Source organism: Arachis hypogaea, chromosome 19 (assembly GCF_003086295.3).
Source record: "Arachis hypogaea cultivar Tifrunner chromosome 19, arahy.Tifrunner.gnm2.J5K5, whole genome shotgun sequence".
NCBI classification, from domain to species: Eukaryota; Viridiplantae; Streptophyta; class Magnoliopsida; order Fabales; family Fabaceae; genus Arachis; species Arachis hypogaea.
The window spans coordinates 110,346,200-110,418,288 of record NC_092054.1 but is presented as its reverse complement, the minus strand read 5'-3'; the positions used below and the strand labels follow the sequence as shown (position 1 = coordinate 110,418,288).

Genomic DNA, 72,089 nt, shown 5'->3' with positions numbered 1-72,089 from the left:
ATTCTTCTTCTCAACCAATTTTCAAATCGATTTGCGCAATAAAGGCAAGATGGCTATATGCTTCCCTTGCATAATAGCCCAAAGTAGCAAAGCAGTTCTAAATCTCACATGGATAGTGTGGGTGCTTGGGATGATGTAGTCCGCCACAATCTGATGCCATATACGAGCTTCAGCAGTCAAATCAGAGTATGCAATACTAGTGGGAACAGAATTCCTCCCCTTGCTATACTCCCAAGATGCACCAGGACGGCCTATTCTCTCAAGAATGGGAGTAAGAGATACTCTTCCTTTGAAGACATCCACTTTTATCTTGGAATATTCATCTTTCTCAAGTGGAATGTGAAGGATGTTCAGAATAGCTTCTAGAGCTTGATTGGATGTATCCAACATCTTTCCCCGGAGGAAGACTGACTTCGCTTTCCAAGCTTGGTAGTTCGCATAAAATTTCCGCACCATAGTCTCATTGAGTTCAATGGGTTCTTGCTCGAGAAACTTCCAATGAAGCGAGGTAATCCTTTGGTGAATAGTCGCCTTGTATTGGCTTGGAACTTTCAACGGCCGCTCCCAATGGATTGTACACTTTTCAATAGCCTTGTATTGAGAGTCGGCTCTTCGGTTAACCAAGGTGTTCGGTTTATCCCCTTGACGATCCCACCAAATATCAGGAGAGCGAACGGTAGTTTGCTCAACCGGTGCCTTACCCTTCTTCCTCATCCTAAAAATACAAATAAAAGAATTTCGAGATCATAGGGCAACAATAAAGTAAAATCATTAAGGAAGCACGAACAAGGTTAAAAGAGCTTATAGAAGTACTGTGATCAACAAAAAACACGGTGTGTATATTCCAATGTTGCGTGCGGTTGGAACACACACACCGGTCGGATATCATGGCAATCACACCCTTAAGGCAATGTACAGTTCAAAGCTTCACGATTTAGTGCTCAAGTTGCAAATATAAAACAGAGAAATGAAAGCAACTTCAAGCAAGCACCAATAGGGAATTGTCCATTGTTCATCCTCAAAAAGTGGTAATCACACATACAATGTTCTTAATTGGAAGCCAAAAGATGTTTGATCAAGACATCATCACAAGTTGAACATTTGTAAAGTGGTTACTCAATATCAATTCTAAGATGAACAATGAAACTTAGATTACACCAACACAATGCATTTACAACCAAAATTTCACATCAACAAACAAGAAAATGCATTGGCGATTTCAATTTTCTACCATCAAAAGTCATAATAGAAGTTGCATCATTCATACAATATGCCTAACAAGAGATAAATTGAACACATATGATGGCCAAGTCATATGAATCAAACAAAATATTCATTGAGGCATTTTATCGAACATGTGGTATGCAACGTGCAAGTTCATCACAATTAAGCTCAAATTTGATTATAACCAACCCAACAATCAAGCAACAACACTTTGCAATACAAAGAAACAATAAAGAAAGCAGCTAATTAAGTCTAAGCAACATAAAAAAAATGAAAGCAATTGCAAAAATATTAACATAAATAGAAAGGAAAAGCAAGAACCTAAGATATAAAGGTTGAAAAGGACAAGAACTATGGAGGAACAATGGCACTCCTTATAGCCACTGCGAAATCACGGCGTTTGGGTTCGCCGAAAAAAGAAGCACCGGAAGAGAGAACTCTCCGGTGGTGGATAGAGAAAAGAGAAGGGAAAGAAAGAAAGAAAGAAAAGAGAAGAGGAGTAAGAGAAAGAGAGAGAGAAATGTCGCCGGCGGTGGGCTAACGGCGGCGGTGGCCGGCGGTAGGAACCGGCGGAGCTGGGCAAAGAAGAGAGAGAGAGCAGCTATGGAGAAAAAAGAAAAGAGAGGAGCTGCCTCTCAACAGGGCAGGTTTCCCTGTTAACGCCCAGAACGCGATGTGTGTAGGCACACAGGGGCCTGTGTGGACGCACAAAGACGAAAACTTAGAAAGGGTGCGAACGCATACAGCGTGCGATCGCTGCAACCAGAGAGGTTGCATAAATACGTGCGGACGCACAAAGATGTACGACCGCACAGACATGTTTTTTTTCTAACTTGAGGACAGAATCATGTGCGCGTTCGCACACAGGTCCGTGCGCACGCACAGAGGCCAAAAATGGGGGAGGTGGAGCACGCGCACAAGCTGTTCCTTCGCTCCCACCAGAGGGGTCTGCAATTGGTGTGCGGGCGCACACGTCTGTGCGGCCGCACAGATGAAGTATGAGAGGGGATGTGTGCCTACGCACGCAACTGTGCGCACGCACAGATCAGAGAAAATAGGGCAGCACGCACGCATAAGCTGTACTGGCGCTGCGACCAGAGGGCATATTAAGTTGTGTGCGGACGCACAGGTTCGTGCGACCGCACAAGTGGCGAAAAATATAGTTTTGTGCACACGCACAGCTTGGTGCGTACGCACAAATGCCCTGTTTCAGAAAATTCTTTTCTCTTCAAAACTAAGGTTCCTACCCATCAACATACCAACCCCAAATCATTCAAACAAGCACAATTTCATGGTCCACAAGTAATTTAACTTATTCAAATCAAAATCATCAAACCAAACCTATGCTACTCATTATATTGCAAGAAAGCAAATAATTCAAAAGGCTATAAACAAGAGATAAAATTGGAACAATGTTACCATGGTGGGGTGTCTCCCACCGAGCACTTTGGTTTAGACTCTTAAGTTGGACTTGCATGGCTTCATTTGTCACTTGGAAACTTCACCAAGGAGGAAAATCTCCAACTCCTTGGCATTCTTGGGTTGAGTGTGATAAAGCTTCACCCGGTTGAGTATAAAACCACTCCTTCGCTTTTTCCTCCAAAGAGAAAGGGAAAGCGAAGACCAACACTGCGGCTTCATCCGCCCCATGTCTTCTCGCAGTTGCACATGTAACTTGGAAATCCTTTAGATGCTTCAGAGGATCTTCCCCAGGTAGTCCATTGTATTTGGGGAGAAAGTTTATCATGCCGGACTTGAGCTCAAAATTTGGATCTAAAGCCGGATACAATATTTGAAGCGGTTGCAAGTCAAGATCAGGAGCTCCGGCCTCCTTCAAGGTGATTCTTCGAGGTGGGTCTGCCATGACGGTGTCACCTGAGTCACTCAAAGAGAATTCAGTACTCTCTACAGATGAATATAGAGTCTCCTTGTTGATTGGAGAATGATAGTCACGGATTGGTGGTGATAGTGAATTGGAGTGCTCCTCAAGGGAGCCCGATTCACTATCCACAAAAGCTAGCCGGCGCCGAGCTTGCCTTATATGAGTTAAAGTTCTTTCAATTTCCAGATCAAAAGTGGCCAAACTTGGGTTTAGAAGCGATCGTGTCATTCAACTGAGGAGGCAATGAAAACCATGCAATTATGAAAAGCAAAACAAAAATAGGCAAGTAAACAAGAACCACTTAACAATCAACGACTACTAAGACTAATTAAAGAGAAACGTAGTATCTACAATTAGTGCTACGTAGCAAATCAAAAATCAAATATTTATACTATTCACATATTTACAACAACCAAAATTGTAGCACTTATTGCACTTAAAGTGAACTCCCTGGCAACGGCGCCAAAATTTGACAACGACCTATTTGCACGGGTTAGGGACTTGATTATCCAAAATGGAATTAGCGTTGTAAGTATAGTCCTAACCTAACAAGTTGGCCATCAATCAAATTGGAAACTCACAAGATGTGTCACAATTCAAAACTATTTCAAAACCAAGAGTATTTGACTCCCGAGTCGTCCCCCAAGGAGTACTTTAGAACAATGAGTGTGCAAATCCGGTTGTAGTGATCAAGGGGTTGTCAATGAAGAAATGAACATATAAAGCAATAAAAGAACATACAAAATTGTAATGATTGAACTAATGAAGAAATTAAAGAACCGACTATGTAATATAAACAAGTAAAGTATAAAAGAGATTAACATAGAATGCATGAAAGATTGAAAGCATCAAAAAGAGTCTTGGCTTGGAGTAAGCTAAGGGTCATTTCCTTATTGGAACAACAACTATGACAATTATGATGGATTAATCTCACTTGATCAACCCTTACATCGGAAAGTAAGTTAAATGAGCATAAGTGTTCCTAACCCACAAATCCTAAATTGCTTGCTAATTGCCTTAGCAACAAATCAGCGTTAGTGGGAACAAGCACAATTAACAATCCAAGAATTGAAAATAAATTTTGGACATTCCAACTCTAGAAACTCAATTGCTCACTTTACCCAAGCCAAGAACCAAAAATTTAGCTTAAAATCATGTTTGATATTTTGTCAAACACTTGGTAGGCAAAAACCTTAAACATGGAAAAAATGAGAAAAGGCTTGAAACTAAAAGCAACAATTGATCTCAATCAACAAGAATAACACAAGAAAGCATGAAACAAACATCAAACATCAAATTTATCAACAAGAAATTAAAATTACAAGAGAGAAGCAAAGTTGAACTATAACTTGAATTAGAAGAAAGAGTAATGACAATGTAACTATAAAGAGTAATAACAAGAGAATACTTACAAGGAAAGCTAGCAAAATCCAAGATCAAAAATGGAAATGGCACTTGAATGTAAAATCCTAATATAAACCCTAATAGAGATGATGAAAAACTTAGAGAAAAACTAACTAAAAACTTCCTACTACTACTCCTAAACTATACTAATGATATGTTATGTTATGTTCCTCATTTTCCCTCCAATATGAGCTAGAAGACTTCAGAAATGGGCCTCCAAAGCCCCCAAATTGCGAGTCACATGCTCTTTTAATGAAGCCATGTGTGGACACCTGTGCGGACGCACAAGTAGCCGTGTGCACGCACACTAGGCGATGCTTGAATGGATGCACGACGCGCTCGAAGCAATCCATGCGCTCTGATCGGGCAGCTGTGCGTACACAAGCCGCTGTGCGCACGCACACGTCTTTGAACTAATCTCCTTTGATTCTTCATGTTTCCTCCACTTTGCATGCTCTTCTTCCATTTTCTCCAACCCATTCCTACGTTATACACCTGGAATTACTCACAAACAACATCAAGGCATTGAATGGAAGGAAAATGGAATAAAATAGATTAAATTAGGCACAAAAAAGCATATTTTCATAATCAAGCACAATTTGGAAGGAAAATTCAAAAGCATGCTATTCAAGGGAATAAGTGCAAGTTTATATGATGAAAATCCATTCAATTCTAACAAAAAATCATCGTCAAATATGGATTCATCAATAGTACTTTTCTTTTAGTTTGATAATACGATGAATTTGTTTATTTTTTGAAATATTATAAATATTTGAATACAAATTAGATAAAAATTTGTATTAAATTTATATTTATTTTGTATGAAAACAAATTTATTTTGTAATTGAAAAATTTTTTTAAAAATTCTATTTTATCTTACTGACGGATTTACAGACGGATTTTCTGTCTGTATTCAGAGTGTGAGATGATTTTCCAAGGTTCAAATTACAGACAGAAAATCTGTCGAAAAATATGTTGCCAATTATCGACGGAAAATTCGTCTGTAATTATCGACGGAAAATTCGTCAGAAAATCCGTCTGTAGTTACCGACGGAAAATCTTTCGAAAAATCCGTCTTTAATTACCGACGAAAAATCCATCGGAAAGTTTGACGCTTCAGGGAAATGGATTAGAGAATTTACCGAGGAAAAATTCGTCGGTGACTGGTAAAAATCCATCGGTAATTTTCCGACGGAAAAAAATCGGTTGGTAAATAATTTTCGTCAAGGCTTTTACAGAGGGACAAAATCCATCGGTAATTTTGTCGGTAACTAAAAATTCGTCTGTAATAAAGACTAAATATGTCTGTAAATCAGTTTGTATTAATCCATTTTCTAATTGTGATAAGCCTGCGGATCAGCCGGACCCTAAGCCTGAGCCCATGGAGGAGCATATTTCAGAGCCTGTACTGGAGGAAGATATCCCAGTGGAGCAGATCTCAGCATCTTCATCCGAGCCATCTTCTGAGGAGCTGCTGATACGTAGAATTATTGTCGGTCTAGAAATTTCTCTTTTAGAAAAGAAATTTCTTCGTTGTAAGCATAGTTCTAAACCAACAAACAATTCTCACATCAAATTTAAATATTTTGGTTCTCACAAGTACAAACCCAATAAGAATTAACCGAAGTATTTAAACCTCGAGTCGTCTCACAAGAAATTGCAATGAAGTGAATGATTATTGGCTATGAGGGAATACAGGGGGTTTGATTTGGTAAAAAGGCAAGAAAATAAATGCCAAGAAATGTAAGGAAAACAATTAAAGAAGCAATTAATAAAAGAGAGACATTCATGGCAAGGATTGAGAATATAGACTTTCTATCCTAGTCACTAGTCATACAATGATTAACAAGAATTTATCTTATTTCGTCATCTCCAACATGGAAGAAGGTGCAAAATTATCTTCCATGAGAGAAAGTCAAATAAGACTAGCTAATCTCACTCCAAAAGTCCTAATCAACTGACTAATTGAATTAGCAAAAGATTAGTGTTAATGGAAACAATATTAGCCAACAACTCTAGATCACCAATCTAAATTGGGTATTAATGACTCAAGATTGCCTAATTCCTCTTTCCAAGCCAAGAATGCTCAGAGACCTACTCTAACATCCTTCCAAGTACTTTGTCAAACACTTGGGAGGCATAAAAGGGAAGCAAGATAAAATGACAATAAGAATGGTAAAATGATAACAAGAATATTAAATTTACACTACCCAATTGCAAGGAATTAACAACAACTCAATTAAACAACAAAGGAATATAAAACATGAATTGCATTAAAAAGAAATCCAAATCCAACAATAATACATCAACATAAAAGATACATCAAAGGGTAAATTGACAAGAAAACTAAGAGAACATAGATGTAACAACAAGAAATTGAGATGAAAACAAGATGAAAACAATGAATTAAACCTAGATTTAAGATGCAAAGTACCCTAGGAATCCTAATTCTAGAGAGAAAAGGGAGATTCTCTCTCTAGAAACTAACCTACATGATGCTATCCTCTAACTAATTGCTCCCTCCTTTGCCCAAACTTGAATTCTGCATGAAATAGTCTCTGGAATCAGTTGGATTTTGGCCTGGGCAGCTCAGAAATCGCCCTCAGCGTTTTCACTTTAATGAGGTCACGTGCGAGCTGTGACGCATACGCATGGGTCACGCGTACGCATCACTTGGCATTTTCCTTCCCAACCGTATGCGTCATGTCATGCGTACGCGTCGCCTGGGCGACCTCATCTTCACGCGTGCGCGTCGATGTATGCATTCCCGATTCTTGTTTTTCCATGAATTCTCCATTTTGCATGCTTTTCTCTTCACTTCTTCCCTCCAATACTTGCCTTATGAACCTGAAATCACTCAACAAACACATCAAGGCATCGAATGGAATTAAGGTGAATTAAAATCACCAATTTAAGGACCTAAAAAGCATGTTTTTACACTTAAGCACAAATTAAGAGAGAATTACAAAACCATGCTATTTCATTGAATAAATGTGAGAAAAGGTGATAAAATCCCCTAAATTAAGCACAAGATAAACCACAAAATTGAGGTTTATCAAACCTCCCCACACTTAAACTAAGCATGTTCTCATGCTAAACTCAAGAAAGAAACAAAAGGTATCAACATTTATTCAATGGAAACTACCTAGATGCAACCTACCTACATGCAATCTATCTAAATGAATGAAATTACTTGGTCAAAATAAATCAATTTCCAAGAATACATATACAAGTACAAGGGCTAATGCAATAGCAATCAAAGCAAACCCACAATTGAATTGAGTTATTGAAAGATTTTACAAACTTGCAAGAAAAGATGATCATCGGTGAAAACATGTAATTTAGCAATCGAACCCTCACCGAATGTGTATCTGCTCTAATCACTCAAGTGTATAGGGTTGACTCGCTCAATTCTCCCCTAATCATGCTTTCCAAGATTTGTTTTTTATCTAACAATCAACAATTATTTCATGCTTGCATACAAATATCATGAAGACTTATCCATCGGTTGTAATGGGGCTAGGGTCAAGGTAAGATGCATATGGTCAAGTGAGCTTGAGATTTGAATCTTTGATTGACTTAAACTTCCCACCTAACCTATGACAACCTATACAATTTCGAAGCTAACCTAACTACCCATTCTTCACTCTCTTCACACACTCATGCATTCTCTTTTTTATCACCACACATATGCATTGATTTTTATTGACTTTACTTTGGGGCATTTTATCCCCTTTTTATTACTTTTCCTTTTTCTTTCTCTATTTTTCTATATTTTTTTGTATATATTTTTTTCTTTTTATTTTTTCTTTTTTTTTCAAACTAAAATATATACAAAAGCATCAATGCATATTGTTTAACATTTAATTAATACATGAGTATGTACCCAATTCTCAAAATTTTGACAAAAATACAAAAACACACTCTTACCTCACCCAATGTTCCCAACTCCCCCAAAATCAAATGATAAACACTCTCACTAGCCTAAGATAATCAAAGATCCAAACAAGGGTTATTTATTGTTTTTCGCTTTAGGCTTGTAGTGTGCTAAAATTAAGAACAATTGGGTTAAGCATAGGTTCAAAATTGGCTAACAATGAAAGATAAAAGGTAGGCTATTTGGGTAAGTGAGCTGTTTGAAATAATGGCCTCAATCATATAAGTGCATTCATACACAAAATAATGGATATAAATAATCAAACAAATCAAAGATTACAATAATAGAAAGAGAATAGTGCACACAAGAATGAAAATAAGTGGTTATATGATGTAACCACACAATTAGGCTCAAATCTCACATGCTTGTGTTCTTAGCTCAAAAACATGATCCACAATGTATGTAATTCAAGCAAGTTCTAAAAAAAAATTTTTTCAAATCAATTGGGGTGCCCTTTAAGTGAATTTCTTGAAAAACTTCATTATTTTTACTATGCTTATTATATATAGATGCAAAACAAGAAAATGCAACTAAAAATCCTAGAAGACCTAAGAATGAAATGCAAAAGTGTTGGAATTAGAAATTTGTCACCCAAAAATGCTGACTGGTCGGACAACCTCCCCACACTTAAAAGTTTGCACCGTCCTCGATGCATTCTAAGATGAGCAAGGGGGTACGGCGGCTTTTCGAGTTGCCACCTTCAGCTGGTGGGTCAACCGGTGCTGCATGTCCTTCCTTCCGCCTCCATTTTTACTTATGGTGCATCGGTCATGAAAAACAGAAAATAACACTATAAGATAAGAAAATACAAAAGCAAAGAAGCGTAAATTATTGGAATGAGGTAAATCACTAGAATGGAGTGAGTGAATTAGTGTGACATTGATGAAAAATAGGTGTGTGATTTCTAAATTAGGCGCCCTTTAGAACACACACACACTATCATAGAGAGCTATGTCACAATTACACAAAGAAAGTATGCACGTCACTCATTCTAGTGTGCTTGGAATACTTTAAAAGACTTGTAAGTTAAGATACAAACAAGTAGTGAAGAAGCATAAAATCATTCAAGCAACAAACAAGTAATTGTGAAATTGGATAATGCATGGGCATTGGTTGATGTGCAAGGTAACTTTAATGAACAAGATGGAATATGAAACTTACACATCAAACAATGACACATATTGAAGTTGTTGCAACACCTAAGTGACAAAGAGATGGAACACATGAGTGCTATGGAACTTAGAAAAAAGAAGATAGAAGTGAAAATCAATCACATAGCAAGCATGGTCCACAAAGCTTAGAAAGCTCAAAAATATGTCACTAGGTAAGCTTTCAACCCAATTCACACAATTCCAGAATCTCAATACATGAAATGGGTGATGTGAATAAGGGTCAATCATAACAAGCATCACCTAAAAAAATGCATTGATAATGTACAATTGCCTAACAATGAATGATGAATGCATGGTGGCCAAAACATGCAATTCAAAAGAGTTAAGATGCTTGAAGGCAATGTCACATTTACTTGGTATTCACAAACATTAAGCATTAAAAACTCAAAACCAAGTAACAAATTGTAACCTCAATAAAGAATCCAACAATGACAATTAACAATAATGATGTTAAACTAACATCCCATTAGTAATCGGCAGCAATAAACAGTAAACAAGATTAATAATTCCAACACACAAAAGGAAAAATAAAAGTTAAATGAAAATCAAACTAACTAAACAACTAACTAAAATAAATGGTAATGGATGGTGATTGGTAGTGTTGGATGATGATCGAAGGGTGGAAAGAAGAGAAGAGAAGAGAGGAGAAGGAAAGAAATGGAAAGAAGAGAGGAAAAGAGGATGGGTGATACAGCATAACCCATGCGTACACGTGGTATGACGCGTGCGCGTGGTGTGGTGAAATGGGTTCGACGCGTACGCGTGATGGGTTATTCAAAGAGGTGACGCGTCACGCGTACGCGTGGGTGGATTTTGTGCTAAACGCACAATTTCAGCCCAAAACTCGCACAACTCTCTGGAATTTGTATGGAGGTGAAAATTTTGGATCCACGCGTACGCGTGGGTGAGGCGTATGCGTGGATAGTGGAAAAACTTTGGGTCACGTGTACGCGTGGGTGACGCGTATGCGTGGCATGGTGCTCTGTTTTTTTCAAAATTTTTCAAGTTCTTGCACCAAACCAAGCATTCCAAGCCTCTAAACAACTACCAAAACATCATAAAACCTTATTTAACCTACTAGACTCCAAATTAGACTCAACTAATCAAACAAAACATGAATTTAAACCTTTTTTTACCAATATTTACAAAAAGAAAAAAGGGAAAGATGTTACCATGGTGGGGTGTCTCCCACCTAGCACTTTTGTTTATTGTCCTTAAGTTGCACTTATGGGGAGCTCTTCATCAAGGTGGCTTGTGCTTGAAGCTATCCTTGAACATCCACCAATGCTTGGACTTCCAATAAGCTCCATCGTTCAATGATATCTCCAAGCTTTGATGGAGTTCTTCACAAACTATGAGCTCCCAAAGTTAATCCTCCTCTAGTAATCCAGGATTCCACACTTTGTTTTCAAACCCGTCTTCAAATTGATCATGGTAATTCCCTCCGGGTGGTAAGAAAGTCGAATTCTCATAAAGGTACCAAACTACCCTCCTAGACCCATCTATTCGAGCACTACACCAATCCATGCTCCTCAATTTTGAGCTTCCAACCATAATGATCCTAGAATCACAATGCCAACCACTAAACATCCTCCTCTTACCCTTAATTCCGCAAGGCGCCCTAAGTTGGCCATCCGTTTCAAGCAAGCTAAATTGAAGTGGGATAATAAAGTTAAGAGTTAGAAATTTTACCCACTCAAATGAAGGATTGGATGATAACTTAGGTAGAGGAGTTTCCAATGATCTTGACAAGACATGTTCCACTCCCGTCCATCCTCTTCTAGAGGCTTCCACCACTTGGAAAGGTTCTTCTACCTCTTGCCAAGTTTCCTCAAGTTCACGTGCTTCTTCACCAAATTCTTCAAGCTCTTCCCCATCATTCTCATCATAAATAGGAGGTTGAGTGAAATCTACCTCTTCATCAATTCCAAGCCTAGTGGGGAAGGATTCCTCGAACTCAAAAGGATCACATGTTGATGCGAAATCATCATAGATAGGGGAACTTGGTGCTTGCCTCACTTCTTCCAATTCTTCAATCACATTGTGCCTTGGAGGTTGTGCACTATCCTCCTCAACACCAATTTCAAACTCCATGGAAGAAGGTTCTTCAACTCTAGATTCCTCCTTGCATTCAACATCTCCTACATCTTCAACCACTTCTTCCTCTTGTTCACTAATCTCTACCTCCTTCTCTCGTTGCACTTCTTGCTTTAACTCCTCTTCTCCTCCCTGAAGCTCCGAGTTCACTCCCTCGCTAAGCTCCTTGGTTGCTTCTCCATATTCAACAATGGGAGTGCCTTGGTCGTGCAAGCTTAGGTGAGATGAGACCATGCTGCTAACGGCTTCTACCATGATAGCAATCTTGGCTTCTATCTCCTTAAACTCTTTTTCCGTCTCCTCTTGTTGCCTTAAGATACGAGATCTAAGATCTCTTTGTTCTAGCATGAGGGCATGGAGACCTTCATCTATTGGGGGGAGGTAGAAGTGAAGGTTCATTGTTTGAGAGAAGGGTATTGTAGTTGGAAGATAGACCATATTGGTGAAAGTCTTAAGGTGATGTATATGGAATTTGTGGTTCATGGGAGTATTGGTGTTGGAAATATGGTGGCTCTAGGTATGGTTTATATGGTGGTTGGTATGGTGGATATAGGCTAGGATCATATGGAGGTGTTTGGTGGTATGGGTCTTGTGAGCATGATTGACAACAATATTGAGGGTTTGGTTCATAATTGTGTACATTATGGGGGTGGATTGTAGCCATGAGAGATTAGAGGGGGTTGTTGCCATGAAGGTTGACCATAAGCATGTGGCTCCTCCCAAATTTGATATCCATTCCAACAATGTGGTTCCTCATCGAAGCTTTCATTCCCTACAACATAATTATAACCAAACTCATAGCCAAAGGGATGAGAATTCATAGTGAACGAGAAAAAAAAAACAAAAGCTAACAAGAAACAAAGAAAGCAAAGTCCTACAACTAGCAACAACTAACAAAGAAGCAAAAGGAAAACATATTTACAATATCAACATCTATACAATAGCCAATAACATAATACCATTGCAATTCTCCGGCAACGGCACCATAAATTTGATACGTAGAATTATTGTCGGTCTAGAAATTTCTCTTTTAGAAAAGAAATTTCTTCGTTGTAAGCATAGTTCTAAACCAACAAACAATTCTCACATCAAATTTAAATATTTTGGTTCTCACAAGTAAAAACCCCAATAATAATTAACCGAAGTATTTAAACCTCCGGTCGTCTTACAAAGAATTTCAATGAAGTGAATGATTATTGGCTCTGAGGGAATACGAAGGATTTGATTTGGTAAAAAGGGAAGAAAATAAATGGCAAGAAATGTAAGAAAAATAATTAAAGAAGCAATTAATAAAAGAGAGACATTCATGGCAAGGATTGAGAATATAGACTTTCTCTCCTAGTCACTAGTCATACAATGATTAATAAGAATTTATCTTATTTCGTCATCTCCAACATGGAAGAAGGTGCAAAATTATCTTCCATGAGAGAAAGTTAAATAAGACTAGCTAATCTCACTCCAAAAGTCCTAATCAACTGACTAATTGAATTAGTAAAAGATTAGCGCTAATGGAAACAATATTAGCCAACAACTCTAGATCACCAATCTAAATTGGGTATTAATGACTCAAGATTGCCTAATTCCTCTTTCCAAGCCAAGAATGCTCAGAGACCTACACTAACATCCTTCCAAGTATTTTGTCAAACACTTGGGAGGCATAAAAGGGAAGCAAGATAAAATGACAACAAGAATATTAAATCTACACTATCCAATTGCAAGGAATTAACAACAACTCAATTAAACAACAAAGTAATATAAAACATGAATTGTATTAAAAAGAAACAACAATAATACATCAACGTAAAAGATACATCAAAGGGTAAATTGACAAGAAACCTAAGAGAACATATATGTAACAACAAGAAATTGAGATGAAAACAAGGAATTAAACCTAGATCTAAAATGCAAAGTACCCTAGGAACCCTAATTCTAGAGAGAAGAGGGAGCTTCTCTCTCTAGAAACTAACTTACATGATGCTATCCTCTAAATAATTGCTCCTCCCTTTGTCCAAACTTGAATTCTGTATGAAATAATCTCTGGAATCAGTTGGATTTGGGCCTGGACAGCTCAAAAATCGCCCCCAGCATTTTCACTTTAATGAGGTCACGTGCGAGCTGTGACGCGTACGCATGGGTCACGCGTACGCATCGCTTGGCATTTTTCTTCCCACGCGTACGCATCATATCACGCGTACGCGTCGCCTGGGCGACATCATCTTCACGCGTGCGCGTATGTCACGCGTGCGCGTCGATGTATGCATTCCCAATCCTTGTTTTTCCATGAATTCTCCACTTTGCATGCTTTTCTTTTCACTTCTTCCATACAATACTTGCCTTATGAACCTGAAATCACTCAACAAACACATCAAGGCATCGAATGGAATTAAGGTAAATTAAAATCACCAATTTAAGGGCCTAAAAAGCATGTTTTTACACTTAAGCACAAATTAAGAGAAAATTACAAAACTATGATATTTCATTGAATAAATGTGAGAAAAGGTGATAAATCCCCTAAATTAAGCGCAAGATATACCAAAAAATTGGAATTTATCAGCTGCTCACTGCCTCTATTAGTGGACCGGCAAGCGCTGGTCAGACCAGTAGCACGAGTGCTAGTGCCCCTCCTGAGATTATAGAGATTTCCAATGACGAGGATGAGGATCCTGAGGAGTGTTTTGATGTGATTGTGATCTCCTATGACGATGATAGCTGAGGCTTGGGAGCTGCGGTTGTGCCTTTTGATAGTTTTTTGTGTTAGCCTAACTTTTGCGTTAGTCTCTCACTTTTTATTAGACTCACTGAGAGACTAAGGTGTACATAGTTAACTAGGCTAGTTCGGGCGCCAGCTTAAGGGTTTTCTGTATGAACTAGGGTCGGGAGTGTTGATTTGTACATAGTAGTAGGATGTGAAGGGTTGTAGCTAATATATATATACGACAGTACCTTTATGCGTATGTTTGGTCTATGCTATGTGTTATGGTTATATATAATGCTGGCTTGTGTATGATTTATTTAATTCCCTATTATGGCTTGTGTATGTTTAATTAGCTATCCTCGTAAATCTTTTTATAAAGTAAAAGTCTTTCCAAAAACTCGATAGTACGTTAACTCAATTACAGGCTTAATAATAAATAGTAAAAGTTTTAGGTGAATAAGTTAGTGACACTTGATTTCTAGTATGATCATGACTTACTGAGAATTAGGTCGTTACAATTTTTGGGTCTCGAAAAATTATTGAACTTGAAAATAAAGTTAAAAGTGGACTTTATGTAATTATTTAAAAATATGAAAGTTATACTTTTGGGATTTCAAATGGAATTGAAGAGTGGATTATCGAGTTTGAGACTTTTGATTTGGTGAAAATGAGTTATATTAAATTGATCTGAATTAAAGATGAGATTGACAATTCCCTCTCTTGTTGCAGTGGACAAGCTTGAGGTTAAAGATTCTCTCGCTTGTTGCATCGGAAAGTTAGATAGAAGGTTGAGGATTCCCTTCGGTTCAATTCTATATTGTTAATGCTAATTTTGGTTATGTTTGACTATGTTGGATTGAAATGAGTTTTGGATTGATATGGTGAGGACAGTAGTTTTATCTCACTCACTTATAGGCAAGTTGAGATTGGGAATTTTCTCTCTTGCTGTGATAGACAAGCTGAAGTTGAGAATTCCCTCTCTTGTTGCAGTGGGCAAGCGGGGTTGAGGACTCCCTCTCTTGTTACATCAGGAAATTGAATGGAGAAGGTTGAGGATTCTCTTCGATTTAATTTCTGGTTGTGGTATGAACGGGTCAAGTTGAGGATTTCCTACCATTACATCATAGTATCTCTTTGATTGGGAGGTTGAGGATTCCCTTCTGGAAGGTTAAGGATTCCCTTCGGGTTGAGAGACCATGTGCAGATTAGTTATCGGATGTGTCGGACTCTGGCAGTTTAACCAACATGTGAGCTCATGGCTAGTCGGACAGGCATGCATCATTTGTATTTGTGTGTAATGTTTGGGTGTGCATCTTGTATTTGACTTATCTATTTGAGAGATCTCTTATGCTGGCGATGGTGACGCTGAGGGTTGTTCTTGATGTGGTACTGGCTGTAATTGTTCTCTGATTGCATTTGTCTTGTACCATTTGATGTCGGTAATTGATTATGTTTTGAGACTGAATTTTGATAGTGATTTGATTTGAGTTGGGCCGGAGGCCGTGATTTGATTTGATTTGAGTCAGAGATCGTAATTCGATTTGATTATATATTGGGTCAGATGTAACACCCCAGATTTTTGAAAATTAAATAATTAGCTATTTGTGAACTAATATATTATATTAAAATGTAATTTTTTAAAAAATTATTTTTAATAAAAATAATTAAATAAAATTTTATGATTATTGAAGTTTAATTTAATTATTACTTATTCTATTAAATTTAAAATTATTTATCAAAAAATAATTTGATAAAACAAAAATTAAATTGATTATTATTATTATTATTATTATTATTATTATTATTATTATTTATTATTATTATTATTATTATTATTATTATTATTATTATTATTATTATTATTATTATTATTATGGCCGAAGCCTTCTGAAGGAACAAAAGAAAAGAAAATGAAACTTATGCATGTATATACATAAACCAATGCCACGTTTCCTTTATATATACAAAGCACTAATGACACATACCCCTTATTTCTTAAACACCAACATCATCTCTTATTCTCAACGGAGCCAAAAGAAAGGAAAAAGAGAGAAGGCCGTGTGGGATTTCATTGTACTTCCGAGTTTTTGATTTCGATTTCTTGAGATCCGTAATTCCAATAAAAAATATAATTCGGTAAAAATATTTGTATCTTTTTCTTCTACATGTTGGCGCTACTTTTGATTGGTCGAAGTTGACGGTGATGTAGTTTCTTTTTTCTTTGAGTTCGACCAATTGGAATTCTAGGAGGCACAGGCAATTTCTGATGTTTTCTTCTTCAGCAGCTCGGTCAAAAAGCTTTTCCGAAATTTTCATTGACTTTGATTTCGTACGGAGGTAGGAGATTTATTTCAAAATTAACTGTTTTAATTTACGAATGCCATTGAAGTTTAGTGAGTAACTGCAAATAATTCATAAATGTCTCATTTGATTAACTGATGAAAATTGATAAAATTGAGATTGTTGGTGATTTTGAATATAATTGAATGTGATGAAATTGGTTGAATTGTGGCTGTGAATGGTGATTAATCTGGGGTTATTTATTAATTTGAATATGCTGAGTTGATTATTGAAAACATGTTATATGAGTAATTGATGAATTGAGTTTGGGTTAGGGTTGTGATTATGACTGGTTTCATTGTTATGAGTGATTAACTAGTGAGATTGATTTTGGTTTGATTTGTTAGTATTGAATTGATATTTGAAAATGATTTATGATATTGGAATTAGTTTGAGTTATTGGGAATGATTGAAAAAAAAAAGTTGAGAATGGTTCGGTTGGGACCCGTAAAGGGTGGTGAAGTCCAATTTTAAAAGGGAGATGCTGTCCAATTTTTATAAAAATATACGAAAAGTGATTTCATTTTTAAAATATGATTAATAAGCTTATTTTAAGAAATTATTGATTTGATTTATTGATAATTATTGGTTTGACTCAATAACATAAGATTTAAAAGGTCTGAATTTTATTAAAATAGAAAGTGGCTTAGCTTCAAAGAAAATGTTCTAATTACTGAAAACTATTTGATTTCGATTTATTACAGAAAGACTTATTTGCAGCTTGATTTATTAAGAAAGTATAAGGTTTTACATTCAGTTTTTTTTAGAAAGTGGCACATGCTTCAGCTGGAGAATCAACGCCTGCAAGTACTTGCAGAGGTCATGTTCGGCATACTTCAGCTGGAGAATTAGCGCCTGCAAGAAGTAGAAACTTGCAGAGGTTATGCCGCTGGAATGCATTATCTGACTTGCGACTCAAATTGCGTCGGGTGCGGGTCGAAACCAACAAATGAGCTCATTACCTACGATAGGACTAGCCATACATGATCATTGTTTGCACATTTGTATTTGATTGTTTTGCTTGTCTTGTCTCTCTGTGATTGTGCTGTTTGTCTTATTACTATTTGTTTGTGTGTTGATCTGTTTCCTGTGCTATTAGTTTGTGTGTTGAGGTGACTGAGAACTGAGGTTATGATTGAGATTTGTCTTAAGTTCGGAATTTAAAGAAGGTAATTAATTATATAAAGTAATAGTGATGCCAAGGCATCTTAGGCTAGTTTCACTAGCATTTTTTATGTTATTTTTAGTTGTTTTATGCATTTTCTTGAGCCTTAAGTAATCATTTGGGCCAAATAGTCATGCTTGTCTTAAATCATTCAAACATGAAGATTTTTGTGCAAATTCCATGAGTTTTTAGTTATATTCCTTGAATGCTATGAATGGAAGAATTCTCATGAATTTTAGCAAGACTTTGATGCAAGTGTTTGGATGATTTCAGGGAAGAAGAGGCTAGGCAAGGAAGCAACAAAATCAATAAAGGAAGCTTGAATATCACATGTGGAGTTTAAGTTCCAGTTTAAGCCTAAACTGGAGCTTAAACGCCAAAAATCATGAAGGATAAGAAATGCTGGAATTGAAGTTTAACCTCCAGTTTGACCTCAAACTGGAGGTTAAACGCCAGAATGAGTATGCCACCCAGGGAGGAGTTCCACGTTTAACCTCCAGTTTGACCTCAAACTGGAGGTTAAACGCCAGAACCAGGAAGAGTACCAGGGAGCCATTCCACGTTTAAGCTCCAGTTTGACCTCAAACTGGAGCTTAAACGTGTTCGACAGCCTTTCTCCTCCAGGGTTGCTCTCTCCATTTCCACGTTTAACCTCCAGTTTGACCTCAAACTGGAGGTTAAACGTGTTCGACACCTCCAGGGCTACCATTCTAAGCTTCCACGTTTAACCTCCAGTTTGACCTCAAACTGGAGGTTAAACGTGTTCGACCTCCAGGGCTGCCCTTCCTTTATCCACGTTTAAGCTTCAGTTTAACCTTAAACTGAAGCTTAAACGTGTTATATGGAACAGCTTGACCATGCCTTCTTCAAACATAAATAACTTGAGCTACAAAACTCCAAATGAGGTGATTCAAAATGCATTGGAAAGAAGACATCTAGAACTTTCCAAGCATATATGGCATGCATGGTGGATACTAAAAATTGAGGGAGAAAACAGCCCCGTAATGTGCATAGAAGAGCATAGTACCAACATGCAATCAGGCCAGCTGACCTCTTCACCTTCCATGGAGTATAACTCGAGTTGTAGAGATCCAATTGAGGTGCTTCCAGTTGCGTTAGAAAGCTGACATCCATAGCTTTCCAACGAGGTATAATAGTCTATATTTGGCATCAAATTGGCAAGGTTGACAAGAGAACAAAGTGACGACTCAAGAAAGGGGGTGCAACATTTGAGTGTAGTTTAATGGATCATTATCCTTTTTGGATCAATTATGTCACTCAGCCCTTCAAGCAAGCAAGGCCCATCAACAACACCAAATCAAGGCCACAAGAATCATCTAGAATAGTTTATTTTCATTTGATTGTAATTTGCTTTGAATTTCATTTTCATTTTGTAATTTAGGGAGCCTATTTAAAGGCCTTAGTTTCTGCATTTAGAGAGGGGGGGATTGAAGGGGAATCCAGCCCCTGATGGGGACCTTAAACTTTTACTTTCACTTTTAGCTAGTTTCCTTTTCTTTGTAATTGAATTGAGAGCTATGATTCACTAAACCCCCTTTCATTGGGTTAGGGAGCTCTATTGTAATTCAATGAATCAATAATAGTTTATCTTCTTCTTCAATCTTTTCTCTTGAATTTTGTTAGAAAGCTTCTCGATCTAATTCCATTGAGTAGTTGTCTTGGGAAAGAGACTACTCATACTTGGAATCCTTCGGAGCCTTGGGAAAGGAATGGAGGATTCATGCTAGAGAAGCTTTCTCACAGTGGATTGGATTGGGGTTTGGATGGATATTGTGACATGTAATCCTACCAAATTGTGGTTCATGAAATTGTGTGGTATAATCAGTGATCAAGCATCATCTCTTCTTATGAACATTTAAACCAAGGGATTGGGAATTTGTTTGTTTTTAGAGAGCATTGGTGAGCCAAGGAATTGGGATCCAATCATATAAGATTGCCAAGCAAAATTCAATGAATGCATTGGTTGAGGAAGAGATTTACATGTTTTGATTCGGAGATTTCAATATCTCTTAAACCCAATGAATTCCCCATTTCTGATTTCCACTTTCTCTTTACATTCTGCAATTCAATTCTTGCAATCACCCCCATTCCCTTTTAATTTCAGCAATTTACATTCTGCTCTTTAATTCATGCAATTTAAGATTCTGCCATTTAATTTTCTTGTCATTTACTTTTCCCGCCAATTTTACATTCCGCAATTCTCATCTCAAATCTTGATTCCGCTCAACTAGAACACACTTCTAATCCGAATTGCTCACTCAACCAATCCTTGTGGGATTCGACCTCACTCTATTGTGAGTTTTTACTTGACGACGATAACCGGTGCACTTGCCGGAAGGAATTTTGCCGATCGTGCAATTTCCTAAATCGTAGCATAACTAGTTTATGCGCATCAAGTTTATGGCGCCGTTGCCGGGGATTGGTTTTCGATTGACAATTCTCAAATTGGAAGTTAACTAGATTGAGCAATTTTTCTTTTCTTTTTGCAGATTTTAATTTGTTTTCTTTGCTTATTCACTTGTTAGCATACTAACCACTAGCTGTTTGTGATATTGCCTCACTATGGGATTTCCACTATCTTTGGATGAGTATTGTTTGAGACTAAGCACAATGCAAAAAAGAAAGGAGTATCCATCATCTTTTGGTCAATCAAAATCCATGAGAAACTCTCCACCACCACAGAATGATTCATGTTATTATGCTCATGGTGGGTGGGAGTATCAGGAACAGGAAACGGGGTACTTCCCAGAGCCACAAAATGGTCCATGTTTTGGTGAATTTGATCACTACTCAAGTTGTGGCTGGGAAGATCAAAACCAAAGAGATTTCACTTATTCACACCCCATTCATCAAGAGCCATCACCTCTGAATTACCCAACCTCACCTCCTAGTTTTACATATCCAAATTCTTCATCACTTGAGCATTTCTCAGCACAAAATTCCTTCTCAAATTCATACAATTCATTTCACTATCCACAAGACTCATTCCACTACACACAAGAGTCATACCACTACCAACACGCCAACCAAAGACTCTATCAGCCCACACAAAACACATACTCCCAGCCACCATATCACAGCCAAGATAATCAACCTCATCAACCTAATCCGAACCAACAATTTCAAGATCAATTAAACAGGATAGAAGGAATGCTTGCAACCATGAGTCAAGACATAACCGATTTGAAAGGCTTTAAGGAAGAATTGATATCCAACTTACAAAATCAAGGTGCTGCCATTCAAAAGCTAGAAGCACAAATTGGATATCTATCAAAGCAAATCCCTACCCACAATTCTTCTAGTGAGACCATGGCAAACCCAAGGGAGGAATCAGAAGAACAAGAAATGGAGAAGGTTAATCAAGGGAGATCACATTCCAATGAAACAGAGAGTTGCAAAGAGGAAGGGTTCATTGAACCACAAATTCAGGAAGATTTTGATGAACAGGATACTCCAACTGTCCAACAACAACCAAGTTCTGAGATCAAGGATGTGAAGGCAGTAGAAACAAGCAACAAAATGAGGATTGTGACCGAGAAACAAAGGACCATATCCATGAAGAAGAGAAGGTCGAAGAACAATCCAACTCCTGAGCCAACAAGCAAGTTCACTCAAGCCAATCACAAGGGAAAGCTTGCTGGAAAGAAGCATTCACAACAAGGGGCACTAACTAGCTCCTTTATCCACTTGAAGTCATTCCTCTTAACAAACTGGAGGAAGAGGAAGAAAGTCAGGAACAGGATGTCAAGCTAATGACGTTAAAGAAGCGCTTGTTGGGAGGCAACCCAACCAAAGGTAGTTTTTCTTTTTTAGTTATTTCAATAAAAGAGTTAAGTAGATTTATCTGTATTGCAAGGAGCTAAGTTTGGTGTTGCACACCAAAACAATTCAAGGGTGAATGTGAGATTCTAAGTTTGGTGTTCCACCAAAAAAACTTCATTAAAAGCACATTTCTACCTCAGCATGACTAGTCACTAGCTCCAACCAATCAGGGAAACTACTTAAACAATAGTTTAATTTCTAGTTCATAGTTTCTTTTTCTAGTTCATAGTTATTTTCTTAATAAAAGCACATGAGGTTTTCTGCATATGATCCCAATTGCTGCATATGGCAAGGAACTAAGTTTCGTGTTCACACACCAATCTAAGTTCAGAGGCCTACAAACATCCATGCATGCTAACCAATTCTCAAAGTGCTTGGGGAACAAGCAACTTCTAATAACTTTGCAGGAAGACAATCAATCTCATGGAAGGAATATACATCATCATCAAAGAGAACACCAAGGCTAGGAAGGATGATGAACAACAAAGAAGATGCTAAAAGGTTGTATTGTCACTTAATTACTTGTACTTTGAATTGCTGATATTTGAAGTTTGCATGCACCCCTGCTTTAAGTTTGAGTCATTGCAGTTTTTGTTTGTCTGTTTGTTTAATTTCCAAATAAGTGATAGTCTAAGTGTCTGGATAAACTTCACTTGCTTAAATGTATGCTTGCCATGCTTGTTCTGTTTCCATAAAATAAAAGAGATGTTTGAACAAAAGTAACTCAATTCCATTTAGTAAGAAATCAAATAAGATTAAGTGGTGGTATGCATGTTTGATTGAATAGTCAGCTCACTAAGAAATAAAGTTAGAATTGTCACTTTTAGTGGAAATTAGGATGCTGTCTATGGATCTTGATGAATAAATGTCTTTGGCCATGAAAAAGAAAGAAAAAGAAGAAGAAAAAGCCACTGAAAAAGGGCAACCAAAAAGCAAAAAAAATTTGAGAAAATAAGCTAGGCACCAATGGTTTGAACTTCTGAGACAAATGCCTGTGGTGTTTATGTATTAAGGATATGCTTGGATGAATAGGTTCTGAGGAGTGTTTCAACACTTGGTAACTTGGGTTAACTAACCCGGGATTATCAACCAAAAGTCCATTATCAAGAGCAACCTAAATACAAAACATTTAGTCACACAAAGAGGTGCTGGGCACCAATGTCTCAAGAAGAAATGTGAACTAAAATGCCTGTAGTGGATATGTGTAGTGCACTGATAAGAAAAAGAAAATGCCAAAGGCTTGTGCAACACATGACACTGAGCAACAAGGAGCAAATAAGCTCAAAGAAAAAGAAAAACAAAGAAAAGAAACTTGCCAAGGATATGTGAATAACAAGAGGCCATAGCAGTGTTTTAGTGGAAACATAAAAAGTGACATTCTTACCTAAGAAACAATAAAGTGATGCTGCAACAACTTTCTGCATGAACACCCCATTAATCAATGTCAATTACTTACTGATATGGCTAATGAATTTACTTTCTGTTTCATTCTTTCTTCTCAATAATTCAGAACTTGCTTAGGGACAAGCAAGTATTAAGTTTGGTGTTGTGATGCCAAGGCATCTTAGGCTAGTTTCACTAGCATTTTTTATGTTATTTTTAGTTGTTTTATGCATTTTCTTGAGCCTTAAGTAATCATTTGGGCCAAATAGTCATGCTTGTCTTAAATCATTCAAACATGAAGATTTTTGTGCAAATTCCATGAGTTTTTAGTTATATTCCTTGAATGCTATGAATGGAAGAATTCTCATGAATTTTAGCAAGACTTTGATGCAAGTGTTTGGATGATTTCAGGGAAGAAGAGGCTAGGCAAGGAAGCAACAAAATCAATAAAGGAAGCTTGAATATCACATGTGGAGTTTAAGTTCCAGTTTAAGCCTAAACTGGAGCTTAAACGCCAAAAATCATGAAGGATAAGAAATGCTGGAATTGAAGTTTAACCTCCAGTTTGACCTCAAACTGGAGGTTAAACGCCAGAATGAGTATGCCACCCAGGGAGGAGTTCCACGTTTAACCTCCAGTTTGACCTCAAACTGGAGGTTAAACGCCAGAACCAGGAAGAGTACCAGGGAGCCATTCCACGTTTAAGCTCCAGTTTGACCTCAAACTGGAGCTTAAACGTGTTCGACAGCCTTTCTCCTCCAGGGTTGCTCTCTCCATTTCCACGTTTAACCTCCAGTTTGACCTCAAACTGGAGGTTAAACGTGTTCGACACCTCCAGGGCTACCATTCTAAGCTTCCACGTTTAACCTCCAGTTTGACCTCAAACTGGAGGTTAAACGTGTTCGACCTCCAGGGCTGCCCTTCCTTTATCCACGTTTAAGCTTCAGTTTAACCTTAAACTGAAGCTTAAACGTGTTATATGGAACAGCTTGACCATGCCTTCTTCAAACATAAATAACTTGAGCTACAAAACTCCAAATGAGGTGATTCAAAATGCATTGGAAAGAAGACATCTAGAGCTTTCCAAGCATATATGGCATGCATGGTGGATACTAAAAATTGAGGGAGAAAACAGCCCCGTAATGTGCATAGAAGAGCATAGTACCAACATGCAATCAGGCCAGCTGACCTCTTCACCTTCCATGGAGTATAACTCGAGTTGTAGAGATCCAATTGAGGTGCTTCCAGTTGCGTTAGAAAGCTGACATCCATAGCTTTCCAACGAGGTATAATAGTCTATATTTGGCATCAAATTGGCAAGGTTGACAAGAGAACAAAGTGACGACTCAAGAAAGGGGGTGCAACATTTGAGTGTAGTTTAATGGATCATTATCCTTTTTGGATCAATTATGTCACTCAGCCCTTCAAGCAAGCAAGGCCCATCAACAACACCAAATCAAGGCCACAAGAATCATCTAGAATAGTTTATTTTCATTTGATTGTAATTTGCTTTGAATTTCATTTTCATTTTGTAATTTAGGGAGCCTATTTAAAGGCCTTAGTTTCTGCATTTAGAGAGGGGGGGATTGAAGGGGAATCCAGCCCCTGATGGGGACCTTAAACTTTTACTTTCACTTTTAGCTAGTTTCCTTTTCTTTGTAATTGAATTGAGAGCTATGATTCACTAAACCCCCTTTCATTGGGTTAGGGAGCTCTATTGTAATTCAATGAATCAATAATAGTTTATCTTCTTCTTCAATCTTTTCTCTTGAATTTTGTTAGAAAGCTTCTCGATCTAATTCCATTGAGTAGTTGTCTTGGGAAAGAGACTACTCATACTTGGAATCCTTCGGAGCCTTGGGAAAGGAATGGAGGATTCATGCTAGAGAAGCTTTCTCACAGTGGATTGGATTGGGGTTTGGATGGATATTGTGACATGTAATCCTACCAAATTGTGGTTCATGAAATTGTGTGGTATAATCAGTGATCAAGCATCATCTCTTCTTATGAACATTTAAACCAAGGGATTGGGAATTTGTTTGTTTTTAGAGAGCATTGGTGAGCCAAGGAATTGGGATCCAATCATATAAGATTGCCAAGCAAAATTCAATGAATGCATTGGTTGAGGAAGAGATTTACATGTTTTGATTCGGAGATTTCAATATCTCTTAAACCCAATGAATTCCCCATTTCTGATTTCCACTTTCTCTTTACATTCTGCAATTCAATTCTTGCAATCACCCCCATTCCCTTTTAATTTCAGCAATTTACATTCTGCTCTTTAATTCATGCAATTTAAGATTCTGCCATTTAATTTTCTTGTCATTTACTTTTCCCGCCAATTTTACATTCCGCAATTCTCATCTCAAATCTTGATTCCGCTCAACTAGAACACACTTCTAATCCGAATTGCTCACTCAACCAATCCTTGTGGGATTCGACCTCACTCTATTGTGAGTTTTTACTTGACGACGATAACCGGTGCACTTGCCGGAAGGAATTTTGCCGATCGTGCAATTTCCTAAATCGTAGCATAACTAGTTTATGCGCATCAAATAGTAAAAAGTATTTTCAAAAGGTTTGATAAAAATATAGTTTCATTGAGTAAAGTTAATTATTTGTAATTTATTTCATTACTCTTACGGCATTTTCATTCCCTACTGAGAACGCGTGGTTTGTTCTCACCCCAAAATCTTCCACCCTTTCAATGACACAGGTTCGAAGACTTAGTTTGAAGCTGCATGTGATTATTAGTCTTATTTGAGTTAAGTTTATGTTTTGAGTCACTTTCCTAGAATTCCCTCGTCTTTGTTAGTCAAGATTTTATTTTATACAGAGGGATAGGAGTTGTATCTGAGTTTCATTTGAATTCTTTTGTAGGATATTTATTATTCTTACTAACTATGTGACTAGTATTGCTTGGAGATCTTTGATATATGATTTGAATTAATAGAAACAAAACTTTTCGGCTTTTTCTTAAAAATTAAAATGTGAAATCGAACTAAAGGCTCAGTATTAAATAGTAAATACGGAAAACATGGCAGTAATGCCTCACTTTTGGTACGATCATGACGTGCTGAAAGTTAAGGTGTTACATTTTGGTATCAGAACAGTTCGTTTCTATTAGAGCCTTGGGAATGGACTGACTATACTTTACTGCATACTCTGAGTATCTGTCATGCAATAGGACTTATCCTAATGACAATAGTTTGAGTTTCAAATGCATGATTGTCTATTGATTAATGCTGTTAGTCGACCATTGCATCTCTCATGGTATTAGGTCTGGCCAACTTAATACTGATGATTTGTGCATACAGAAACACTAATGGATTGTCATAGACAAATAGAATTAATAGGTGATACGAATTATGGGTTTTGGGAACGTTAGAAGTTGCATCTCGGGATTGTTCGGTCATGTATCTTGTTCTTTCATGGTTTATCTTGAAGTTTTGTTCGGGGTTTCTTCCTTGGAAAGTGAACTAATTATTCCCCAATCTTGTTCCTTATTCAGATTCTATTTTCATTTGATCTTAACTGCATACGTTTACTTGAATTTCCTGAGATATTTGCTTTTCTTATGATGCGATTTGGTTCTTTTGCTTCATGTCTTGCATCTTATGTATATCTCATTCCGATTGAATTTGGTTCTTTTAAAGTTCTTGTTTCAAACCTTACATTCTGTATTATTCCCTACCTGATAGTGTTCTTAAACATTCTCTTGAATTCCTATGAATCCCGTCCATAAATTTTGTTCTTCTCTTCCTAAGTTTGATTATCATTTTAGGTAACTCAAACTTGTTTTAGAGTAACGTGTGATTCCTTGGATATCTGCCTTGTGCTGTTTAAACTCATTTTCTTGGCTCATGTATTCTCTGATGTAACTTTGGACTTGTTGATGCATCAAAGAGAAACGTAAAAATCTTTGTGAACATTTTCCTTGCTGCTTGTCCTTTCTCTGAGGTCTTGTATCCTTTTGAGTGACTTGAGACTTGTTTTGCTGACACATGTGATCGTTAGATATAGCAAGCGATATGTTAGTTTTTTAGGATATGTTGTGCAGACGCAGAAGGTGGAGTTTGTAACTGTCCGACGTCACAGGATGTTGAGGAGCTTGATTCTTGCGAAAGAATTTTGTTGATGTTGGACTTGTGCCTGTTAGTGGGTTGCGGAGGGTTTGATGAGATTGAGGATTCGCAGAGAATCTGTTTCATATGGTATGGTTGGGAATGGTGAAGTTATGTCATGTTGAAGTTTAGGTAGCTGAAGCTCTAAAGTTGGTATGAGTTCAGTGTGCAAACGATATCTCCGTCGTTCTAATACCAGCCTGCCATGTAATTTTTCTGTGTCGAGCCTATCTTGTATCTTCCGCTTTGCGCCAAACCTTTTTCCTATATTTTTAAGCCATAAGAATATCCTGAATTTGAAAACTGTATAAGTATATATATGTTGAGACCTTAAAGCTTCTTCCATCTTGTATCAATTTTTGAGGACGAAAATTTTTATAAGTGAAGTGGGATGTAACACCCCAGATTTTTTAAAATTAAATAATTAGCTATTTGTAAACTAATATATTATATTGAGATGTAATTTTTAAGAAAATTATTTTTAACAAAAATAATTCAATAAAATTTTATGATTATTGAAGTTTAATTTAATTATTATTTATTCTATTAAATTTAAAATTATTTATCAAAAAATAATTTGATGAAACAAAAATTAAATTAATTTTTATTGTTATTATTATTATTACTATATTATTATTATTATTATTATTATTATTATTATTATTATTATTATTATTATCATTATCATTGTTATAATTATTATTATTACTATCGCCGCCGCCGCCGCCGCCTCCTTCTGAAGGAACAAAGGAAAAGAAAATGAAACTTATGCATATATATATATATATATATAAACCAATGCCACGTTTCCTTTATATATACAAAGCACTAATGACACATACCCCTTATTTCTTAAACACCATCATCATCTCTTATTCTCAACGGAACCAAAAGAAAGGAAAAAGACAGAGAAGGCTATGTGGGATTTCATTGTACTTTCGAGTTTCTGAGTTCGATTTCTTGAGATTCGTAATTTCAATAAAAAATTTAATTCGGTAAAAGTATTCGTATTTTCTTTCTCTACACGTTGGCGCTACTTTTGATCGGTGAAAGTTGACGGTGACGTAGCTCTTCTATCCCTTGAGTTCGGTAATTGGAGTTCTAGGAGGCACAGGTGATTTCTGACGTTTTCTTCTTCAGCAGCTCGGTCAAAAAGCTTCTCCAGAATTTTCATTGACTTTGATTTTGTACGAAGGTAGGGGATTTATTTCAAAATTAACTATTTTAATTTACGAATACCATTGAAGTTTAGTGACTAACTGCAAATAATTCATAAATGTCTCCTTTGATTAACTGATGAAAATTGATAAAATTGAGATTGTTGGGGATTTTGAATATAATTGAATGTGATGAAATTTGTTGAATTGTGGCTGTAAATGGTGATTAATATGGGGTTATTTATTAATTTGAATATGCTGAGTTGATTATTGAAAACCTGTTGTGTGAGTAATTGATGAATTGAGTTTGGGTTATGGCTGTGATTATGACTGGTTTCGTTATTATGAGTGATTAACTAGTGAGATTGATTTTGGTTTGATTTGTTAGTATTGAATTGAGATTTGAAAATGATTTATGATATTGGAATTAGTTTGAGTTATTGGAACGATTAAAAAAAAGTTGAGAATGGTTCGGTTGGGACCCGTAAAGGGTGGTGAAGTCCAATTTTAAAAGGGAGATGTTGTCCAATTTTTGTAAAAATATACGAAAAGTGATTTTATTTTTAAAATTTGATTTATAAGTTTATTTTGAGAAATTATTGATTTGATTTATTAATAATTATTGGTTTGACTCAATAACATAAGATTTAAAAGGTTTGAATTTTATTAAAATAGAAAGTGGCTTAATTTCAAAGAAAACGTTCTAATTACTGAAAACTATTTGATTCGATTTATTACAGAAAGTCTTATTTTTGGCTTGATTTATTAAGAAAGTATAAGGTTTTACATTCAAGTTTTTTAGAATAGATTTTGTTTCAAGTTATTATTTGTGTTCGGTTTGTTAAGAGAAAAAAGGAAAGAGAAAAGAGAACACGGCACATGTGATGATGAAATGAATAAAAGGTCACGAGAGGGTGACGAAAAGTAACTAGTTAGGGTGCCGATGTGAGAATATTAAACCTTGGGTTTTATGTGTGAATGATTGTGCGAGGATGCCCATGTGTATGGAATGGCTTCTTGGAGAAAGTGGCACATGTTTCAGCTGGAGAATCAACGCCTGCAAGAAGTAGAAATTTGCAGAGGTTATGCCTGTAACACCCTAATATTCAAATCCTTATGCTCGAGTCATAAGTCAATGATATTACGGTGGTACGACTCTCAGGTGGATTTTTAATAAATAAATATAGGTAATTTCGAAAGGAGTATTAATCGAGAAGCCTGAAAAGAGTAGAAATAAAATCGCGAAGACGTATCACTCACGTTTCGACAACAAAAGATAAACTGTGAAGCCGAAAACGATACACGGACAAGGCGTAGAGGAGATTGAGAGATAGATAACAGATAGATATTTATAACATAAGTAAATAGCCACTAGTCGCGACCCGCGAAGTTTAGGCCGGCTAGGGTACAGTATGAAAGTAGTTGACAACAGTATATCCTAATCTCTCCCAAAGGAAACATGAGAGCCTCTATAGGCAATTCAAAAGAGTTCAATACATAATATAATCTTTTTGAAACAAAGGTGGAGAGATTCTAAGCAAAACACAAAGTAGAGAAAATAAAGATCTTTGCCGTCTCTCAGATGACCCATAACTCACTTCTGAGCACCTGGACCTGTATCTGAAAAACAAGAGATATATACGGAATGAGAACCCCGGGCCCATGGGTTCCCAGTATGGTAAAAGTGCCAAATAAATTCAATGTACTGCAATAAAAACTCACTAAGCATCCTAAACTTCTTCGCCAATTATTCATCCTAGGTTCTCACTAATCCATGAATAGGCAACTGTCATAGGGGAGTACTAAATTTAATTCATGTTTCACATGTTTCCCAACTCGCTGACTCTTCCACGAATCAGACTCAGAATCATAAGCAAAACTATCACCAGTTATTCTATCTCAACAATTCTATATCAATACATCATGCCTTCACCTGGAGCTAGTGAAACCACATCACTGCGTCTACCTAGGGAGTTCAAATTATCTCATTCAATAATCATTATCATCATGCAATCGCATCATCAATTCATCTCATCAAGAACAGCCCTCAACATCCACCGACACCAGCATGAGGGGTCTCTCAGTTGTACAAACACAAGCAATACAGGCAAGTAATACACAAATATGGTACAAGTAGAACAAGTAGCACATAGTCAGGTAACATGGCATATATGATGTAGAAATCCAAAACAAACAGGCAAACCCAACAATTCAAACATATGCAAATGATGAATGCCTTTCCTCTGGCTGATGATATCATCTGTCGGTTATATAGCCAACCCGACATGTCCTGGTAGCTAACCATTGGATAGAAACACCCCTTGCGGAGCAAGTAGGTTTGAGCTACAACCCCCTTGCTACTGCCCGCTCAACCCAGAGCCAGTGAAATAATCACTACTGCGGCTACTACCCAGGCGGGTGTCTAAAAGATCAACCTGGAGCGAGTGGATTCACCACTACTGCCGCTACTACCCAAGCATCACAATCTCTAACCTGGAGCAAGTGGGACGAACCACAACCCTTGCTACTGCCCAGGATCTCAAAACATATATTCGTTCAGTTTAAAAGCAATCATCATTGTTATCAAATCTCAAACATTAACCTGGAGCAAGTGTGATGAACCACCACTCTTACTACTACCCAGGTATCACAAATACTCATTTATTCAAAACTCCATAATTTAACTTATTTATCATAAACATCCTTTCCCGTCTCATACCCGGAGCAAGTGGACAACACCACTGCCTACTACCCGGGGTCACACATCACATTTCAACATTTTCCATTATTATCCATTTAACACATTCATTCATTAATCATATATGCTTTTATACTCAGCCATAACCAATAATGGCTTTGCCATAACCCGGCAATAACTCAGCCATCCGGCTCATGGTTCAATCAAGAACCAGCCATTTATCAATAAATATAGCCCTTCGGCTCATGGCAAACACGGTACTTCCACCGTCATCCTCCATATCTCATATAATCATCTTCGATCATCATTGATCATAACTTTTTCCCTTGCTTCAATCGCAAGTTACCACATCTCCTAGCTCCTTTCTCATTGCTAGGCATATCATAATGATTTAATACATAAGGGGTGAGATCGGAGGCTTAGAAGTATGAGATTTGGCTTTAAAAACTCAAAAATCAACTTTGGCATGAAAACAGGGCCACGCGTACGCGCACTCCACGCGCACGCGTGGATGGCCACAAAATTCATCGACGCGCAAGCGTCATACGCGCGGACGCGCGGGTTGCAAAATAGCCAAACGACGCGCAAGCGTCAACCATGCGTACGCGCGGATACCTTTGTGCCCCAGGCACAAAACTGGCACAACTCTCGGGAAAATGGCTGGGCATTTAGTGCAGCGCATCGATGCACCCGCGCACACCACGCGCACGCGTGAATGGTGCTTTCTCGAAGAACGGCGCGTACGCGCCAAGTGCGCCTACGTGCGGAGGGTCGTTCTGCTAAAAATTTTCTAAGTTAAAAGCTGCAGAATTTACAGATTCAACCCCCAATCTTCCAACGGACATAACTCTCTCATTTTAAATCGGTTTTCACCCGTTCTTCGAACGGCATGGACATCCCGGATCCAATTTCATTTCTAAACAAATTTGGCACAAAACAGAGATCCGTAGTCCAAGTTATGTTCCATCAAAATATACCCAAAAACCATGTTTTCATACAAAACCACAAGGTGCCATTTTCAAAACAAGCCATTTTCAAGTATTTTCAAAATCAACCAAAACATGCCAATTTCAACCCTTTTTGAAATCAATCAAAATGTACCAAAATCAACATCAAGCCATCCTCAACTCACACATTGACACTTTACTAAAATTCCCAAAAATCACATCCAACCCTTTTAACACTTCTCAATCAAATGGCTAAAGGATAAACACAATATCATGTCATACATCTTTCCTCATCCCAATTTCCAATAATATCATTTCCAATCAACCATCATTATACATAATCAATATCATACTCACTATCACGTGGTTTCATCCACAAATCAACCTTAATCATTCCTCAAGCATATATCACAACATACATACCTCTAATGCATCATCATACTATCAAGGCATCAATAATCATAATCACATATATGATCACATAATATATCTCAACCAAACCAAACATACCTCATCTACATAATTTCACCCAAAATTACCAAATTCCACACTTCAACTCCTCAAACCTTATTATTCAATAACTAACCTAATCATTCATATATTCATTATCTGAAATTCATCCAATCACTTGTGCCATCATACAATGCACACATCGACTTACCTTTCTTACCTCTTTCCGGCCTCCGGCCCAAAATTCACGGTCTCCGGCCCAATTTTCACAATTTAAATGCATAAACCACAAATCAATACTCATTACCCAGTACATCAAATTCTCAATACACCAAGCATACAAGGTCACACAATTCTCAACCCAATCATTAATTCACATTACATACCAACTATGCATATTAGCACCAACCATTTACACAATCCAAACTTAATCCTAGGGGCATCTAGCCTAGGAATTCTCATCACAACACACGGTACTTAAATGAAACTTAAACCGTACCTCTTATAGCCAAACCAATTGAGCCTCTTCTTTGGAAGTCTTCACCAACCTTAGCTCCAAACCTTACCAAAGCTCCTCAAGCAATACCAATCTCCCAATTGTGCACCAACATCACCAAATACACTAACATAACTAATATCACATACATACATCAACCTAGGGCTCATAAAAATGACAAATCACAAGGGTTTGAGCACTTCTTACCTCAGCCCATATGAAGTAGGGATAGAACCCACTTAGAATCCATGTTGGAGTATCCCTAAACACCCAAAATCACAAGATTTCAACACTAACTACCCAAAAACGTGTAATAGTGGAGAATTTCGAAAATTGGGCAGAGATGAATAGAATACTCACCAAAAACCTTAGATAAAATTGTATATGATAAGAAGAGCTACGCGTGGCCACAAACGGCTTGTCAATCGGAGCTCCGTAGCTCAAGTTATGGTGGTTTGAAGATCAAAGGGAGTTAGGTTTTCTCTCTTCTCTTCTCTCTTCTCAATTTCAGCGCCCCAACCCTTCTTTTTAGGGTAAAATGAGCTGAAATGCTCATAACTAATGTATATATATGTTGGGTCTTGGGCCCACTTAGGCACGGTTCACTTATTTTTGTCCGTTGGCCCAACTTTGGGCCAAAACCTTTAAGATTAGCGCTCTAAATCGCACTTTAAATATTTCTACCTTCCCTAATTATAATTCCTCATTTCTTAATCTTATTTACTCATAATCAATTTTCTCAGCTGTAGTACCAGACAAATCTCAGCCGGTACTGCCAGTCAAAATTCCACTACGCGCTTTTACGCAGAAAACTATGTTTTTCGACTCGGAAAAATTCACTGAATCCAAATATCATATTTAAATTATCAAATTCCAATTGTCAAACCTTCCAACCATATTCGCTCCTATTTAACTTATTATTTAATTAATTTTCGGTTAGATCGGGTATTACATTCTATCCCCCTAACAGAAATTTTCGCCCTCGAAAATTCCATTCATCACTATCCTCTCCCTCTGCCAAGCCAATTACCACTAATCACAGCTCAACTCCAAGCATAACCCTCCATGCCTTATAAGGGTGTGGATACCTCTCCCTAGCATGACGCGTTTTGACGAGTGAGTGTGGGGGGCTTCGGCTAGCATCCCTATTGTCAAAAGCAAAACCGTGAGGCCTTGTGTGCCAAAGCGGACAATATCGTGCTAGCGGGTGGTCTGGACTGTTATAATGCCCACTACAAGAAAAACACCATTTAGCCGCACTTTTTTTAAGCTACATTTGAAAAGCGTAGCCTATTCTATGAATAGGCTACGCTTTTCTCTGTGTTGCCTTTTTATAAGAGAAAAGAATACACAATTGTGGCATCATTTAAAAAGTGTAGCCTTAGGTATTATAGAAATCACTTATAAAGCGTAGCCGTAGATTAATATCTATGGGTTCACTTTTCACATCAAAGAGAACACTTTTAAAGAGTAACTTATTTAGTATGTTTTGGGTGCGCTTTAAAAATGATCCCTAATGTATGAAAGGCTAAATCCTAACACTTAATTTTTTATTCCCCTTTCAATTCCCAGATCAAAACACACACGCACACCCATCTTCGCGCACAACAAACCCTCCTCTTCCCTCCAGAAGCACACACGCATAACCCTCACCTTCGCCATTCTCACCTTTCTCCACTCACCACTCACCACTCACCACTTCACCTTCGCCACCACTCGTCACTTCCACCGCTCCTCATCCGCTTCACCTACGTTCACCTACCACTACTCATTGTCACCGCACCTTCGTAGTCTTTGCTCTCACCATCGCTGGTCACCGTCGTCGTATCTGCGCTCACTGTCACTGCTCAACCTCGTTGTCTCTGCGGTCACCGTTTCCTCTCACCCTTGTCGTCTCTGTGCCGACTGTCTCCGCGCGCTTAGCATCATCGTCCTCTCTGCGCTCACCTTCGTCGAGAAGGTATGTATTGATTTTCATTTGGTTCTGAAATTTGAGAAGTTTAGGGTTCTAATTTTAGGGTTTTTAATTTAGGGATTTGGTACACTAATTGCCTGTTATCAGTGAAATCTGAAGTTTGGTTTAGTTCAAGTGATCCGGTTATTGTTTACTGAAATCTGAATTGAGTAGAGGTCGCTTGTAGTTCTAAACCATATTTGTTTAGGTCATAGAAAAATGAAATGCAGTCACTGCCATCACATGGAACTAATTGGTTATGATTCTTTATTGCTTCCTTAATTGCCTCCGGTAAGACAAGAAGATCGAGATTCCTTAATATATTTCTGTCACAAATAATTCTATGAATCAAGGTTGCTTCTGTATAGAAAAAAGCATTGAATAGTTCTTCTGTATAGAAAATAAAATGATTAGATGATTCTGTCACCTCACTCAAGTGATGATGGAAATTGTAAATTAATTAAGAAGAGAAACACAAAAGTAGTATATGGTTCTTTAATTAGAGGTCACAAGAGAGCAAATATATGGTTCTACTTGTATATGCATAGAGAAAAAGAAGGAAGCTATATATATATATATATATATATATATATATATATATATATATATATATATATATATATAATATATATAAAGTAGTATATGGTTCTTTAATTAGAGGTCACAAGAGAGCAAATATATGGTTCTACTTGTATATGCATAGAGAAAAAGAAGGAAGCTATATATATATATATATATTATATATATATATATATCCTTAATTATTACATGTTTGGCAAATGACATAGCATAGCAAATTAATTAACTTTAATTTGGATATTTTATATATGGAGAAACCAAATCCAATTTCAAGTGCACAGGAAGCAGGTCAGGAAATTCAGGTTTGTTCTTATCTTCAGTTGCTGGCTCAGTTCATTAGGCATCTTTTGCATCCCAACAGAGATCAGCAGGTCATACTTTTTTTCTTGATTAATTTTTTTCTTTGATTTTTCATTCATTTTTTTCTTCTCTTCTTAATTTCCATTTCTATTGATGTTCTTATGCGTTACAACAATTTTTTTCTATTCAATTTATTGCAATTTCTATCCAAAAATTAAAAGAACATTTGTTATTTGTTCTTATCATAAGTTGACCCCTTTATTGTATAATAGGACATGGTTTGCCTGTTTTGATTAAAGAAGGTAATCGGGCATCTCTAGATATTGATGAAGGAGGTTGGGTCTTCGATTTTTCATCTTCTGAGGTACAAATGTCACATCAAGTTATCCTATATTCCTTGCATCTACTGGTTTTGTCGAGTATTTAGTGGAATTGATTTTAGAAAATGATCTTGAATTGGTAAATAATTATGGTATGACAGTGTTAAATACGCTGCTTATAGTTGGGATGAGAATATTAACATAAAGATTGCAAAATGTTGTGTTTATAATTGAGAGAGAGTGAACTTTTTGAACTGGAAAATAACAGATTAACTGGCCAAATACCATCTTCTCTTGGCAAGTAAATTTATTTTTCTCTGGTTTTGTTAGTGTGCATTTTGGTGGCCTTTCTGTTTTGGGTGTCAGTCTATCGATCTATCTATTTAACCTTTTGTTAGCTACATGCAGGTTCTGGGATATAATTCAATTGAGGCCAAAGACTGGGAAGTGGCTACAAGTGTGGAGGAAATGAACAGGATGGAGTCTCTTCTGCTTGATAAGAAGTTAAGAACTGTAAAATAAATAGAGTACGAGCTGACACAGTTGAAGGTATGAATGGTTTATTTTGCAATGGGACATACAATTGTGCCCCTACCCTTACCCTCCAAAACAAAAAGATAATTTGCAAAAGAAAAAGAAAAAAAAAAGAAAAATCATAATACATCTAGCCATTTATATAATATAACTTCTATTAAGTGAGGCTTATTAGAAAAAGCCCATGGTTCCTACACACATTGTCCATGTTGTGAAATTAACAATAATTTTTTGCATATTAAACTGTTCTCAAAGATAATTTGGAAGTGTTACTGCTGGCTATTTTGAAGTTTTTGTTATCTTGATTACTTTATTGTTTTTAGGTCACACTTTCTGAGAAAATATCCATACTAGAAATAGCAGAATAGAAGATAATAGAGAACTTACAGCAATGATTAATGAGCAATAGAAGTTGAAAGATGATATATTAAAGGTTTGGAACAAGTACCACAAAAACCACTATTAGTATATTCTTCTGTATAGACAATTAACCCATCTCATTTCCTTATTTATTTTACTTTTTTATTCATTTACAAGTTATGATGAAATTCTCTTCTCTTTAATTTCTTCAATATATCTAGTTACTTGTTATTAACTTTTGTATAGGGCTATAGTTCCAATTCCAAAGATCAAGTTTAATTCTTTTAGCTTGACTACGTTACATAATCTTGTTGCTTACTACTTAATGGTAATATTATATATAATTGGCCCTTTTGTATACAGGACCATGCTTCTGATGTTGGTGTGCTTCTTGCCGATGCTGATGGGATCTTCCACTCAATCAAGGTCTGTTTTTATAACCATTGGTAGAATATGCTTATAGCAAGGTTTTGCGTCATTATGGTGATCTCTTTGGACATTTTAATCTAAGAATTAATATATTTATTTTACCATGAGTTGCATCGATTGTTGCTGCTGCAATGTCACATGTATAGTTCAGTTGAATAAAGTGTTGTGCATCAATTGTTGCTGTTTGGCAGCATCTTTGTGGCTTCTAGAACATGCTTTTGGAGGAGAAAAGATAGTAATGCAATAGAAAAGAAAATTTTCTTTATAAAAAAAAAAACAATTAGATGATAGGTTGGAATGAAAGGTATATAGTATATACTCATCTTTGTATCTTTTCTTTTACCGAACATGCTAACAAATCTCAAGCTTAACCAATAGTGGTAATAGCAATTAGCAAGTGCTCTCTTCTTTCTTTCTTTCTCTCTACATTGGAAGGGTTTTTGTTTTCTTTTGCTTTTTCTTTTTTGTTTCCCTTTGGTGGGTCAATTACCCTCCTCTTCCAAAAATATAGCTTTGCCATTTCTTTTATATTAGTACATTACCTCCTCTTCTATTTTCAATGGGCCAGAATCATAAACAAATAAATAACAAAATAAAAACTGTTATCTATCTCCCCTCCTTGCTACTTTGCTAGTAATTATACACCAATCAAAATTTTTGTAGTGAACAATAGTGATACTAAAACAGTTGCCTCCTAAAAGTTTGTGGTATGAATGGGTTATGAATTTCATTCTCCAATGTTGTTTTCTTTTATGATAGTTGTAGTAATAGTAGTAGTAGCAACTAGCAAGAGTAGGGTTAGCTTAGGTTGGTGTCATTCTATATAGGTTTCCATCTTGGCCCAATAATTTAGAGGAAGCAAGTTTCTTGTGCTTGTTTATATAAAATAGAAAGCAGACTACCAAGGCAATAATCTCTTATGAATAATTAATTTATATTTTATATTTGAATTTTTACCTTATTAAATAATTATTTTAATTTTTTATTTTTATAATTACAAATGTCATTATAAATATTTTTTTAATTATTTTTCTATATAATTATGCAGGATAATATTGATGACGATAATGAAGATTAAACTGTTTATGAATGTGGTTTATTGGCTTCAGATGGAGTAGTATTGAGAATGGATACATGTATGGTTGACTAATAACTTTTATTAGAAGATATTTATGTAGGATATAATATTTTAGTTTAGTTTTTCGTAGAGTATTAGTAGTAAATTCTAAGTGGTCTCATGCTTATTTTGATATGGTTATGCTTAATTTAGTGTGAGATGTATGAATATTCAAAATTAACTTTATTCTAGTACTTTTGGATCATTATAAATATATATTGTTTACAGATAATTTTTGTTATTTAAAAAAATTATTTAGTATAATTATGTATTTATTCTTATTTCATAATATTTAATTTATTTAATTAAAAATGCAGAATTATTATACATGTAATCATATTACTAAATATTATATTGTATTAATAATTATTAGAATATTATATATATATACAAAAAAAAAAAAGAGACCTAAGGCTACACTTATATACAGTAGCTATAGTATACAAAAAAAAAGAGGGACCTAAGGCTACGCTTATAAAAGTAGCTATGGTATACAATGTGGCTACGCTTTACAAGTGATGCAGTAGCGTTGAAAAGCGTAGCCTATTCTGGAAAAATGAAAGTTGAAAAGCGTAGCTTTTGGTCCTGGACAGCATTAGTTGAAAAGCGTAGCCTATTCCCAAACGCCAAAAACGTAGCCCTTGGTGCAGAAAAGCGTAGCCTTTGAAAATAGGCAACGGCCGAATAGGAATCACCCCAAAAAGCGTAGCCGTAGCCCAAAAAGCGTAGCCGTAGCCTAAGGCATCATTTTTTCACTTTTGGCTACACTTTTCAAGTGTACCTGAATGGGTGTTTTTCTTGTAGTGGCCGCTGGAATGCCTTATCTGACTTGCGAGTCGGATTGCGTCGGGTGCGGGTCGAAATCGACAAATGAGCTCATTACCTGCGATAGGACTAGACATACATGATCATTGTTTGCACATTTGCATTTGATTGTGTTTGCTTATCTTGTCTCTCTGTGATTGTGCTGTTTGTCTTATTGCTATTTGTTTGTGTGTTGATCTGTTTCCTGTGCTATTAGTTTGTGTATTGAGGTGACTGAGAACTAAGGTTGTGGTTGAGATTTGTCTTAAGTTCGGAATTTAAAGAAGGTAATTAATTATATAAAGTAATAGTACAAAGTAATTTCAAAAGATTTGATAAAAATATAATTTTATTGAGTAAAGTTAATTATTTGCAATTTATTTCATTACTCTTACGGCATTTTCATTCCCTACTAAGAACGCGTGGTTTATTCTCCCCCCAAAATCTTCCACCCTTTCAGTGACACAGGTTCGAAGACTCAGTTTGAAGCTGTAGGCGATTATTAGTCTTATTTGAGTTAAGTTTATGTGTTGAGTCACTTTCCTAGAATTTTCTCGCCTTTGTTAGTTAAGATCTTATTTTATACAGAGGGATAGGAGTTGTATCTGAGTTTCATTTGAATTCTTTTGTAGGATATTTATTATTCTTACTAATTATGTGACTAGTATTGCTTGGAGATCTTTGATATATGATTTTAATTAATAGAAACAAAACTTTTCGGATTTTTATTAAAAATTAAAACGCGAAATCAGACTAAAGACTCAGTATTAAATAGTAAATACGGAAAACAGGTCAGTAACACCTCATTTTTGGTACGATCATGACGTGCTGAAGGTTAGGGTGTTACATCGGAAGCCGTACTGGATTATGTTATGAGATATTAATTGAGTTTTGAAATTATTATAACTAAAGAAGTGAACTTTGAGTTTTTGGATAATTAATTATTAATATTTTGAATAAATTCAAAAGACAAGCGATAATCACTGCAGTTGAAATCAATTCTTTTCTTATACATATTTTCTTATGACTGTAAACCCCGGTTAAATTAGTAGATAATTAGTCAATAAATTAGTTTTTAATAAGGAGGATTAAAAAAGTGAATATTATATTAAAGTAGGGTAGAGCTCATCGAAACGAGAATTTTGACACTAATTTCGAAGAAAACGGTCCAAAATTGGACCGAAAAGACCGAACCAGTTGAACGGACCCGAACCGGGCTATCGGTCCAACTGGACCAGCCCATTAAAAGAGCCAGGGGCTCTTCTTTCCCTCATTTCCTCAATGACGCAGCTGAGCTCCAGGGAGAGGAAAGGAACGCCGAACCCTTATGGCAAAGTTCCAAACCCCGTAACTCCTCCGTTCCAGCTCTGATCGCCGCACCGTTTGCGGCCACGCGTTCACCGCGTTGAGCTCTACATTTCTACCGGAACAATTTCATAGGTAACTTTCTATTCCACTTCAGAATCTCATTTCTCCCAATTTTCGAGTTTTGAGAAGGGGTGTTGAATTTATTTGATTTTTGATGTTTTAGGATCCAATTAGCTTGAGAAAAACGTTCACTCTTGCTTATGTGAAGCTTGGGTAAGGTGAGGATACGATAATTCTATTTTATTTTCATTGAATTTGAGCTTTGAGTATTAAATTGGATATATATGTGTTATGAATGTGTATTAGGTTGTGAATAAATAATTGGAGCTTGAAATTGTGAATACTGGAACTTGGAGGAAGCGGATTAGTTGAGTTTTGAGGGGCTGTCTTGGTTTTGAATAAATAGCTTTGGTCGTTACGTGGAAATCGACCAAGGTATGGTTTAGGTTTCTTGCATTTAATATATAATGTTCTGTGAAAACTTAGGCTAGACGACCATAGGATAAGTTGGAATGCAGGTGTATGTTTAATGTTTAGTAATTTGTTGATGAATATATTTGGTTTAAGTTTATTGAATAATTAGTTATTAATTTTGGATGGTGAATGTTGTTATGTTAATTTAGAGAGAATTATGGTTGAGTGTTATTGTTGATGAACATGGTTGGTTTGGTGCTTGTTGATTAACTAATGATTTGGTGAATTATTGATTTGAGGTATAACTATTGTGGAGGTTGTTGTGATAACGAGGTATTTTGTGTTAAAAGCTTAGTATTTGTGAACTATGATTCTTAGTTGAATTTTGGGTTGTTGGATTTGAATATTGTATGAGTATAATTGTTTATCTGAGGTAGATTTATTGTGGTGATTGTTATGATGATGAGGAAGGGTATGTTGAATTGAAAAGAAAGCAGGTTTGGACCCGAAAAGGGTGGCAAAATTAGAGTTTTAGAGGAGATGCTGCCGAAATTTTATAAAAATTAGAGATTTTGTTTATATGATTATTTAAAAAGATTTAAATTCAAAGGTTATATGGTTTGATTTTGAGTTATTAAGAAAATGAGCATGTTTTAAGTTTGATTCATTTAGAAAAGAATGAATTATGTTTTGAATTGGAACTATTGATGGACGGAATGGGAGGTGTGATAATGAAAGATAAGGATTGAATATGATTGATGTATGATGCTGAATGAGATACGATTGAGAATGATGTGGATGTTGATGAATTATAATTGAATTATTTATATGGCTTGAATAATTTAATGATCTGAGATACGAGGTTCCCTGGATTAAGTGCCGTGGCTTGCCACCACGTGTACCAGGTTGAAAACTCGATACTCTATTGACCCTACAACGTAAGTGTGACCGGGCACTATATTAATTCCCGGGAATGTTACCCCCATTGAGTAATATTGATTATTTGAGATAAAGCTATGCATAGACTCTTGGGGATGCACGTCGGGGGACAGTCTAAGGACAATTCAGACTTGTCGGGTTGGCTAGATAACCGACAGATGAGCCTCATCAGCCATAGGACAGGCATGCATCATCTGCATATTACTTGAATTACTTGCTTGTGCATTAGTTAGGTGTGCCTAACTGTATTTGCCATGTTAAATGTGCAATTGTTACTTGCTGTATTTGTAACCTTCTTGTGCTTGCTTATATCTGCTTAACAGTCTATGAAATACTGAAGGAAGTAGAGGTATGGAGGAATGGAAATATGGGATTTAGATTTAAGGTTAATTTAAGTCAAGTTTAGGTATTCTTAGAAAATCACATTTTATGGCTTCTGTTTAATACTTTAAGCTCTATAATCTGAGTGTCGGCATTCTAGGATTGTCTCTGGCATTCCCAGGACCTTATATATTATGTGTGTGGCACTTTCACCATACTGAGAACCTCCGGTTCTCATTCCATACTATGTTGTTATTTTTCAGATGCAGGTCGAGAGACATCTCGTTAGGCGTCTGGACTTTTGAAGCGGAGTGGTTACAGGGCTATTTTGTTATGCTATGATGTATGTATATATGTACTCGGTTTTCTCTCCGTATATCTTGTTCTTTTGATCCTCCTAGAGGTCTATGGAGAGGCAGGATTGTGTATATGTACTTTTGGATTTTGGATATGTATGTATATATATGTAAATATTCTCCGGCCAGTCTTGACTTCGCAGACTGAGTTAGGAGCTTGTTATTTTGTATCTTTGGCACTCTATTCCTACTTCTGTTATCATATGTTTAATAGTTATGGTTTTCTTAGCGCGCAGGTTAACTTGTTCCTTGAGCGTTGTGCTTTTATTTCGCGATTTTTGCTTCCTCTATTCTTCAAGACTCCTAGCATATTACAGTTCTTCTGCTATTATATGTACTCATTTTATTTTAGAGGTCGTAATACCACACCACCTCTGTTTTATGACTTAAGCGTAAAGCTTAGTGTGGTAGGGTGTTACAATTATGAGCAGTTCGTTCCTATAGAGCCTGAAAGATGGACTGATTGTACTTCTGTGCATTCTCTGTATATGTGTGTATGTGCTATTAGGATATCTGATTGATATATATATGGTATAAACGTTTGTGAGCATGCATTTGGAACTTAAAGCATTAGACCTACGATATTGAGACTGATCAACTTAATATCACTTGTTTGGTGTGTATAAGGACCAGATGTTGACTCGCGGACGCGGTCGTGGGCGACATAGAGGTAGGACAGGCACCGTTACTCCTGCCCCCACAGGGACTGATCCAGTAGACTTTATGGCTGCCCTGGGAAATATGGCTGCAGCTATGCAAGCAACAGCCGAGGCATTGGGTAATCAGATAAATCAGGGTAATCATGGGAACACTAATGATGAGGACGGTCCTATGACACTTGCTACCTTTCTGAAAGTTCATCCTCCGACCTTTAGGGGAACTTCAAATCCCACTTATGCAGATAATTGGATTCAAGTTATGGAAAGGGCTTTACAGGCACAACAGGTTCCTGAAGAGCAATGGGTTGAATTTGGAACTTATCAGTTACAAGGTGAAGCTCAGTATTGGTGGCAGGGAACACGACGTATCATGCAGCCTAATGGTGCTGCAATTCCTTGGGAAGTTTTCCGGACAGAGTTCTATAAGAAATACTTTCCTAATTCAGCCAGAAATGCCAAGGAACTTGAATTAATGCAGTTAAAGCAGGGACAAATGACTATTGCTGAGTATACTAGCAAATTTGAGGAGTTATGTCGCTTTTCTCGTATCTGTCAAGGTGCGCCTGAAGATTTTTCTGAATGGAAGTGTATTAAATATGAGGGAGGTCTTCGGAGTGATATTCTGAGCTTCGTTGCCCCAATGGAGATCAGGGTGTTTTCTGAATTGGTGAATAAGAGTAGGGTGGCTGAGGATTGTGTGAGGAAGGCGGCAGCAGAGAAAGGGAGTTTGAGGATGCCTTTTCAGAGGCCTTTAGGGAGGAACTTTGCTCTGAGAGGTAGGAAATTCAAGCGTTGAGGCTTTGTTCCGTAGCAGTATCAGGGTCAAGGTAATTACAGAAGACCAAATACTAATGCTAGTCAAGGAAAAAGGTTTGGGAGGCAGCCACAGCAGGATCTGAATTGTCAGAAGTGCGGAAAGTATCATCCTAGAGTTCCGTGCAGACTAGGACTTGGAGTGTGCTATTCCTGTGGACAGCCCGAGCATATAGCCAGTAATTGCCCTGAGAAGAAGAAGTATGAGACTGGTAGGGTGCAGCAGCCGGGAAGAGTATACACCACTTCTACCATTGGTGCTGAGGGATCTGAGACACTGATTAGAGGTAATTGTGAAATGGCTGGTAAAATCTTAAATGCTTTATTTGATTCAGGAGCAAGTCATTCATTTATTGCATTTGAAAAGGCCCATGAATTAGGATTGAGAATGGTGGTTTTAGGTTATGATTTGAAAGTATATAATGCTACTCATGAAGCTATGGTGACTAGGATAGGATGTCCACAAGTTCCCTTTCGAGTACAACAACGTGAATTTGTACATGATTTGATTTGTTTTCCTATGACTGGTCTTGATCTCATTTTGGGATTGGATTGGTTATCCAAGAATCATGTTTTGCTTGATTGTTCTGAGAAGTCAGTATAGTTTATGCCAGAAGGGTCAGAAGCACCGGTTGTAGTGAATAGTTACTATTTGAATTCTATGATAGTAAACTGTTCTGGAACCGAATGTTAGGGTATTATGTTATTAACTGCGGGAGTATCAGGTGATGATCAGAGTTTAGAGCAGATTCCCGTTGTATCTGAATTTCCAGATGTGTTTTCGGATGATATTAATGAATTTCCACCTAACCAGGAAGTGGAATTCACAATTGAGTTGGTGCCTGGAGCCGGTCCAATTTCAATTACTCCTTACAGGATGTCACCTTTAGAAATGGCTGAACTGAAAGCTCAGCTGGAAGATCTGTTGGGTAAGCATTTTATCCGACCAAGTGTTTCTCCGTGTCGAGCGCTAGTGTTACTGGTAAAGAAGAAGGATGGGAGTATGCGGTTGTGTGTCGATTATCGACAATTGAATAAGATCACTGTGAAGAATAAATATCCGTTGCCTAGAATTGATGATCTAATGGATCAGTTACAGGGTGCCAGTGTGTTTTCTAAGATTGACCTGCGATCCGGGTATCATTAGATAAGGGTTAGAGACGAGGATATTCCGAAAACTGCTTTCAGGACGCGTTATGGTCATTATGAGTATACAGTGATGTCTTTTGGGTTAACTAATGCCCCAGCAGTATTTATGGATTATATGAACAGGATTTTCCGACCGTATTTGGACAAGTTTGTTATTGTCTTCATTGATGATATTCTTGTTTATTCTAAGTCTGAGGAGGAACATACTGATCACTTGCGAACTGTGCTGCAAATTCTGAGAGATAGGAAGTTATATGCTAAGTTATCTAAATGTGAGTTCTGGAAGAGTGAAGTGAAGTTTCTCGGCCACGTGGTGAGTAAGCAGGGGATAGCTGTGGATCCTGCTAAGGTGGAAGCAGTGATGAATTGGGAGCGACCAACTTCAGTGACAGAGAGTAGGGGTTTCTTAGGTTTGGCGGGGTATTATCGCAGATTCATTAAGGGATTTTCACAGCTCGCCTTACCTTTAACTAAATTGACTAGGAAGGATACGCCTTTTATCTGGACTCCGGAATGTGAAGAGAGTTTCTAAGCATTGAAGCACAGGTTGACTACTGTACCTGTATTGATATTACCTGAACCAAGTGAACTGTTTGAAGTGTATTGTGATGCATCTCTTCAAGGGTTGGGGTGTGTTTTGATGCAGCACCAGAATATTGTAGCATACGCCTCACAGCAGTTAAGACCACATGAGATGAACTACCCGACACATGATTTAGAACTTGCTGCTGTTGTGTTTGCTTTAAAGATTTGGAGGCACTACCTCTATGGCATTAAGTTTCATGTTTTCTCAAACCATAAGAGTTTGAAGTATCTTTTTGAGCAGAAAGAGTTGAATATGCGTCAGAGGAGGTGGATGGAGCTTCTGAAAGATTATGATTTTGAATTGATTTATCATCCAGGAAAAGCGAACGTTGTGGCAGACGCTTTGAGTCGGAAGTCTTTATATGCAGCTTGGATGATGCTACGGGAGGAAGAGTTACTGAAGGCATTCCAAGGTTTGAATTTGGGAGTTAGAGAAGAATCTGGAATCCTGTGTTTGAGTCAGTTGCAAATTTCTAGTGATTTTAAATCAGAACTTCTGAAGGCTCATCGAGACAGTGAAGCGTTACGTAAGGTATTACCAGCAGTCGAACAGGGGAAACAGTGGACAGTGTCAGAAGGATAGGATGGTTTGTGGAAGTTCAAGAACCGGATTTTTGTGCCAGATATTGGAGACCTGCGACAGAGAATCTTGAAGGAAGCTCATAAGAGCGGTTTTTCAATTCACCCAGGGAGCACTAAAATGTATCAGGATCTGAAAGTGATGTTCTGGTGGCCAGGTATGAAGAATGAAGTGGCATTGCATGTATCTAAATGTCTAACGTGTCAGAAGGTTAAGATTGAGCATCAGAGACTATCAGAGACCCTTCAGCCTTTGGAGATTCCACAATGGAAATGAGAAAGTATTGCAATAGATCTTGTGATAGGTTTGCCTAGAACCCGGTCTGGTTGTGACGCTATTTGGGTGGTTGTGGACCGATTGACAAAATCAGCTCACTTTCTTCCTATCCGAATAAGTTACCCAATAGAGGAATTGGGTCGAATGTATATCAAAGAGATTGTCAGGTTGCATGGTGTGCCTGCTACTATCATATCTGACAGAGATCCTCGCTTTACATCAAGATTCTGGGGAGCTTTTCAACGTGCATTTGGGACTCCGTTAAGCTTGAGTACTGCGTATCACCCTCAAACAGATGGTCAATCAGAGAGAACTATTCAGACCTTGAAAGATATGCTAAGAGCTTGTGTTTTGGACTAGCCGGCAAGTTGGGACCGATATATGCCATTAGTAGAGTTTGCTTATAAAAATAGCTACCATGCGAGCATCGAAATGGCTCCATATGAGGCTCTATATGGCAGAAAATGTCAGTCTCCACTATGTTGGCGTGAAACTGGAGAAAGGAGTTTGTTAGGGCCTGAAATGATAGCTGAAACTACTGAACATATAAAGAAGATCCGTAGTCGAATGCTTATAGCCCAGAGCCGCCAGAAAAGTTATGCTGATCAGAGGCGAAAGCCTTTGGAATTTGAGGAAGAGGAGCATGTTTTTTTGAAAGTTACACCAACCACTGGAGTGGGAAGAGCTATTAAGACTAAGAAACTAAATCCCCGTTATATTGGACCGTTTGAGATCCTAAAGAGAATTGGGCCAGTGGCTGCCTTACCGCCGTATCTTTTGAATTTACACGATTTGTTTCATGTATCACAGCTTTGGAAATATACTCCTGACGCAAGTCATGTTTTGGAACCAGAACCAATCCAAGTAAGAGAAGATCTAACACTCCCAGTAATTCCGGTGAGAATTGATGACTTTAGTATTAAACGATTACGCGGAAGGGAAGTATCGTTGGTAAAAGTAGCTTGGAGTCGAGCCGGTATCGAGGAACATACCTGGGAGCTCGAATCAGATATATGAAAGGACTATCCACATCTCTTTTCAGGTAACTAGATTTGAATTTTGAGGGCAAAATTCTTTATTAGGTGGGTAGGATGTAAAGCCCGGTTAAATTAGTAGATAATTAGTGAATAAATTAGTTTTTAACAAGGAAGATTAGAAAAGTGAATATTATATTAAATTAGGGTAGAGCTCATCGAAACAAGAATTTTGACACTAATTTCGAAGAAAACGGTCCAAAATTGGACCGAAAGGACCGAACCAGTTGAACCGGACCCGAACTGGGCTATCGGTCCAACCGGACCAGCCCATTAAAAAGAGCCACGGGCTCTTCTTTCCCTCATTTCCTCAATGACGCAGCTGAGCTCCAGGGAGAGGAAAGGAACGCCGAACCCTTATGGCAAAGTTCCGAATCCCGTAACTCCTCCGTTCGAGCTCCGATCGCCGCACCGTTTGCGGCCACGCATTCACCACGTTGAGCTCTACATTTCTACCGGAACAATTTCATAGGTAACTTGCTATTCCACTCCAGAATATCATTTCCCCCAATTTTCAAGTTTTGAGAAGGGGTGTTGAATTTCTTTGATTTTTGATGTTTTAGGATCCAATTAGCTTGAGAAAAACGTTCACTTTTGCTTATGTGAAGCTTGGGTAAGGTGAGAATATGATAATTCTATTTTATTTTCATTGAATTTGAGCTTTGAGTATTAAATTGGATATATATGTGTTATGAATGTGTATTAGGTTGTGAATAAATAATTGGAGCTTGAAATTGTGAATACTGGAACTTGGAGGAAGCGGATTAGTTAAGTTTTGAGGCTCTGTCTTGGTTTTGAATAAATAGCTTTGGTCGTTACGTGGAAATCGGCCAAGGTATGGTTTAGGTTTCTTGCATTTAATATATAATGTTCTGTGAAAACTTAGGCTAGACGACCATAGGATAAGTTGGAATGCAGGTGTATGTTTAATATTTAGTAATTTGTTGATGAATATATTTGGTTGAAGTTTATTGAATAATTAGTTATTAATTTTGGATGGTGAATGTTGTTATGTTAATTTGGAGAGAATTATGGTTGAATGTTATTGTTGATGAACATGGTTGGTTTGGTGCTTGTTGATTAACTAATGATTTGGTGAATTATTGATTTGAGGTATAACTATTGTGGAGGTTGTTGTGATAATGAGGTATTTTGTGTTAAAAGCCTAGGATTTGTGAACTATGATTCTTAGTTGAATTTTGGGTTGTTGGATTTGAATATTGTATGAGTATAATTGTTTATCTGAGGTAGATTTATTGTGGTGATTATTATGATGATGATGAAGGGTATGTTGAATTGAAAAGAAAGCAGGTTTGGACCCGAAAAGGGTGGCAAAATTCGAGTTTTAGAGGAAATGCTGCCGAAATTATATAAAAATTAGAGATTTTGTTTATATGATTATTTAAAAAGATTTAGATTCAAAGGTTATATGGTTTGATTTTGAGTTATTAAGAAAATGAGCATGTTTTAAGTTTGATTCATTTAGAAAAGAATGAATTATGTTTTGAATTGGAACTATTGATGGACGGAATGAGAGGTGTGATAATGAAAGATAAGGATTGAATATGATTGATGTATGATGATGAATGAGATACGATTGAGAATGATGTGGATGTTGATGAATTATAATTGAATTATTTATATGGCTTGAATAATTTAATGATCTGAGATACGAGGTTCCCTGGATTAAGTGTCGTGGCTTGCCACCACGTGTACCAGGTTGAAAACTCGATACTCTGTTGACCCTACGACGTAAGTGTGACCGGGCACTATATAAATTCCCGGGAATGTTACCCCCATTGAGTAATATTGATTATTTGAGATAAAGCTATGCATAAACTCTTGGGGATGCACGTCGGGGGACAGTCTAAGGACAATTTAGACTTGTCGGGTTGGCTGGATAACCGACAGATGAGCCTCATCAACCATAGGACAGGCATGCATCATCTGCATATTACTTGAATTACTTGCTTGTGCATTAGTTGGGTGTGCCTAACTGTATTTGCCATGTTAAATGTGCAATTGTTACTTGCTGTATTTGTAACCTTCTTGTGCTTGCTTATATCTGCTTAACTGTCTGTGAAATACTGAAGGAAGTGGAGGTATGGAGGAACGGCAATATGGGGTTTAGATTTAAGGTTAAGCTAAGTCAAGTTTAGGTATTCTTAGAAAACCACCTTTTATGGCTTCTGTTTAATACTTTAAACTCTATAATCTGAGTGTCGGCGTTCTAGGATTGTCTTTGGCATTCTCAGGACCTTATATATTATGTGTGTGGCACCTTTACCATATTGAGAACCTCCGGTTCTCATTCCATACTATGTTGTTATTTTTCAGATGCAGTTCGAGAGACATCTCGTTAGGCGTCTGGACTCTTGAAGCGGAGTGGTTACAGGGCTATTTTGTTATGCTATGATGTATATATATATATATGTACTCGGTTTTCTCTCCGTATATCTTGTTCTTTTGATCCTCCTAGAGGTCTATGGAGAGGCAGGATTGTGTATATGTACTTTTGGGTTTTGGATATGTATGTATATATATGTAAATATTCTCCGGCCAGTCTTGACTTTGCAGACTGAGTTAGGAGCTTGTTATTTTGTATCTTTGGCACTCTATTCCTACTTCTGTTATCATATGTTTAATAGTTATGGTTTTCTTAGCGCGCAGGTTAACTTGTTCCTTGAGCGTTGCGCTTTTATTTCGCGATTTTTGCTTCCTCTATTCTTCAAGGCTCCTAGCATATTACAATTCTTCTGCTATTATATGTACTCATTTTATTTTAGAGGTCGTAATACCACACCACCTCTGTTTTACGACTTAAGTGTAAAGCTTAGTGTGGTAGGGTGTTACAATTATGGTATCAGAGCAGTTCGTTCCTATAGAGCCTGAAAGACGGACTGATTGTACTTCTGTGCATTCTCTGTATATGTGTGTATGTGCTATTAGGATATCTGATTGATATATATGGCATAAACGTTTGTGAGCATGCATTTGGAACTTAAAGCATTAGACCTGCTATATTGAGACTGATCAACTTAATATCACTTGTTTGGTGTGTATAGGGACCAGATGTCGACTCGCAGACGCGGTCGCGGGCGACGTAGAGGTAGGACAGGCACCGTTACTCCTGCCCTAACAGGGACTGATCCAGTGGACTTTATGGCTGCCCTAGAAAATATGGTTGCAGCTATGCAAGCAACAGCCGAGGCATTGGGTAATCAGATAAATCAGGGTAATCATGGGAACACTAATGATGAGGACGGTCCTATGACACTTGCTACCTTTCTGAAAGTTCATCCTCCGACCTTCAGGAGAACTTCAATTCCACTGATGCAGATAATTGGATTCAAGCTATGGAAAGGGCGTTACAGGCACAACAGGTTCCTGAAGAGAAATGGGTTGAATTTGGAACTTATCAGTTGCAAGGTGAAGCTCAGTATTGGTGACAGGGAACACGACGTATCATGCAGCCTAATGGTGCTACAATTCCTTGGGAGGTTTTCTGGACAGAGTTCTATAAGAAATACTTTCCTAATTCAGCCAGAAATGCCAAGGAACTTGAATTAATGCAGTTAAAGCAGGAACAAATGACTATTGCTGAGTATACTAGCAAATTTGAGGAGTTATGTCGCTTTTCTCGTATCTGTCAAGGTGCGCCTGAAGATTTTGCTGAATGGAAGTGTATTCAATATGAGGGAGGTCTTTGGAGTGATATTCTGACCTTCGTTGCCCCAATGGAGATCAGGGTGTTTTCTGAATTGGTGAATAAGAGTAGGGTGGCTGAGGATTATGTGAGGAAGGCGGCAGCAGAGAAAGGGAGTTTGAGGATGCCTTTTCAGAGGCCTTCAGGGAGGAACTTTGCTCTAAGAGGTAGGAATTTCAAGCGTGGAGGCTTTGTTCCGCAGCAGACTCAGGGTCAAGGTAATTACAGAAGGCCGAATACTAATGCTAGTTAAGGAAAAAGGTTTGGGAAGCAGCCACAGCAGGATCTGAATTGTCAGAAGTGCGGAAAGTATCATCTTGGAGTTACGTGCAGACTAGGACTTGGAGTGTGCTATTCCTGTGGACAGCCCGAGCATATAGCCAATAATTGCCCTGAGAAGAAGAAGTATGAGACTGGTAGGGTGCAGCAGCCGGGGAGAGTATACACCACTTCTACCATTGGTGCTGAGGGATCTGAGACACTGATTAGAGGTAATTGTGAAATGGCTGGTAAAATCTTAAATGCTTTATTTGATTCAGGAGCAAGTCATTCATTTATTGCATTTGAAAAGGTCCATGAATTAGGATTGAGAATGGTGGTTTTAGGTTATGATTTGAAAGTATATAATGCTACTCATGAAGCTATGGTGACTAGGATCGGATGTTCACAAGTTCCCTTTCGAGTACAACAGCGTGAATTTGTGCATGATTTGATTTGTTTGCCTATGACTGGTCTTGATCTCATTTTGGGATTGGATTGGTTATCCAAGAATCATGTTTTGCTTGATTGTTCTGAGAAGTCAGTACAGTTTATGCCAGAAGGGTCAGAAGCACCGGTTGTAGTGAATAGTTACTATTTGAATTCTATGATAGTAAAATGTTCTGGAACCGAATGTCAGGGTATTATGTTATTAACTGCGGGAGTATCAGGTGATGATCAGAGTTTAGAGCAGATTCCCGTTGTATCTGAATTTCCAGATGTGTTTTCGGATGATATTAATGCATTTCCACCTAACCGGGAAGTGGAATTCGCAATTGAGTTGGTGCCTGGAGCCGGTCCAATTTCAATTACTCCTTACAGGATGTCACCTTTAGAAATGGCTGAACTGAAAGCTCAGCTGGAAGATCTGTTGGGTAAGCATTTTATCCGACCAAGTGTTTCTCCGTGGGGAGCACCAGTGTTACTGGTAAAGAAGAAGGATGGGAGTATACGGTTGTGTGTCGATTATCGGCAATTGAATAAGATCACTGTGAAGAATAAATATCCGTTGCCTAGAATTGATGATCTAATGGATCAGTTACAGGGTGCCGGTGTGTTTTCTAAGATTGACTTGCGATCCGGGTATCATCAGATAAGGGTTAGAGACGAGGATATTCCGAAAACTGCTTTCAGGACGCGTTATGGTAATTATGAGTATACAGTGATGTCTTTTGGGTTAAATAATGCCCCGGCAGTATTTATGGATTATATGAACATGATTTTCCGACCATATTTGGACAAGTTTGTTATTGTCTTCATTGATGATATTCTTGTTTATTCTAAGTCTGAGGAGGAACATGCTGATCACTTGCGAACTGTGCTGCAAATTCTGAGAGATAGGAAGTTATATGCTAAGTTATCTAAATGTGAGTTCTGGAAGAGTGAAGTGAAGTTTCTCGGCCACGTGGTGAGTAAGCAGGGGATAGCTGTGGATCTTGCTAAGGTGAAAGCAGTGATGAATTGGGAGTGACCAACTTCAGTGACAGAGATTAGGAGTTTCTTAGGTTTGGCGGGGTATTATCGTAGATTCATTAAGGGATTTTCACAGCTCGCCTTACCTTTAACTAAATTGACTAGGAAGGATACGCCTTTTATCTGGACTCCGGAATGTGAAGAGAGTTTCCAAGCATTGAAGCACAGGTTGATTACTGCACCTGTATTGATATTACCTGAACCAAGTGAACTGTTTGAAGTGTATTGTGATGCATCTCTTCAAGGGTTGGGGTGTGTTCTGATGCAGCACCAGAATATTGTAGCATACGCCTCACGGCAGTTAAGGCCACATGAGATGAACTACCCGACACATGATTTAGAACTTGCTGCTGTTGTGTTTGCTTTAAAGATTTGGAGGCACTACCTCTATAGCGTTAAGTTTCATGTTTTCTCAGACCATAAGAGTTTGAAGTATCTTTTTGAGCAGAAAGAGTTGAATATGCATCAGAGGAGGAGGATGGAGCTTCTGAAAGATTATGATTTTGAATTGAATTATCATCCAGGAAAAGCGAACGTTGTGGCAGACGCTTTGAGTCGGAAGTCTTTATATGCAGCTTGGATGATGCTACGGGAGGAAGAGTTACTGACGGCATTCCAAGGTTTGAATTTGGGTGTTAGAGAAGAATCTGGAATCCTGTGTTTGAGTCAGTTGCAAATTTCTAGTGATTTTAAATCAGAACTTCTGAAGGCTCATCGAGACAGTGAAGCGTTACGTAAGGTATTACCAGCAGTCGAACAGGGAAAACAGTAGACAGTGTCAGAAGGACAAGATGGTTTGTGGAAGTTCAAGAACCGGATTTTTGTGCCAGATATTGGAGACCTGCGACAGAGAATCTTGAAGGAAGCTCATAAGAGCGGGTTTTCAATTCACCCAGGGAGCACTAAAATGTATCAGGATCTGAAAGCGATGTTCTGGTGGCCAGGTATGAAGAATGATGTGGCATTGCATGTATTTAAATGTCTAACGTGTCAGAAGGTTAAGATTGAGCATCAGAGACCATCAGGGACCCTTCAGCCTTTGGAGATTCCACAATGGAAATGGGAAAGTATTGTAATGAATTTTGTGATAGGTTTGCCTAGAACCCGGTCTGGTTGTGACGCTATTTGGGTGGTTGTGGACCGATTGACAAAATCAGCTCACTTTCTTCCTATCCGAATAAGTTGCCCAATAGAGGAATTGGGTCGAATGTATATCAAAGAGATTGTCAGGTTGCATGGTGTGCCTTCTACTATCATATCTGACAGAGATCCTCGCTTTACATCAAGATTCTGGGGAGCTTTTCAAGGTGCATTTGGGACTCAGTTAAGCTTGAGTACTGCGTATCACCCTCAAACAGATGGTCAATCAGAGAGAACTATTCAGACCTTGGAAGATATGCTAAGAGCCTGTGTTTTGGACCATCCGGCAAGCTGGGACCGATATATGCCATTAGTAGAGTTTGCTTATAATAATAGCTACCTTGCGAGCATCGAAATGGCTCTATATGAGGCTCTGTATGGCAGAAAATGTCAGTCTCCACTATGCTGGCATGAAACTGGAGAAAGGAGTTTGTTAGGGCCTGAAATGATAGCTGAAACTACTGAACAGATAAAGAAGATTCATAGTCGAATGCTTATAGCCCAGAGCTGCCAGAAAAGTTATGTTGATCGGAGGCGAAAGCCTTTGGAATTTGAGGAAGAGGAGCATGTTTTTCTGAAAGTTACACCAACCACTGGAGTGGGAAGAGCTATTAAGACTAAGAAACTAAATCCCCGTTATATTAGACCATTTGAGATCCTAAAGAGAATTGGGCCAGTGGCTTATAGAATTGCCTTACCGCCGTATCCTTCGAATTTACACGATGTGTTTCATGTATCACAGCTTCGGAAATATACTCCTGATGCAAGTCATGTTTTGGAACCAGAACCAATCCAAGTAAGAGAAGATCTAACACTCCCAGTAATTCCGGTGAGAATTGAAGACTTCAGTATTAAACGATTACGCGGAAGGGAAGTATCGTTGGTAAAAGTAGCTTGGAGTCGAGCTGGTATCGAGGAACATACCTGGGAGCTCGAATCAGATATACGAAAGGACTATCCACATCTCTTTTCAGGTAACTAGATTTGAATTTTGAGGGCAAAATTCTTTATTAGGTGGGTAGGATGTAAACCCTGGTTAAATTAGTAGATAATTAGTCAATAAATTAGTTTTTGATAAGGAGGATTAAAAAAGTGAATATTATATTAAATTAGGGTAGAGCTCATCGAAACGAGAATTTTGACACTAATTTCGAAGAAAACGGTCCAAAATTGGACCGAACCAGTTGAACCGGATCCAAACCGGGCTATCGGTCCAACCGGACCAACCCATTAAAAAGAGCCACGGGCTCTTCTTTCCCTCATTTCCTCAACGATGCAGCTGAGCTCCAGGGAGAGGAAAGGAACGCCGAACCCTTACAGCAAAGTGCCAAATCCCGTAACTCCTTCGTTCGAGCTCCGATCGCCGCACCGTTTGCAGCCACGCGTTCACCGCGTTGAGCTCTACATTTATACTGGAAAAATTTCATAGGTAACTTGCTATTCCACTTCAGAATCTCATTTCTCCCAATTTTTTAGTTTTGAGAAGGGGTGTTGAATTTCTTTGATTTTTGATGTTTTAGGATCCAATTAGCTTGAGAAAAACATTCACTCTTGCTTATGTGAAGCTTGGGTAACGTGAGGATACGATAATTCTATTTTATTTTCATTGAATTTGAGCTTTGAGTATTAAATTGGATATATATGTGTTATGAATGTGTATTAGGTTGTGAATAAATAATTGGAGCTTGAAATTGTGAATATTGGAACTTGGAGGAAGCGGATTAGTTGAGTTTTGAGGGGCTGTCTTGGTTTTGAATAAATAGCTTTGGTCGTTACGTGGAAATCAGCCAAGGTATGGTTTAGGTTTCTTGCATTTAATATATAATGTTCTGTGAAAACTTAGGCTAGACGACCATAGGATAAGTTGGAATGCAGGTGTATGTTTAATGTTTAGTAATTTGTTGATGAATATATTTGGTTGAAGTTTATTGAATAATTAGTTATTAATTTTGGATGGTGAATGTTGTTATGTTAATTTGGAGAGAATTATGGTTGAATGTTATTGTTGATGAACATGGTTGGTTTGGTGCTTGTTGATTAACTAATGATTTGGTAAATTATTGATTTGAGGTATAACTATTATGGAGGTTGTTGTGATAATGAGGTATTTTGTGTTAAAAGCCTAGGATTTGTGAATTATGATTCTTAGTTGAATTTTGGGTTGTTGGATTTGAATATTGTATAAGTATAATTGTTTATCTGAGGTAGATTTATTATGGTGATTGTTATGATGATGAGGAAGGGTATGTTGAATTGAAAAGAAAGCAGGTTTGGACCCAAAAAGGGTGGCAAAATTCGAGTTTTAGAGGAGATGCTGCCGAAATTTTATAAAAATTAGAGATTTTGTTTATATGATTATTTAAAAAGATTTAGATTCAAAGGTTATATTGTTTGATTTTGAGTTATTAAGAAAATGAGCATGTTTTAAGTTTGATTCATTTAGAAAAGAATTAATTATGTTTTGAATTGGAACTATTGATGGACGGAATGGGAGGTGTGATAATGAAAGATAAGGATTGAATATGATTGATGTATGATGATGAATGAGATACGATTGAGAATGATGTGGATGTTGATGAATTATAATTGAATTATTTATATGGCTTGAATAATTTAATAATCTGAGATACGAGGTTCCCTGGATTAAGTGCCGTGGCTTGCCACCATGTGTACCAGGTTGAAAACTCGAAACTCTGTTGACCCTACGACATAAGTGTGACCAGGCACTATATAAATTCCCGGGAATGTTACCCCCATTGAGTAATATTGATTATTTGAGATAAAGCTATGCATAGACTCTTGGGGATGCACGTCGGGGGACAGTCTAAGGACAATTCAGACTTGTCGGGTTAGCTGGATAACAGACAGATGAGCCTCATCAGCCATAGGACAGGCATGCATCATCTGTATATTACTTGAATTACTTGCTTGTGCATTAGTTGGGTGTGCCTAACTGTATTTGCCATGTTAAATGTGCAATTGTTACTTGCTGTATTTGTAACCTTCTTGTAGTTGCTTATATCTGCTTAACTGTCTGTGAAATACTGAAGGAAGTGGAGGTATGGAGGAACGGCAATATGGGGTTTAGATTTAAGGTTAAGTTAAGTCAAGTTTAGGTATTCTTAGAAAACCTCCTTTTATGGCTTCTGTTTAATACTTTAAGCTTTATAATCTTAGTGTCGGCGTTCTAGGATTGCCTCTGGCATTCCCAAGACCTTATATATTATGTGTGTGGCACCTTTACCATACTGAGAACCTCCGTGCTCATTCCATACTATGTTGTTATTTTTCAGATGCAGGTCGAGAGACATCTCGTGAAGCGTCTGGACTCTTGAAGCGGAGTGGTTATAGGGCTATTTTGTTATGCTATGATGTATATATATATGTACTCGGTTTTCTCTCCGTATATCTTGTTCTTTTGATCCTCCTAGAGGTCTATGGTGAGGCAGGATTGTGTATATGTACTTTTGGGTTTTGGATATGTATGTATATATATGTAAATATTCTCCGGCCAGTCTTGACTTCGCAGATTGAGTTAGGAGCTTGTTATTTTGTATCTTTAGCACTCTATTCCTACTTCTGTTATCATATGTTTAATAGTTATGGTTTTCTTAGCGTGCAGGTTAACTTGTTCCTTGAGCGTTGTGCTTTTATTTCGCGATTTTTACTTCCTCTATCCTTCAAGGCTCCTAGCATATTACAATTCTTCTGCTATTATATGTACTCATTTTATTTTAGAGGTCGTAATACCACACCACCTCTGTTTTACGACTTAAGCGTAAAGCTTAGTGTGGTAGGTGTTACAATGACAATTCTTAAAAATTCTCTACTGAGAACCTGCGAGGACAATGTTCTCACCCCTTATAGATTTTCTTTTTCAGTACGGATGAAGAGTTTAAAGAGTTCCTTCTGCGCATCTGATTGTATTGTATATTTGTGTGTGTGTGTATATATATATATATATTATAGTTTTCTCTTGTCTTTATTATTATATTTTTGTAAGAGGGATAGGAGTTGTAATGATGTGTATGCTTATACTATTTATAAGTTACTTGTATATGAAGTCTGATATGTTTATATATATATATATATATATATGAGGATTGTGATTGAATTTGGTTGTATATGCATGTTTGATTAAGAAAAAATATCTTCCGGTTTTTTAAAGAAAACAGTGATATAGTTTCGAGTCAAAGACTCCAATTCTATTATTAAATATATGAAAGTTGCCGTAATATCCACGCTATCAGAATGACACAACGGAAAACGTGACATTCTGATAATAAGAGTGTTATAACTTATAATACAAACTAAAATGGGATCATGTTATAAGCCCATACGTATAAACAAAATACATAATTAAATGATTAGTGAACTCATTGAATATGTGAAGTTAACACATTTTTAAGAAGTCTTTTGTTTATACTCCTACTAAATTGTACTCTTTCTTTTTTTTGCACCTCTAATACTTTTAGTTGTTGAGAGTTTATTATGAACCTCTAAGCACACACTTATCCTCACATGAAAGGTTAAACAAAATTTTACACAACCTCACATGAAAGTTGCCATACAGATTACTGAGTTTCCTCAATCAGCGAAAAAACTAATGGTCAAGCTATATACTTCAATATTATATAATAATGTATCTCCTACAAGATAAAAAAAATAGTATAAAAAGTGTCACCAAAGTAGATAACAAAACTAAAAATATTTAAGAAAAGCACTACCCCATCCTTATCTTGTTTATGTATCCATCCATTCATCTTATCATCCGTATCCCTAAAACTTTTCACCATTTTTCAAGACTTTATAACTCATAAATGCAGTCCTATACACCATTGTTGCCCATATATATGTGCAGTAGAATTTATCCCTAAGCTACTTTGGTACATTTTATTTGAAATAATAGCTAAAGCACTATTCCACTTTGACTACCTAGGTTGAATCTTTTTATTATGCTTGCTTCTATTTCTCCATCAGTTTGTATGGCCAAATCAAGATACATCTTACTTTTACTTATACTAAAAACATAATCATTGATCTAGTAGCAACACTCGTCATTTTCATGTTAATTACTACTGAAAACTATTTAAATTATCATCTCTAAGTAAAATTTTGCTTACACATCATTAGTTTATGAATTAAATAAATTCAAAAGGTATCAATAATTTATAATGAAAACAACATATAAGTAAGATATTTTTTAATTTGAGAATCGACAAAAAAATTAAATCAAGATTCAAGAAGGTGGATATGATGAAGTTCGTATCCTGCAACGACAAAATAAAAGAAAATATAAATAAAAATTACGAGTTTATGGGTTTGATAAATAAAAAAAAATATATAAATAAAAATTATAAGATCAAACAATAATGTAAATTCACATCAGTTTTTTTTTTTTTTTCATAAATATTAACATTTTAACGTAGCAGGTATGAGCTGTGTAGAGCATGACGAACCTGAACCTCGACTTTTCTGCAAACCATTAAACCAAAGAAAGTTATATATAAGACAATAGAATGAATCATGCAAGTAAGAAAACAAATGAAAAAAATCAGCAGTGATCCTTAATTAAAAGGCTTACCAAATAAAAGACAATTAAATTTGCCTTTGAGAACTCTTGGAACTGATGCCCATTTTTCATTTTGATGCATTGCAATATTAATTGCCTTCTTTACAGAGCTGAACATGAAAGCATGATTTCTTTTAACCTAATCAAGAATAATCAAACTATGAGAATTCTCCAAGAGAACTACATCATTTTAGAAATCTGTATTAAGAAATGAAGAATAAGTCTATGGTATGACTAAACCATTCGTTGCTTATTATATTTATAATTTAGCTTGTAATATATTTAGAAGTTGCATCATCTAAAGATTCAACTTTACAAATTTATTAAAAGGAAAGAAATTTTTACTCCTATATAGCTGTTCTGCCCATATATCATCCAAAGTATTACACGTTTTTCATTTTTATAACATCCTCAAAAAAAGTAACAAATTGAGAAGCTAGGAAATTTTTTCACGTCAATCATAAGCTTCATAGTTCATAGTTAGGAGAAATCAAGAGATTCTCAATTCGATCAAGTGGTGACATCAAAAGTGATTAAAAGCAAAGAATTTCGAAGACTAACCAAATGCTATATCTCAAAGCAAAAGTCAATATTTGACGTGGAACAACACACATGTGACTTAATTCTTGAAGAAAATTCCTTTTATAATATCAAAAAAGTTTACCAATAGGATGTTTTAAGATAAGAGATCAATTTGATTCGCAATAAATCATTTAAAATATTGTTCCTAATATGTTAGCAATATAAGTTCTGTAGTTTCGTTTACACTTTTATAGATGTGCCCATATACCATCTAAAATTATCATGAATAAGCCAATACTCACAATGCTAAGCTTCTAAAGACCAAAGCTACAGATGATACGATTAGGGGAAAAATATACATAAATTATTGTCCTTCATAGATTAACTAGTTTAATGACCTGTGCATTACATGGGATAGCTGAATCAACACGTTCAAATCAAAGAAAAATTAATAGAAAAAAAAGAAATATAGACCCATCACACATGAATAAGTAATTATTCAATATAAAAACTACCAGATTTATAAAGCACCAAAAAAAAAATATATATCACTACATAGAAAAAAAAGCCCAAGTTAAGATAGAAGGGCACTATTAAGTATTTTCAATGCAATTAAAACAGAATCGATGAATATAATTTGTCTTTTAAGGCCTCATTCAATATTTATCGATTCACAGAAAAGGTGTCCAGTTGGAGAGAAAAGAATACTGAAGTATTTACTGGATAGAGAGTATGAAAAGGTAATTATAAACCTCTATATTAAGAATAAATGGCTAATTTTTTAGATTTTTCTAAGAATTGCAAAACTATATTTTTTTTTCATGTACCTTTGAGGTTATGTCGACAGAATTTTTTTCACCTAAAGATTAAGATTCAAAGAAAGGATGAATAGTTGTGTTAAGTGGCTGCTCTTTTATATGATGAAATTTGATTAACAATTAAGTTGGACTTATTAGTTAAATATCAGAACATACAGTGAATATATTTATGTAACAAAGTTTTTGATCAATCAGCTTGAGACTATTTTCAGAATAGACAAAATGTACAAAACTCATCAAATATAATGAAAAATTAACGTATAATTATTTTTAATTTATGGTGAATGAGCAAAAAAACTAAGATATGGATAATCGTAAAGCATTAGGTGTATTGTACTAATGTTAATATATAATGTCATCTTCTATACTGAAAAATAAGTTAATTATATAAAATTTAAATCAAATAATGAGTAAAGCCTAACAAAATATGTTAGATATATCAAAAAAATAATGATTGGGGGATTGAATATATAATAAAAATATATTAATATATAAATAAAAGAATAAGATATTAAAATAAACATATAAAACGGCTTTTACATAAGCATAAAGATATATATATATATGATTGTATTGATATATATTAAAATTGGTTTAAAGTGATCAAATTATATTAAGGAAATGCATATCAAATTAAACAAATACATTCTGAGGTGAAGGTTAAATCTATCGCTTAATGGAAAATATATTGGAAACATTTTCAACGTTTTCAAAATAGTATTTAATTTAAAAATAAAAGTTTAAAGTTGCAATTTTAAGCATTACAAATCAACGTAAGTAAGAACAAATTAATTACAAAATAACTTAACATCAAAAGACTTCAAATATAAAGTTGTAATAATTCTTCTAATTCAAATCGAAGACGAATTCACTCTTCATCAAAAGAACTATAAGACCCACTTTCTTCGCGTGCTCTTCAAGTCACAATTTCTCAACTTTTATATTGATGTCAACCAAAGTGCTTTCCATCAAAAAGACATTTTGAAACAGTTTCTTTTTCCTCTTATCAGTTTTTGAGTAAGGAACTTCCAATAAAGTTTTTTCTTCTCGAATTTTGGCAATTTTTTTTTTTCAGTTCTTCTCTACGTCGAGCTAGTTGAACTCAAGTACTAGCAACATGAGCAACATTTGTAAAATCCGGTCAAACCATAATTAAATAAGTAATAAATTAAATATGGGCCAAAAAAGTTAAAAATTTTAGCAATTGAAATTTGACAATTTAAATATGATATTTGGACTTAGAGAATTTTTTCGAGTCGAAAAACATAGTTTCCTGCGTAAATATATGAGTGAGAAAGGTTAACAAAGTAGAATTTATGATTTGAGAATGTAAAAATATTTAAAACATAAATTAAACCGTTAATCTTAAAGGTTTTGGCTAGAAATTAGACCAAACGAGCCATATAAGTGAACCTAGCCCAAGTGGGCTCAATCCTGTAAAAACCGGAATAACCGTTTTAATAAAATAATAATTTTAACTATCCGGAATTGGTTTGAAAATATAGAAATGATATTTTCAAAATAAAAAAGTAAAATTTGAACTCAAGGAATTTTTTTGAGTGGGAACATATATCTTTTATGAAAAATTTTTGTAAAAACGCGTACTGGTAGTACTGGCTCTAGTTTGTCCAGAACTTAAGATTTAAAAAAAATAGAATTTATTGTTTTGAAAGGACAAAAATAATTTTAGAATCGAAAACCGGGCGCTAATTTTAAAGGTTTTGGTCCAAAGTAGGCCAAACGGACCTAAAACGCTAACGGATTGGGCTGAGTCCAAGTTGGGCCCAAACCCAACATATATAAACCCTTTTTAATGAGCATTCAGCTCATTTTAACCTAATTTGAGAGAGAGGGCGCTGATTTCAGAAGAGAGGAGAAGAGGGTAATGTTACTATTCATCACCATCTTCTGGGAGCCATAACTTGAGCTACGGTGTTCCGATTGACGAGGTGTTTGCGGCCACGTGAATCTCTCATTGAGCTCTTCATTTTTATTTAAACAAAGTGATAATATTTTTAAAATCCATACTCTAGTTTCCAGCCCTAACAATTTCACAATTTTAGTTTTAGTTCTTGAGTAGATTTTGTGATTTTGTTTGTTTAGGGGTGACCTAGTATTAGAATATTGTTAGATTTTTTTCCTAATATCATTGGGTAAGGTAAGTGATGAATCCATATTTGATGATAAATTTTGAATTGATTTGAGTGGATTTCATCATAAAAACCCATATTTATTCACCTATATAACATACTTTTGTGTTCTCTCTCTAAATTGAGCTTAATTGTGAAAACATGCTATTTTATGCTTAATATAATCACTTTTATTCCACTTTTATCCTACTCGATGCCTTGATAGTTTTGATGAGTGATTTTAGGTGTAATAGGTTGGAATGGCTTGATAAGAGTGGAAGTAAAGCATGGAATTGGGAGAAAACATGAAGAAATCAAAGGAGAAAAGCATTTCAGCCTGTGCCCACGCACAGGCTGTGCCCATGCACAAGACAGAATGGAAATCAGCACCTGTGCCCACACATATGTATCTGACCACGCACAGGAGAAAAATTAGCAAGTGTGCCCATGCACAGACCTGTGCATACGCACAGGTACCAGCGCGTGCCTCCATTAAAAAGTCACGTGAACTAGCATTTTGGGGGCTTTTTGGCCCATTTTTTGAAGGCTTTGGAGCATATATGAAGGGGGAAGCAACCACACATCATAACATACACTACCATACTTCATACAATAGTTTTTAGGAGTAGTTTTAGGGTAGTTAGCTTAGGTTTTCTCTCTAGTTCATTAGGGTTTTAATTAGGTTTTCAATATAGAATTTTATAGTTCAAGTTTTGCTTTTGGATTTTGCTTTTTCATTGTAAGTATTTCCTAATTTCCTCTTTTATGACATTACTTGTTCTACACTTTCTTATATTTTAATTCACTTCATCAATATACTCATAGTTTTGCAATTTTGGATTCCTAGTTGTTGAATTTGATGTTTGATGATTATTACATGCTTGTTTGAGTTGCTTTTATTGATTTTAATCATTTGTGGTTCATAGCTTTTATCATTTTCCCAATTTTTCCATGTTTTATGTTTATGCCCACTATGTGTTCGATGAAATTCCAATCTTAGTTATGGGGTAATTTTCACCCCTTGACTTGGGGGAAATGAGTATATGGATTACTAGAGCCATAATGTCCAATATTTAGTGATGATTCTTGGATTGTTAGTTGTTATTGTTTTCACTAACGCTAGCTTTTTACCAATTAATTTGGTAAGTTAGCTAGAATTTGTGGGTTAATGACAATTATGCTCGCTTGACCTATCCTTCGATGTTAAGGGTTGACTTAGTGAGATTAATTCATCATAATTATCATAGTTGTGGTTATGACAATGAAGGAATTCCATAACTCATCCCAAGTCAAGGTTTTATTTATGTTTTAAACCACTTTTCCACCAATTTTGAGTCTTACTTGTTTATATTACATACATAGTTCTTTTATTCCTTTATTAGTTTATCAATTGTAATTTTGTCTTGTTCTTTTATTCCTTTATTTTGTTTGCTTTCAATCATTGAAACCCCCTTTTCTTTCTCACAACCAAAATTGTATGCACTTGTTGGCACTAGGTCCTAGGGAGAATGATCCGGGAGTCTAAATACTCTCGGTTAAATTGGTTTGAAATGTGACATTATCTTGGATTAAATTTTGATTGTGAGATTTTATTGTTGATTTGGACTATGCTACCAATGAAGGAATTCTATTTTGAGAAACTCTAGATCAACGATAAAACACTCATTATCAGTTAGTCTCTTCTATCTCTTGTAGTTTGATGTTTTAGGTTAGCCATAATGATGTTTTTGTATGTTATATGATGTTAGATTGAGGTTTGGTGTTTGTTGGAGTGAGTTTAATGGTTTTGGAGCTTTGAGTTTGAGCTTGGTGTTTTTAGTTGTATGGGAATCGGCCAAGGTATGGTTTCAGTTTCTTTTATGTAATATGTAATGTTTCTGGACACTTAGGCCAGTTGACATTAAGATAGGATTAAATGATGGTTGTGTATAATTAATTATATGTGAAATTATGTTTGATGATGAAGAGGGTGACATGGAATGTTGGAATGTGTGATATATGAAATATGATGAATGTATGATGAACATTGATGTTGAATATGATTTTGATGGGTGGTGATTAATATTGATGATGATATTGGATTTTGAATATCGTGGTTAGCGTAGATATTGAATGGTGGTGAATGAGGTTAATCAAGAGTTAAATTGTGTGAAAATTATTAAGGTTGAGATATTGATTTATGAATTGTGGATTTTTGTTGAATTATGGTGGAAAGATTGAGTTAAGTGGGTGTTGAGTTGATTGAAGTGCAATAGAATGGTAAAGTATAGCATATGGTAGTATTTTATATTAAAATTGGATATGCTTTGGTTTGGTTTGGTTATGGAATTCGGAAATTTGAGAACTTTGATGTTTTTGAGTAAAACTTGATTTTTGGTGAACTTTGGTGGATCATAACTTGAGCCTCAGACATTGAAATTGAATGATTTTTATTTTAAATTAAAGATGATTTCAAGAGCTTTAAAATGATATAAAGTTTGGGAAAAACTTAGTTTTCTAGAGGAAGTTATGAATGTTTAAAGTTTGATGTTTAAAAGTGATTTCTGCAACCTTATAAAATTTTATAAGTATGGGAGTGCTTGTGTGCGCAGACACCCTCGTACGCAGACGTGCATCTCTGCCAATCTTTTTCGTGTACGTGGCACATGCATGCGTACATAGAATGGGCCAATTTTGGAGTGTGCATATGCACACAAGGGCATGCGTACGCACAGACCCTGTTTTGTTAAAAAATGGTTTTTCTTCAATTTTCAAGTGTTCTCTAGCCTTCCAAACTTCTTTATCTAATGTTTAAGATTGCTAACTAATAATTAGGCATTAAGACTAATAGAGATGTGTTAGTAGATTAAAATTGGTGAAATTCTGTATGAGTTTAGAGCCGATGACTTAGGTTCTGGAAGGTTATGGACGAAATTAGTGTATGATTGAACTGTGAAGTATGTTTTTGAGGAGATTTTGAGAAAGGAGAATGATTATGATGAACTGGAAAATTGATTATGATTATGATGAGTTGAGAACTTGGAAAGGAATGATGAGCTTGATGGATATTGAAAGATAGTGTGCCAGGCACTATATCCTTGGAATAATAGTGTGCTGGGCACTATATCCTTAGAATAATTTATGATAAAACAGATGTTGTTGTTGTTTTTCTTCTCTGCCGCAAGAGTGTGCCAGACACTATATCCTTGGAATAATAGTGTGCCAAGCACTATATCCTCAGAACAAAAGCGTGACAGGCATTATATCCTCGGACGTGGCAGAAAGGTGACATCCGAAACGATGTGTCGGGATGGCATTTATGGACCGACAAGTGATATCATGAGCCAATAGGATAGGCATTCATCATATGCATTTTCTATGTGTTTTGTTTGCTTTTCCTAAATGTATAATATGCTTATTTGCAAGTTGTATTACTTGCTGTGTATGTATACTACCTGTGTTTTATTTGTTTGCGTTATTTGTGATTGTCTGGTGCTGAGGAGGTTAGGTAGGTGGTGGCAATAGATCGTAAGGAGGTTCGGGTGGTGAAGGTTGTGGGATACAGCGGTGTGATTAGTATTAGTTAGAAATCCTCTAAGTTTAGATAACCCTGTTTATGGTTTATGGTTTAAGTTATTTATTTTTGTTAAGCTTGAATATTGGTATCGATGTGAAGTTCTAGGATTACCTTTGGTGTCCTAAAACCTTACATCTTATATATTGGGCACTATTACTATACTGAGAACCTCCGGTTCTCATACCATATGTTGTTATTTTTTCAGATGCAGGTCGCAACCCACCTTGGTGAGTTTGCAGATATGGTAACAGAATGGAGGATGATCTTTCTTATGCTTCATTTTACTTTTCTTTTGTTGTAATATTCTCTCACCTTTTGTATATTTAAATTTTTTGCCTTAGAGGCTTTATTTCTAAAAACTTTGAGAGATAGGTAGTTGCTATTTTAAACTTGAAAACTATGTTTATTCAGTTTGACTAGCCAGCCTAAACTTCGCAGGTTGTGACTAGTCATCTTTTTGTATATATATATATATATATATATATATATATTATGTCTTGTTCTGTCCGTGCCTACGCGTTTAGTCATCGTGTGTGAACGCTTCGCGTTTTGTAATTCCACTTTATGCGACTTTAAGCTTTATTCCTTCATCGGGCTTCTAGTTATATAAATTCTTGGATATATATTATATATTATAAGCTTTAGAACTATCATGGTACTTCGTTATCCTTTGCTTTACGGCTAGAGGTAAGGCTTATGGTAACGGGGTGTTACAAAGTTCACATTATATAAGCTCCATTTCAGCACAAAGCAACCATTTCTTCCCCATTTTGAGTGAGCTCTACGCTGAAAAAGAAGAGAGGAAAGGGGAGAGTGTGAAACCCTGACTTTTTGAACTTCAATCCACCATAACTTTCTCTCTGGAGTTTGGATTGACGAGTCGTTTCCTCTTTAAGTTTATTTAGGTATTGTGGTGAGTATCTCGAAGTCCTCTTTCCAGTTTTGTTTTTCCCTTTCAATTCGTGTTTTGGTTTGGATTTTGAAAAAATATTGTGATTTTGGTTATTTAGGGGTGCTCTAGTATGAGCTATTAGTGAGTTTTATCAACCATTTCTATCGATTAAGGTAACAGATCCTCAAACCCTTGTAATTTATGAAATTTTATGAACCCTAAATTGATGTATGTATGAAATTGTGTATATTAGAGTATTGGGTAATTTTGGTACACATTGGAACTTGAAAATTGCTTGTGGAGCTATTAGGTGAGGCCTGGAGCTGAGGCTTGGTGAAGATTTTCACAAGTGAAGAGCTTAGTTTTGACTTCCAAGAGGTACGGTTTAAATTTCATTTTAATACTATATAATGTATTATAAAATCCTAGCTAGATGCCCCTAGGATTAGGTTTGGATTGTGTATTTGGTTGGAATTGATATGTGTAGATGATATGTTGTGGTAATTGATGTTTTGGATGAGGATTGTGTGATTTTGTATGCATCCTTTATCCTCGGATTCGGCAAAAATTCTAAGATCTCTTGGATAACAGCCTTTGTAACTAGTATATATTTCCCTCTAAGATAGACGACTTCGAGTGCGGCAGTATAATAGTTGGTGCAAAACTCCTTGACCCAGGTACTGTTTATCTGACCAGCTCTCTATCAAGAAATGTCCAACCATGCCTCTCTATCCGGTCCGTAGTGAATCATTATTAGAAATGTCCAACCTCTCATCAGGAATCTTTAGCCTCCTCTCGACGTGGAAGACCCTCTTCTTGATATTAGGAAACTCAAGATTAGAATGTCTATTGGGAAACTTGGTTGGGTTTCTCGGAATATCAATTGTCATCAAGGTGATGAGTGCTAAGAACCGGTTTAAAAATTTATAAGTTAAAAAGCTCAAGTTCGTTGTAGATATAATACTAAGGCGGAATTCAATACTACCAAAGTTTGGTAAAAAAATGTCACAAAATTCAAATCAATAACCAAAAGTTTAATCCCATGTCATTTTTTCTTGGAATCACAGTGTAGTGCATAATCATTAGCTATGAGAGAATTAGGAGTTTGATTATAATTGACAAAAATTTAAATATCAAGAAGTTAAAAGCACAATTCAAGATTACATGGCAAAGAGATTAAACTAAAACTAATCAAGGCAATGAACTAGAAAAGAAAGTAAATTCAAGTTATAAAAGATCTTGTCAAGAGTTAAGGGTTAAGGATTACTATCCTTGTCACTAACCACAACAAAAGAAAATAAATTCAAGTTATAAAAGATCTTGTCAAGAGTTAAGGGTTAAGGATTACTATCCTTGTCACTAACCACAACATGATAATTACAAAGAGTAAAATCAATTTGTTAACCTCTACAAATTAAGAAAAGTCAATTAGGCTTTATTAATCCTAATCCACAAGTCCTAACTAACTTATTAATTGAATTAGTAAAAGATTAGCATTTGTAGAAACAAGATTAATTAACATCTCTAAATTATTAATCAACTTGGACATTAGTAACTCAAGTTCACCTAAATTTTCAACCTAAGGCAAGAATAAAATTTACTCTATAACTAAGTGAGGCACTTGATCAAACACTTGGGAAGACATATAAACAAAACTTCATAAATTCTAAGAATAATAAAAACTATAACTACACAATGTAAGAAATTGACAATAGCGACTCAATTAAGTAAGAATAAAGCATAAAACATCAAATTCATTAAAGAAAATTCAAAATTCAACAGGGTTCAAGAACTTAAAATAACAAAATATAAGAAGTAACAAATTCTAAGAAATTAGAGTTGCAAAACAAGAAATTATAAACTAAGAATTACAATTAAACAAAATAAAAACCTAGAACTAAAGATAAATTCATAAGAAACTTTTGAATTCTAGAGAGAAGTTGGAGCTTCTTTCTCTATAATTCAAGGACTCAAATCCTAAAAAAGGAGGGGTGAATGAGTGTATGATAAGTTGTGTATTGATCCCCTTCATGTTTTCTTCAAGATGCATTAGAAATGGACTAAATTAGGTCAAAATAGGCTCCAAATCGGGAGTCACATGCCTTTTTTAATGAGACACAGGATGAATATGATACATACACTTGCATGATCTTTGTAGCTTTGCCAATTCTTTATTTCTTCATGAAATCTTCATTTTTGCATGCTTTTCTTCTATCTTTCTAAGCTATCATTGCCTTCTAAACCTTAAACAACTAAAACAAATATATCAAAATATCGAATGGAATAAAAGTGAAATTAATTTGATAATTTTTAAAGTCTAAAAAGTATGTTTTATCAATTAAGCTAAATTAGTAGAAATTTCACAAAAGCATACCATTAGAAAAAAATATGTACAAATTAAATTGATAAATTTTGCACTTGTCAATCTAAAAATCATCATAATATAAATTTATCATCCGGCCGTTGACGCAGTCTAATATAAGAATATTAGAAGAGCTTTTCAAGAGAGGTTGGATCAAGTGATAGTAGATGTTGATTGGCTGCAGCCTTATCCTTCGCAAACTATGTTGAGACTCTCTGAGAATAAATCTAACCATGACACTTTATTATTGTTGGATACTAGTCCTCAAATAGAAAGATCAAAGAGTTAGTGTGCTTTAGAGGAAGTCGAGCAAATTGTTAGTGATACATGAAGGAGCACGTCAAGGGGTCACCTATGTTTATCTTTGCGCAAAACTTCAAGAGGTACATGCATCAGTTAGTTCATTGGCACTAGAATAGTAAATTTAATTCCCATATAGAGATTGAAGAACTCATCTCTCAATTAGAAGAATTAGGAAGTTCGAATATTGGAATTCACTAGAAGTTGTTTATCACAATGAGGAGTTGTATTATGGAGAGAAATCCAAAACTAAATGACTTTATGCACGGCATAAAAATACAAAATTCCTTAACCAAAAATTCAAAACTAGAGCCCAAAGAAATAAAATATGGAGACTAATAGGTGGTAATAATTAGAAAGTAGCTACAACTCATTCAGAGTTAATTTTAGTGGTTTAAAATTACTTTAAGGATATTTTTACGTTTACTAATCAAGCTGATTTAAAGCCTTTCTTCTCGAGTTTTGAATCTAAGGTTACATCTTTTATGAACTGTAGATTCATAAGATCTATCTCAGTCAAAAAAGTAAAATATGCTATTTTTTGTGTCCACTCACTTAGTGCCCCAGAAAATGATGGTATGATTGTCATGTTTTTCCAAAATTACTAGGACATTATTAATGGAATCTATTTTGAGTTGTTGGCAATTTTTTTGAAGGTGGAAGAATATTAAGGAGCTTTTATTATACCTAGATTTGTCTTATCTCCAAAATTTTTTATGCCAGTAATATGATTCAGGTAATGCCTATCAATCTTCTACAATTTCTTATAAGATTATTTTAAAAGTGATTGTTCATAGACTCTACGGTTTCATGAATAAGCTAGTGAGCCCCGCTCAAAGTTCTTTTTTAAAAGGTGGACTAATCTCATATAACATCTTAATAGCCCATAAATGCATACATTATTTGAAGAATAAAAAGAAGAATTTGGAATATGAGATGATATTGAAGTTTGATATACGTAAAGCTTATAACAGAGCTAAATGAAATTTTCTATGATTTTGTTGATCGAAAAATTAATTTCGATCAGAAAGAGTCAAATCGAGAGATGTTAAGTATGGGTTTTTCGAGAAAATGTGCTTAGGAGACTAAGTTTGGGTGTTGCTGATGCGGGAATTGTTTCCAATTGCTTTGTCGAATCGAAGAAGCTAAGTCGAGAGAGAGATTCGATTTGAAGGAGGACTTTCGGAGATTTAGTCGAGTGGTTAACAAAGTGAGAAGGTTAATGAATAATTAATCACATGGGAAATATCTATAATCGTGTAGCGAGAACAGTTACCAAGGGCGGTTGTGTTTCAAAGGTGTAATTTATTTTAATTATAATTAATTGTAATTAATGTGATCCAATTAACCGTTATGTAAGGTTAGACTATAAATACTAGGAAATTTCAGTGAAAAGAGGTTGGAACTTTTACTCAGAAAAACACTCAAGCACACTCACATCCCAGGAAATTTCTGA

At 36.2% G+C, this 72,089-nt stretch overlaps 1 protein-coding gene and 1 long non-coding RNA gene across 2 annotated transcripts; both read left to right on the top strand.

Annotated features, from left to right (window-relative positions):
* Positions 1-40,798: 40,798 nt before the first annotated feature.
* LOC140181876 (uncharacterized) lies at positions 40,799-41,208 on the top strand. Its single transcript, XR_011877505.1, has 3 exons — positions 40,799-40,851; positions 40,943-40,997; positions 41,086-41,208. It is a non-coding gene; the product is annotated as an uncharacterized lncRNA (long non-coding RNA).
* Positions 41,209-43,550: 2,342 nt separating this feature from the next.
* Positions 43,551-47,888, top strand: LOC140182312 (uncharacterized). Its single transcript, XM_072228476.1, has 2 exons — positions 43,551-43,754; positions 47,682-47,888. The coding sequence occupies exons 1-2, from the start codon at positions 43,551-43,553 to the stop codon at positions 47,886-47,888; spliced, it is 411 nt and encodes a 136-aa protein (XP_072084577.1).
* The last annotated feature ends 24,201 nt before the right edge of the window (positions 47,889-72,089 follow it).

What these genes read in the sequence shown, in the direction of transcription:
- LOC140182312 (XM_072228476.1), top strand. Translation starts at nt 43,551, where the DNA reads ATGGCTGCAGCTATGCAAGCAACAGCCGAGGCATTGGGTAATCAGATA. An exon ending in GGGCTTTACAGGCACAACAG is followed by an intron (nt 43,755 to 47,681) that starts GTTCCTGAAGAG and finishes CATGTATCACAG; the next exon opens with CTTTGGAAATATACTCCTGA.